Genomic DNA, 65,718 nt, shown 5'->3' on the forward strand with positions numbered 1-65,718 from the left:
CCAGTATAAAATATTGAATAGGTATTATTTAACTCTAGTAAAACTGCACATTTAAGGCTCCAGCTAAGAATAATTTATGTTGAAAGAGATATGCACTAAGAGAGTTTGGGTCAACATTTAGATCTCTTGATTCCATTATAATCTAAACTTTGTCTGCTGGAAATAGAACCGAATTATACCTCATGTGTTATTATCAATTGTCTTTCATAATGGCGATCACCAATATAGCTGCAGTTATTTTACACCGCTAGATAAACACAATGGCTCTACAAATCAAAGAGTGGATTACTCTAATGACAGACACTGCCTGAAATGAATTTACATTCACTAGGCTTATTATAACTGATGCATTATGTACACAACATTTTAATGTTTTAGTGAATACAGGTGGAGCTAATTGTAACTGCTTTGTATACTGTTGAGTAGTTTAATCTGTAACAATTAATCTTTTGTTGTACCTCAGAATTGTACTAAATACATTCCACCACTGTCTGGTAGCTATATTTCTTTGACAGTATTAATACGTGGCAATAAAGGTGACTTTGTCTTGGTTTTTCTATGGCTGTTATGTTTTTTTTTTCCCTGAAAGACAGTCATTTTGTGATCCTTACTCTTAAAATTTGAATTTCTGTTTAAAGTTGCAGGTTTTAGTTTGCTAAAAAATGTAACACAAATTGAGCTCTGAATACAGGCGTTCTGACCCTGAGCAACGCAACACCTCAGAGGCTTGAGTCTTCACTTTGAACCTGCGAACACTTCAGTCCTCATTGTCAACAGTCAGGTTAGCCTGTACTCCCACGTGTAGAAACATTAGTCACACGTCGTTAATTTTCCCTGTCCTCGTGACGGAATCAGGTCGTGTATAAAGGCATTTGAGCCAGACGAGCACGAGCCAGAGGAGCAACGCCAGCCGGTCCTAACAGAAAAAAAGAATAAAAAACATAAAAGAAGATGAGCCCAAATATCTCCGTTTGCTGTTTATCTCTGCTCTTAGTGCTTAATTTCGTTGGAGCTAAAGACGTTTCTGATCTACAGGTAAGTTTACCGGCACTTTTAATTGGTAAACATCAAATCTCAATTCACAACTGACTGACGTGACACTAAGATGAAAATGTCATATTTTAAAGGTATTAGTCTTCAATAATGAATAATGTGTTTTTCAGTGACTGTTTGCTAGAGGTGATACAACTATTTACATCCAGGTTATGTCGGCCTACCTGTGCAGTTGTGCCTACAGTTTCCTTTGTTAATGAGGAATGCGTTGGCCTGAGCTTAATTACTCTGATAATTTAATTTTTTCCCTCAGAGATTGAAGCAGCTTCTGGAAAAGGAGATTAATGTCGCGCCATACTACTCCTCGGAGGAGATGGAGGTGGAAATTAAAGATGGAAACACAGACAAGTCGGTGTTCGGAGCTTCCGAGGAACAGCCGTGGGACTCCTCCGACCCCAGCAACTCTGCGCTGGCGGCCAAACAAAGCGTCCTCGCGCTTCTCTTCAAAGACCTCGTGAGGACCTCCAAGCGCTCGTGGAACCGGTACAAGAAAGGCGGGCTGAGGAGCTGCTTTGGTGTCCGGTTAGATAGGATCGGTTCCTTCAGCGGGCTGGGATGCTGAATGTAAGGACTGGGGAGCTGGGTTGAAATATGATTTAAATTCCCTGTTTGTATTATTATTATTAAATTCTCAATGAAAAATCTGAGACAGAAAAACAGAAAATTGGAGTTATGCTAAAAAGAGTTTAACACATCGATGTTCACAGAGAAGCAGATGTGCTGTCAATTCAGTTTCAATCAAGGATTCACAGGTGTTTATGATATACGGGGAAAGCAATACAGCAGTGTTGAGAAATGGGTTATTTTCTGAGATTGAAAGAAATAAAATGCAAATAAAATATGATGCAGAATGTGAGTGACAAATGCATTCAAAACCTTTTAGGGACTTGATTAAGGCTTGCTTTCAGAGCAATTAATACATTATAATTACATTTAATATTTATTGATAATTAGTATCAGTATACACAAAGAACAAAACAGGGAAATTTTGTGTTTTATCCTCATCAATTTTTTGACACACATTGACATGCAAAACTTATAAGAAAATGATGCTATTGGGAGACAAAACTGTGCAAATGTATTTTTTATTTATGCAGAGAAAATGAAGTTAATTGCACCTGCTTCTGTTTCATAGTGATAACACATGTATAGGATATCACTGAGTGCTCTGCAGCAGCTGGAGGTTTAGTGGTTCATTGCTCAAGGGCACCTGGGCAGCAGCTGCAGTTATCATCGTTTTAGACATCAAAATGTAACAAAGTCCGTTTTAATCTGGTATATTAATTTGTTTTTGTTCTGTCAACAGGTGTGGATGACGCAGAGTTTTCCCATCTGCACATCAGTGTGACCATAAGCTCCTCTGACACTCAAAAAGCTTTGACTGACACTTTGATGGGCGATTATTTCAGTCTCTCCTGTCTATGGTTCTCATTCAGAACTGTGATTTCCTTGTTCATGTGTGAGCTGTTAATAAATGATTGTAAAAGTATTTATTATTTATTATTTTCTTGTTGAATAAAGAGGAGTTGCCTTGTAACAGATTGAATTGTAGTAAAATAATTATTTTGCTTATATCTTAGTCTGTGGTTAAATTCTTTTCTTTTTTCATAAATATTGATGGATAATTTAAAGCTGCTTACTAATTTTCACCTAGATGCAGATTGAATAAACCAATGTGTTAGATGGGGAATCATTTAATTCAGTTATTTTGTTATTATTTCATTTTTATACTATAGACAGAAGATCAATTTAAATGTCAATCTAAATAATGTTGAGAAGGACATCATGATTTGAAAATGAACAACTGCACCTTGTTGTTGGTAAGATTTTAATCACAAAAATTTCACATGATGTATCTATGAACGGTTACAGGATGTTTTTTGTTTTTGTTTGTTTCTTTGTTTGTTTTTACAAAAAATCGAGTAAGATGAGTGAAAACCTGCATATTCTTAGGTTAATGGCACATCATTAAAAATCACTCCCGAGTTACATTATATTATACAGTTATACTGAGGTTAGAAAAAGGCAGACACATCAGACATTCCTTTGATCATACATAAGAACATTAAAAAAATCCAAAAAAGGGACGTGAGAAATATTAGAAGGTACTTTTTAAAGTATCAAAAGGCAAATACATTCCTGCAACTAGTGTAATATCAAGAAATCCAATAAAACTGTATTGCAGAGAAATGGTATGTAAAGTACCTAGTTCAGACTGGACAGATCACCGACATAATATTGACACTAATATGTTTTTCACAGTATGAGAACATTCTGTATTCTGTGCAGCTGCATAAAACAGCCGCAGTAGAGCTTATTTTGAACGGTCGGAAAGTATATTTTTTTAGTAAGAAGATCACTCTTAATGCCGACGGTTTATTGGAAATCACAAATGATGTGTAATTGTTTCTCAGTGTTCATATCTTTGCTTGAGAAAAAAAACGTAACAACTTAATTCTTATCTTTTATTGGTGCAGTCGACGCAGTGTGGACAATCTACAGACACACAGGCTAATTGTTTGCAGTCATGAGACAGAGGATAATTGAAACAAAAAAAAAAAGAATCTGGAGCAATAAAGTGTTTCATTAGGTCAGTTGTAAAGTTTTGATCTGTCTGTTTTAAAGAAATGTCTTTGTAAGATATTAACTTTTCAGGTTAATATCTATTGTATCTTCTATTGTATCCTGTATGCTGTAGTATGCTGTGGATTGTATCCAAAAGTGCACAAGGAGCATTCTAAATTGACTATTGAAATTGGCAATGTTACATACAAAATCACTTGATGAGATCAGTAAGCAGTATCTTTGTTGACACTGTATGTATCAAAGGTTGTCTTTAGCCACACCCTGAATCCCACCCTGTTACAGTACATGTAACTTTAAAATCTTTTTCTGTATATTATGACCAAAATTGACTTAAGCAATACAACTGAAGACATTCTGCAGGCCTGCAAATGGCTGCATGGGCCAATTGAACTTTAAGACTTTTGTCTATAAATATACAGTATATACACTCAGTTACCACTTTATTAGGAACACCATACCTGCAATAAACCCTTCCTTACCAAGGTTACAATGTGCAGTTTTTGTTTTATAGAGGTGTTGATTCAAAACGACTTTGGAGGCAGTAGATTGTACTACTGTCAAATTGTACTGGGTTATACATTATACTGAGATGTGCCTTTAGACTATTGATATGAATAGGTGGATGGAAGATTAGAGACATCTGTCAGTATGAAAGATTACAGTTTGAGAGCACCACAAACTACAGCATCCAAAATAAACATAAAGTTGAATCAGCACCTTTAGAAAACAAAATGTAAGTTTAAATAATATATAGTACACAGTAATATACAGTAATTTAGTGCACACAAACCCAAGCCTAAACCAAGCATGTATTAGATTAGCAGACACACAGAGACATAGATCATAGTAAGAATCTGCCTGTTATAGGGTACAATCTTGGTGAAAAGTCATTAAAGTCCCCCTCCACTCAAAATTGTGTTTTGTTCTTGTTCCTACAGTTGGATGCTTGAGCTTTCACTGCAGAATAATGCATTCAATTCAATTCAATTCAATTTTATTTATATAGCACCAAAACACAACAAAAGGATGAGGATGAGGAGAGAGAAGCTCAGTGCAAAGTCCCCCAGCAGTCTAGGCCTACAGCAGCATAACCAAGGGCTTATCTAAGGCAAGCCTGGTCGGCCCTAACTATAAGCTTTATCAGAGAGGAAAGTTTTAAGCCTACTCTTAAATGTAGAGAGGGTGTCTGTCCCCCGGACTGAATCTGGAAGATGGTTTGACAGGAGAGGAGCCTGATAGCTGAAGGCCCTGCCTCCCATCCTACTTTTTGGGACTGTAGGAACCACAAGTAAGCCTGCATTCTGAGAGTGCAGTATTCTAGTGGGATAATACGGTACTATGAGCTCTTCAAGATATGATGGTGCCGGACCATTAAGGGCTTTGTAGGTGAGGAGAAGGATTTTAAATTCTATTCTGGATTTTACAGGAACCAATGCAGCAAAGCTGATATGGGAGAAAAACCTTTCTGGTTTTTGTCAGTACACATGCAGCAGTATTCTGGGCCAGCTAGAGAGTCTTTAGAGACTTGTTAGGGCAGCCTGATAATAAGGAATTACAATTATACAGCCTAGAAGTAACAAATTCGTGGACTATTTTTTCTGCATCTTTTTGAGAAAGTATGTAACTTCAGTTTTGTCTGAGTTTAGTAGCAGAAAATTGCAGGTCATCCAGGTCTCTATGAACTTGAACTGATTGGTTTCATCTGGCTACATTGGTAAATATAATTGGGTATCATCTACATAGCAATGAAAATTTATGAAGTGTTTCCAAATAATATTACCTAAAGGAAGCATATATAAGGTGAATAGTATTGGTCCAAGTACAGAACCTTATGGAACTCCGTGTCTAACTTTTGCCTTCATGGAGGATTCATCATTAATGTGTACAAACTGAAATTGATCTGATAAATAGGATTTAAACCAGCTTAATGCAGTCCCTTTAATGCCAATTAAATATTCCAGCCTCTGTAATAGGATGTGATGGTCAATTGTGTCAAATATGGCACTTAGATCTAACAAGACAAGTAGAGAGAGACGTCTTTTGTCCGATGCAGTTAGGAGATCATTTGTAACTTTCACCAGTGCTGTCTCTGTGCTATGATGTGCTCTAAATCCTGACTGAAAATCCTCAAATAAACTATTGTTATGTAGAAAGTCACATAACTGATTAGAGACTGCTTTCTAAAGGATCTTAGAGAGAAAGGGAAGATCAGATAAAGGTTGGCTAAAATGCCTGAATTAAGAGCAGGCTTCTTAATAAGAGGTTTAATTACAGCTACTTTAAAGGACTGTGGTACATAACCTGTTACCAAAGACAGATTGATCATATCTAGTAAAGAAGTGCTAACTAACTACTAAGTGCTAACCTCTTCCTTAAGCAGCCTAGTGGGGATGGGGTCTAAGAGACAGGTTGATGGTTTAGATGAACAAATCATTGAAGTTAGTCTAAATGGTCTAAATATATATCAAGTTTTACAGCTGTTTCTAAGGTTCCTGTGGTTGTGGATAAATCGGTACCTGTTGAGGGCAGGAGGTGATGAACTTTGTCTCTAATAGTTAGAATTTTATCATTAAAGAAGCTCATAAAGTCATTACTACTGAGAGCTATAGGAATACATGAATCAATAGAGCTATGACTCTTTGTCAGCCTGGCCAAAGTGCTGAAAAGGAACCTAGGGCTGTTTTTATTCTCTTTTATTAATGATGAGCAATAGGCGGCTCTTGCATAACAGAAGGTCTTACTATATGTTTTAGGACTATCTTGCCAGACTAAGCAAGATTTTTCTAATTTGGTGGAAAGCCAAATCTTTTCAAATTTTTGCAACGTTTGCTAAACACACACATTTATCTTCGTACCATCAGATGATTTTGCTTGTAGGCTTCTCTTTGTACAGATGAGGTGAATGGATGTTTGAATATGTTATGTAAATGTGTATCTATACGTCAAGTTCAAATCAAAGTAGCTTAACGTAAGTTAAAGAAAATTATTTATACCAATTTACAGAACCAAACGGTACAACAAACTAAGAAGCGTGCAGCTGAAAAACATCACAACTAGTTTGGAAGCCTGTCATGGTCCAATATTCAACTTACACAAGTGTGATAGTGAAACTTGAATCCTCCATTGCACATCAAGCGGAAAACCTCCAGGGCTGAAAAATGAAGCCAATGCAGAAGTGCCAAAAACTGCAGTTCCTCAAATGGTCATTTTAGTCTGGCTCCAAAAGCAAGTCAATCCCCATAGCCCCCATATTAAAATGCCCGACTTTACAGCAGAAATAAATATGTTTACAGCCTAGTACGGTTTTGGTCTCTATAGCTAATTTGCCCTCCCATGACAACTGTACAGGGGGTGAACTCACCCTTTTAGAATTTATTGAGCCATAAAGTTATGCATAATTAAGGACATGGCTGCTTTGAGTGACAGGTTACTAGCCGCTAGGTGGTTTGTTTCAGCAACCAGGCTTCATCCAGCCCACCTGAGCTCCACGTCTTTGCCCATTTTGGATTAGCCGGGAGTTAGGCAGAGTCAGGCACTGCCAAGATGGCGACAGCTGGAGCCGCCCGCTTTGAGCTTCAAAACCGCTCTTCATAAACCAGTGTGTGATATCACAGTGGCTACGTTCATATTTTTTTAGTCTATAGTGCACATACAGTGAGAATGGACTTTACAGTGAAGTAAGAGACATCTTGTGTCCAGCAGTTCAACTTCTAAAATGAAAAATATTTTATATTTGCATATTCATAGATTCTGGATTTTTATATAAGGGAGAAGGGGGAGACGTCATTTTAAAGATTTTAAGGTGGTAATTATACTTTTTTCTGGTGGAAAAACCATATCAGACACACATTATTGTTCCAAGCAGAGTTTTTTGCATATGTCTTAATACATGTCTGGAGGAGATCTTTAAGTTTCATTCTCAGGGGACCAACAATAAAGCAATATAAAACATCATGCAAATCTATCTTTGGAGCTCTCCCACTATAACTGCTAAAAACCAGTGCATTAGGACTAAGTACAACCCACTGTAAGGTTTTAAAAAACAATTTATAAGTGGGACAAACAGCAATATTCATGTAATACATTTGCTGTGACCACAGAGAGGTCAGTCAGTCATTCCTGAAAGTTAATAGGACAACATGTCTTGCTGAAAGACCCTTTACCAGAGTGGCAGTCTGAAACTGGTTCCTCCCGTTGAAGGCTATCCTACCACAATCACGTACACCCCTCAGTTTAGTAACACCATCACACTGTCTGTTAGTTTACTACTTCCCGTAGCTCAGTGACAACAATGTCCCGTGTTGAGGGGGGTGTGGAGTATGATTCTGAAACACAGTAGCATATGGAAGCGGCTATGTCATACGAATGCCCCATATCTGAGAGACAACACTTTAAAAGGAGCAGTTTCCAACAGCTCCTGTTATCAGAATCAGGTGTCAGGAATGCGACTCCAATTCCTGGCATACCTATGTGCATCAAGCTAAAGTATAAAAGACCAGAGGGTGCTGCTGTGGGCTCAGCATCCAAACAGCCACTGAGCAAAGAAGCTAAAAAGCATCCATCCATCTAATACAAACACCAGGAATTCACAGAGAAACATGCAACTGTCTTCCATTCCAGTCTGCGGCTTCCTCTTCATCTTAAACCTGCAATTATTCAGCACATACCCCATCAGCACCACCCTGACTGACACTGACATGGACATCTTAAAGGTAAGTCTCCAAATGAGTGATTCTGAAAGCTGGGATTTCGGAGCCCCATCATGGGTCCCAGTGGAGGCTTTAGGCAAGGTGCAGCAGCAAGACAGAATGTTTTTATTTACAGTATTGAAGTTGAATTTATCTGAGTAAGAGAATGTATTGTATGATGACGTCTATTGCCTTCATACATTTCATCAACCGCAACTTCCTGTATAGATCCCTAGGACTATATGTGATCAAATGGCTCTGTGATCTGAAATGTGGTTCTTGATGTAAAATCAGTGTTTCGAAAGATTAAGTATGAGCATAATGAATACCTAATGAACAATTAATGCTGCAACATTATAGTCAACAACATGACATTAAACTGAAAGACATTTTGCCTGATAATGTTTATCTGGGACTTATCCTGACAAAGAATGTTTCAAAAGCTCAATTATTTAAGATTACATTTGTAAGATTTAGTCCAACTTATTTTGTCTTATCTTGTCTATGTGGATGTTGCAGGTGCTCCTTCACATACTAGAGGAGTCTGTTTCAGAGCCGACTGAGGTGGACCAGAGAGTCTCTCCAGAGAGGGAAAGTCTTGACAGCTGGAACACAGAAGAGGCAGCAGATGGACAGCAGCACCAAAATGGATTGGACAAGGCTGCAATCAGGGAGTTTCTCTCAGCCAAGGACCTGAAGAGAGTCCACAACGACTCCTCTAGGAGATCCTCTGGCTGCTTCGGTCGACGGATGGACAGAATAGGCTCCATGAGCTCTCTGGGGTGCAACACTGTCGGCAAATACAGTAAGTTACTGTAACTTCACTGCAGTAATATACAGGATTACTGCAGCTCAAGGTTGAACTGATATAACCTTTGAATGTTAATGAGATACCTGAAAGTTATTATAATAGCCAATAAGGAAAAAGATTGAACTCAACTGCTAGTGTAGTGACACAAAAGAGGTTGGGAAACTACACCATCCACCATTTGTGCTTTTTCCCTTCATGCTGTCTTCATAATTTCTTCATTTCGATCATGTTGCATAGTCTACAATATGTATACCATGAATTTATATCATAAAACTAGCATGAGAAAACCTGAATAGTTTTAATGATATATTTGTTGTTCTCTTGTTCTCTTGCAGATCCAAAGTGAAGATGAAGTCTTACCATCTAAATTGTGGAACTGCAATGTCTTTACCAAAATCAATATTTTTATTCAAATGCTATTTATTTACTAATATTTATTGAATATTGTTTGTGGCTTACACGTATATTTATTTAAATGGATGCAACGCTGTTCTTTATGTGTCTTCAATGTTTTAATAAATGTTTACAACTGCAAATCATTGAACTGAGTGTACCCTCAGCATCACCATACGTGGCAAAATAGTTGGTAAACACATTTATTGTATGTATATGGATACAATAATGCAACATTAATGAATGTATCTCTACCAAACCAGTGTAATCAATGAAACAACAAATGACTACCACAAGTGTTGAAAAAGGGTGTCCCATGTTGGTATTGGTAGGAGTGCATTTGGTTATTGGTAGTAATTCATAATTATCATAGAAAATTATGAATTATGAGATCAAGGGATTATAATATTAATCAATAATTCGGGCACCAACTGTTAAAGAACCTCACAGGGGGGACACAACTGTCAGATCTGTGAGGAGCACAGTTGGTTATTAGCAATAATAAATAATTATCAGAGATAATTATTAATTATAGAAAAATATAGAATTATCAATATGAATTAATAATTATGGGGCACCACCCGGAAATTGACAGAGTTCTAAAAGAGTTCTAGAATATTAATATCTGAAGGATATCAGTATTCACAGGTGAACACAGAAGGTATGAATTTGAGCTCTGGCTCCCTCAATCAGCCATTTTTCACAATATATAAAACACAATAATGACAAAAGACATCTCTTTAAAGATATAACAGTGTTTATTAAACTTGGCAGAATCAACAAAGTTAAAAAATGCTCTGATCAATAAACAACTATTCTAAAATCTAGTTCTACCTAAGCAAACACATTAACAACAGCTATGTACAATGCAGGTGAAGACGTGTGTGTGCATGTGTATGTGCACGTGTGTGAGAAACAAGATGGCGATGTGATCTGATGTGATGACGTCGAGGGTTTAGACCATGGATGTATAAAGAAAACTAGATACAGCATCAGAGGCGGGGCCGCATTCATTCCTGTGAAAGTTGCTCAGTAGCGCATGAAGCCAAAAAAGTTTGACTTCCAGGTATAAAATTACCTGGATGTTCCGGGATAATTGGGCCCATAGAGCAAGCACACTGGTGACTTTCGCTGGCCAAGCCGGCTACTTCCGGTTTAGCCCTAACTTGAATGGGGATAAAACAATTCAATCTTTTACACTTTCAAAATGTGATCTGAACGGCTCGAATTCTGACAGTGAGACGAGTCATTTCGTGGGAGTTGTGATGCTCAAAAAAATGTATCCACTGATTTACGGACGTTTCTTTCACAATGTAAGTCTGGGGGAAAAAGTCTTTTGGGTCCAATAGCGTCACCTGATGTTGTAATTACATGGTTTGGCCACTATGTCAGATTGGTTTCACAGCCCGGCACAGTTCCTTGGGGCTTGGTTTAGACGTGGACATGACTATGGGAGGAAGCCACATCACACGAGAACCAAATGGCGGAAGAGACGGCGGTGTCTTGGTAAGACAATAGCAAGATGGCGCCGCCTGGTGGTCTTGCACTCACCCAATACCGTGTAAAACGCACGTCAGATGGCAGATAAGGACGGACAGGGTAGGTCTTTATCTGACATTATCTGACCGTCAGATGTGTAAGAAGATGTGTGTGAGTGTGTGTGTGTGTGGGTTAGTCACAAGAGTGGGAAGAAAGAGGAGGGAAGCGACCGTGAGGGGAAGAGAAGTGGTTCTTTTGTCCAACACGCGTAGGACGGCAGTCTGTACCGCACGTTGTCTGGTTTCTGATTGACAAAGCAACTTACTTTCTCTCTCACGGTGGCACAAACACAGCAGTAGTCCCGAGCGGGACAAACAGGAGACAGTCTAGCATGGTGAACACAACTAAACAGGCAGCAAACTTCAAACAAAGGGGCTCGGCAGTCCATCAATTCACACAACAAGAATGTCTCCGCCCAGACTTAAACCTCTTACTTGGTCGCTTCAGAAAGCGGACAGGGTGTGTGTTTGAGTCCGTCTTCGGGTCTGGATCTTCCTTCTGCAGGCAGTGAGAGCGCTGGTTGAAGCAGAGGTTCTCGGATCCGGTAATTGTGTTTGGTTGAACACGGGGCGAAGTCTCGTCTCGTCCTGTCCAGCGAGGGGAGTCTTCCAGTCGGTGAGGGAAAAGCACGTGCACGGGGTTACCTCCTTCAGTAAACTGGCTCACGGAGGCAGCGAAGCTTCCCCCAGCTCAGTCACAATGGAGTGCATGTTTTTCTGGGTGCCCTCAGTTTTTTAAGGGGCGGTGACGTCAGAACTGTGTCACCGGGACTGGAGTGTCTCTGCCAATGAGAGACTGTTTGTTGAGACTGTTTCCGGTTTAGCACCTAGGTGTGAACTGAACAGTGCATGTTAGAACAGTGCATGTCCAAAATGGACTCCCTTTGTCTCCTGGGCGCCATTTCTGGCTATCAGGCTTTGGAACTTGCATGCAGGCCTGCCTTTGTCTCATGGAGTATGAGGCCCAACACCCAGAAGGATCAATAATTGGTCCTCTGTCATTTACTCTATACATAAATAATATTACTTTCCAAGTGAACTCTGCAACACCCATTTTACGGAGATGATATTATCTTGTATGCCTTGGCTTTACTGCAAACAAGGTCTTCTCCAGGTTAAAGTCTGTTTATGATAACCTCCAGTCTAGAGCACTTTTACAGATTTAAAGCTTCATCTAAACTCCAAAGAGACAAATTAGTACATTTTACAAGAGCAGAAAGCTCTGATGTTCCCATTCATATCCTATCCATACATTCAAATGAAATATAATGGTTAAATAGCAGATTGTCCTACAAGGCTTAACTGCTCGCTCAAAAAACTAAAAATTCAAAGTTGATTTGATCGATTGGTTTATTGATTGATTGATGTGTAAAAAGGAAAATGAGTGGAGTTAACTTTATTGCCATCACATCAAAAGTAGGAACCTGGCTTGGTGAGCTCATAGTGCAATAAGACAAAATTCACCACTACACTACACAACATATTAACTAAACCAATTTATAAATAAATATATTAAAATACATAAAATACCATAAATAAATACAAAGAATCTAAGATGTTCCCTAAAGTGCCAGTTTTACTGTTGAAGAGTGGAATAGCCTCAGAGCAAGTCTTTGTCCTGAATGCCTGATATTTGAAATTAAGTTGTTAGTATCTCCTCTCAGAAAGTATGAATCATCCCCAACAACAATATAAAAAAACAATATTCATAAAGCTGAACTTTTTAAATGGGAATGACAGATGTAGGAAGTAGCCAGTAATTTTAGATGCAGTCTTAACTATTTTCTCTAATGCATTTGTTTCAGCAATAGTCAAGAAATAGGTTACCAAATCAAACTTACCAAACTAAAATTAGCACACTTTCGGCAACTGATCTGTGAAACTGTGAAAAACTGAACCATAGTTTCCCTGGAAACTCCTCATTTGAATTTCCTAAAAAGTGTCATCTCTGATGAGCCAACATTAAGATTTTGTAAACATTTAAGGTTCACAGTGAGATTATAGTGCTAAGAAATTTAAACTGTGCCACATTCTCAAGTGGTTTTCTGGCAATTTCAAGAGCTAATTATCCACCTTCCCCTCTTCCAAAGTCTACAATCATCTTAAATTTTACAATATTAAAATGAGATTATTTCAACTGCACCAGCTCATACAGTAAGATCAAACAACTCCCTCCTATATGCTAATTTTGCCTGTTCATGTCACTATCTCAACCATCATAGGCAAAATTGACTATTTTAACTGAATCATCAAAGGTAGCACTTTGTATACAGGGAATAAAGCAGTGGAAACGTGTAGCAATTGCCCAGGGAGACCCAATGTTAATTGTAATTGGGTTGGGCTAATACTGAGAGATATAGGAATTGTCTGACAATGTCTGATTCTGTTCATAAAATATATTGAATAAGATATATTTCATACTGTGCTTATTGCTGCTTTTTCAAATAACTGTGCATACAGTCACCAAGCACTTTATTAGGAATACCTGTGCAATCTAATGCAATCCAATACAATAGCTCTGCTATAAATTCTAGTGTTTAATAGTTTAATATTTGTTTATTATTAATGTTTAATATTTTGTCCACCTCATTAATATACATGAGGGTGGCTTTATAATGAACACACTTTCTATTATAATGCTATCCAGTACATCACCACCCCCAGTACTCCATAATAAACATTAAGTAGAATTATCACCTTTCTGACAATGTCAACAAAAACTGAAAATGTATAAGTTTCATAAAAGTAGAATTCATGGCAGAACTGTTGTATTGGATTGCATTAGATTGTACAGGTGTTCTTAATAAAGTCTGTGGTGAGTGGATATATCAGTGATCAAGACAAAGTTCAGTTTCATCACCTATCATAATGACCACAGTCTATTATGAAAGCACTACATGTCTTTGTTTCCTTCTCTTATTTTGGAGGGAATGCCTCCATTCATCCGTGGAGCAGCAGAGCCTAGTTTTAACCTACTATGGTATTTATCAGGCTCAAGAGTGTAGACAGTGTTGAGTATTTGCATGGGGAATGCTGCATTCCTGTCAATATACACCACGACTGAGCTCAGAGGTCCGAGATGGCTCCTGAGGTCATGCCACCATTGGCTGGTAAGTGTGATGATACACAGACACATATACTGTACAAACACACACAGACACAGACACACACACAGACACACACACACACATCACCCACCACCAAGCACCACTTAAAAGTACATCTGACCAGCTGCCTTATCATGCAGAGGTGTCAGAATGTACTTGAGGCGATCTACAAAATGATGAGCCACTGACACTGACTGTCTGCTACATGGTAAGTGTGTGTATGTGCGTGTGTGTATTGTGTTTTAGCACGTATATAAAAGCTTGCAGTGCTGGCTATAGTATCACTAGCAGCAGCAGAAGGATAACATGAGGACTGCGGTCCTATGGGTCCTGCTGGCCCTGCTGTGTCAGCACGCACTGGTTAACAGCCATGTACTGGGAAGGCCCTCCTCTACCAGTGACCTGGCCCAGCTGAAGGTAAGAGACCATCTCACCCCTCTAGTCATCACACCTGTTTGTCTTAAGACTGCTCTGAGGAAGGGCAGGTTTATTGAGAATTAAAGATAGGGAGTAAGATAACAATTTAGTGTATTCCAATGTCAAAGATGAGTGGGGCTGTTGTGTTCATCCACATCTGTGTCTGTAACTTATGAATTCCTCATTTTAGCATCTGGATAGACATGGGGTAGGGTACTGTCACCTTGATGCGTCGTCTTATGCTAAACTGGGCTGGTCATGGAATTGACTTTACCTGCATTCACCCATTCTTTCGGCCTCTTGGGGGCAGCGCAACAAGCTGTAAAAACAGCAATGAAATCACTGTGAAGTTGATATGGGCAACATGTTAGCAAACAGTTAATTATTTAAGCATCCAGCAGGCACAGAGCCACATTATTATTTATTTGAAGTTGTGTTTCTGGCAATGTGATGAATGTTAGTCCAACATTCACTCTATTTGTGCTTAATTGTCATTGTCCTTTTTAGCTCTAGTTTGGTCACCAGCTCCTGAGAAAAATGTTTGTCTCTTTAGCTGCTAAATGCTCCATTATGTCCACCATTTAGTCTCTAACTGTGTCTGTCTGTTTGGTGCTGAGATGGGAAGTGTACACTGGGTTTATCAGAGCTTTTTCACTTAAATCAGAAGTTTGCTGTTTTAAGAGTTCTCTTTCCACCCCAGTATAATAGTGGTGAATGTATTTTTATTTGTTTTGCACAGAGCAGTTAAAATTACATTTTTAAAAATCTTTCCGGAAACAATCCTGGTTACTTTGGAAAAATTCACAGAACACACTGTTAACAGGTTTCTTTAGAAACACTTTCTACCAAAGTAAGAGTCCCTATGAAAACTTTTGACAATGAGGTTTCACTGGTGTTATTTAATCAACATCAAAATTATGTCAAAAATGTTATGTGCTTAACTGTGATTGTCCACAAAGTTCAAATATGTTGCTAGATAATGAATGTCTGCTTTAGAGAGGCAGTTAAATCTTGTTTGCAGTGTAACTGTGGGGAGAAAAAGGCTGTGCTCATATACTGTTCTCTAAGTGGATCGCCCACAACCTCCCTTGGCACAACAGTATTTTCATAGCAGTTTCTTCTGCTCCAGTGTTTGGGAGAAGCTAGGCTAAACATTTCCAGCTCCAGATGTTTTAATTAAATGCACAGGGATTAAACTGATATTTATTTTCTAACCCTAACCCTTGGAGCAATATTTCACAAAATTACTTTAATGAAGGAATGTTATTCGTTAAGCATTGGTGGAAATGGTGGAGGTATTGGTAGGTGTATTTTGGTTTCCTGTCTTAATGCTGAGCTAAACCATGTCCTGATTCCAGCTTTGTAGTTTTACAGACATCTCACTCTAAAAAAGAAAACAAATAAGCATGTTTCCACAAGTGTTGAACTATTCCTTTACCACTGAGTCAGTGGTAATAATTAACACCATACACTCACCTGTGCATGTATAGTACTTTCATAATAGACTGTGGTCATTATGATAGGTGATGAAACTGCTGTTCGTATTGGTCACTGATATATCCACTCACCATGGACTTTATTAAGAACACCTGTACAATCTAATGCAATCCAATACAACAGCTCTGCTATAAATTCTACATTGACGAAGCTTATACATTTTCAGTTTTTTTTATTGTCAGAAAGGTGATAGTTCTATTTTATGTTTATTACTGAGGTCGTAGTGGGTGGTGGTGGTGTACTAGGGTGCCTTATATTGAATGATGTTCCTAATATTTTGTCCACTGCATTAACTTACATGAGGGGGGCAAAATATAAGGAACACTTTTCAATATAATGCACTCCAGTACATCACCACCACCCACTACGACCTCAAAAAAAAACATCAAGTAGAATTATCACTGTTCTGCCCCAGGCTTTTGAGTTCTTTTAGCAGTGTTTTAGTACCTCCTAGTGGTGGGTTTGTTTGAACAGGAAGTAACCTGTCTGTACAAGAAATAGTTTTCATGTGATCTGAAAGCAGCCTTTTCTTCTCAAGCAGATTGAGGAGCAGACATGTATCTCATCTGCTGCCATCCCTTTGTTTAAGCTTGTGAAAGTATCATTTGTAAGTTTCTGTGTTATGTAATCTCAAATACTAATCGCATTTGGTGATATTTTGTGAACTTTGTAAGATTATTCTGTAATTGCTGAGAGTTAACGTGTTTGCCTGTTGTAGAGCTGATATAAGCTAAAATAGAATGTAGGCTGTTGTGCGAACTACATTGTATGTCAAGTGCGAGTGCATTATTATAATTTATTAAACATTCATATCAGAAATTCATACATTTTGGTTTAGTTAAAATTAATGTAGTATGCAGCAGTAAGCCATAGCTACCTTGTGTCACCAGCTCCAACAGTATTGAATCGTTTTGTATTTCGTTGTGTTTTCTACAGTTTCACTCTTGATTCATGAATGCATCTACAACGGCATCTTATTAAAGACAAAACTAAGATGATCCCTGACTCTCATGCATTTATTGGACGGAGTTTGGCTTGCTGTTAAATTGTGTTGCCACATAATGAGAACAGTACAATCACCTTTCTGATAATGTCAACAAAGACTGAAAATGTATAAGCTTCGTAAATCTAATGAAGTGGCCGGTGAGTGTATATATACACAATATCATCATTTTGTGCAATGTGACAGCAAAAATGTTATAACCACTTGAGGCATTAGAGTGTCTTGGCTACCTCTAGTTACAGACTGACTAGGGAGCTTATGTTTTCCAATCAGCATGTGTTTCCTTAAAACATGTTGGCAGAATGTAACTTCTTTGGGTCATGACTGTAAGGAAAGTATCATTTATTTGAAACCCATCTTCACCTCTCCACACTAGTCTTTACTGGAGCGCATTGAGGAGACTGTGGCTGAAGCAGCCCAGGAGGAGGCCTCTGAAGCTGACTACACAGGAACAAACCAAGAACCTGAGCGTGGCCAGACCAGCCGAGGATGGAGCCTGGACCAGGAGTTGGACCAAGAACCTTTGATATCAGACAGATCTCAACCACCCGCTGAGGGCCAGAGCAGGGCCGCGAGTCAGAGGAGCCGCCTGCAGGACTTGCTGCTGACCGCCAGGAAACGGGCCTCTGGCTGCTTTGGAGCCAGGATGGATCGAATAGGAAATGCCAGCGGTCTGGGATGCAACAATGGAAGAGGTAAGAATGGCAGAAAGAAATAAGATGAAGTTTGGATGAAGGATGCTAAAGCATGAGGGTAAAGAAACAAGAGTTAGAGTTTACAGCCATGCTAGCAGCTCTGAGCAGCTCTGGCTGTATTTACCCAAGTGGGAAAAAAACTATACTTCTGTATATTTCCTAAAAGTACATTTAGTATAACCTCAGTATACATTTTAAATATTTAAAATTACTACTTACAGTCATATTAAATTTAAACCACTCAAGTTATACTTAATATACTGAAAGCTGCCTTAGTCTTAAAAGTCTTAAAACAACAGTTAGGTGCCAAAATGAACACTGAAATAGTTTTTTCTTGCTGTAATAAGTCCTCCTGTTCATACTGACCATTAGAAGATCCCTTCATAATGTACTTACAATGTAACTAATGGGAATCAAAATCCACAGTCCTCCCTCTCCTTCTATAAGCTTCAGATAAACTTTTAAATGCATTTTGCACAAAAGACTGTGTGGACACACTGTAGATTTTGGCCCCTTACATTGAAAGCACATTTGAAGGGAATCTTTTAATAGCCAGTATGAACTGAAGGAATGATTGCAGCGTGGAAAACCTGTCAGTGTTCATATGGACTCCTTCTGAAAAATTATGAATCTGTCCTTTAATGCTTAAATACACTAAATGTATGTTTTCCTTGTATTTTTGGGTACTGTTGCCTTCCAAAGTAGTACATTAATATTAAAATATACTTAAAGCATCAGACGTACTGTTGAACTTATAATATATTGCCAATATACTGACACTGAACTTATAGAATTTTACCAATATATTCTGAAGTCAAAAAAATACTTGGAACATACCATTTTTAATATTTCATACATAAATATAAAATACTTCATTTATGGAAATGAGGAAAAAAGTATATTACTGTATATTTTCTGAAAGCATTTTAAGCGCACTTATTATAATTATATTAGTATTATAAGTGCACTATATGTTTATATTGAAATCACTCGATACTTGTAGTGAGTGTATTAAAAGTTGTACTTTGGATAAACTCAAATATATTGCAATTGTATTTGGCAGATATTGCTAGGTACTTTAGACTACAAAAATATCACACTAACCTATAAATATACTTACAGTATTAGAAGTATAATTGTTGTGCATAATAAAAATGCACTAATACCTTACTTGTAATGTATTCTCAACATAATGCAAACTAAAACTGAAATAGGCATATACTATATGAATATGCTTAAATACTGACATTAGCATTAAGTGCAAAGCACCACTGTGCCCAATAGTAATGCATGTTACTGTGTGAGTGACCATAGAGAAAGCTGTTTTTAAAGGATGGGTTCACAATTTTTCAAGTTGTCAAGTCAAGTCAAGCTGTTTTAAGACACACTTGAAAAACTGTGAATCTATCTTTAAAGTCTCTCTGTGTTCAGCTCTCAGTACTTTTGCAGCTTCTAACTGAATCTCTGTGGTTTGAAGTTTAGTTTCTATGCTGCGTTCTTGTTTGTACTTTTTAGATAGCTGCCTTATTTTACTGTTTCTTGATCACTTTCAGCCATATTGGATATGGATGTATAATAGTGGTGCTATTCTTCAACAATAACAGTCCCACACAACACGTTAATTATAAATAGTGCAGGGAGCAATAGTATAAGCAGAAACAGCCACAGTGAGATGTTAGATGAAGAGCTGCAGACAAGAGTTTTTCTGCAAACAGCACACTTCCAACATGTCATCAAGGTACAATACTTCTTTTAGCATGCCATGCTTTGATATGGAAAAACACTCACACCCTGCCAATGCGGCTTGACTGCTCGGTGCTCAGTGTGACTGCCCCACCACAATGAAAAAACCTTATATGTAAAACCTCACAGAGTAGCAAACATGGCTCTTAGTGTTGAAAGATCCAGTATTGATAAGAATAACAAAACCAGTGGTATCTTGTTTGTATTGTCTGAGATCTCTCTAACTGTGGGCTATGATGAACACTGCAGCCTCTTAAGGCTGTTAACATGAAATACATATGAATAAATACATTTCAGTGATGCTACATGACCATTTATTCACAACAAATCTTATTCTGTTGTTGTGTTTGTGTCATTTTTCCGTCAGGTTAGGCTGATAGTTTCCTGGGACAGATGTTGGATTATTGTTTTATTATCTCCAACTGAAGACACAACCAAAGACATCGGATATGTATGATTTTGCATTACTGACAGTTCAGCTGTGTGTATCTCTTGTATGTATTTCTGTTTGAAGTGACAAATGGGCTGTTTGTCCATTCCATTAACACCACAAAGGAGATGAATTAAATACATAACTGCATGTGGATTGCTACCAAAATCAAATAAAAATCTCTTTTTTCATATGAAGAATTCAGTAAGTTTTTTTCAGTCCTGGATCATAAGGTTACAGTACATGCTCACTGTTGTTGAAAAATGAAAACTGCTAATTATCTCTCCCCACCAACAGTCTTAAACCACTGCATGAAAAAATCAGTGTCATAATAAATATTAATAATCTCAGTTGGTTTGTGTTGGGTCACTTCTGCTTTTATCATTGTTGTACCCTTTTAATCATCTACTTATCATCACATGTATTGGTATACTGGGATTGGGATCACATGTACTGTACATCTCCTGCTGTCTGTTTTGAAGGGCTTGAAAAGCAAACCATTATACAATCTGTTCCATCTGATGTAATCTGAGAGTGTCACCCTCAAAAGAATAAACAAATTGTGTGCTGGTAGATGAGATCCCCAAGAGAAAAAGTAAAAATTAAAACAAAGTACAAAAGTAAAAGGCAAAAGTAAATTGGAAAAAATCAAAAGAAAACTGCAGAAAATTAAACTTGGATGCAAGTTGCCAACATTTTTTACTGTTTGTTCATTTTTCAAAATGATGTAAATATGTTTTAAATGCCTCTCATACAACGCATGCTGGAATAGACTCCTCACCTGACCAGGATAACTGTGTCTAGATGGATGGATATAAACCTATGTCACCCATTGCTTTCGACTTGCTGTCAAATAAAAATAGACTGCTGGGAGAGAGGTGATTCATGCAGGAAACATGGCTGTGACTCACCCATTAACTACTGTTGTCTGAATGCATTTGACAGCCAACAAGATGGAGACGTCACAGTGGGTTATTACAAAGTAACTGTCACACTGCTCTGTCCAGTTAGATTATGTAGATTATGGAGTTAGTTATGGAGTTATCAATTAAACTCTTGTAATACACCAATGAAGCATTTTAACAGCAGCCAGCTGCTGAGGTAGACCATCCTAAACTGACCTGAGTCCATTGTTCACGCCAAGTTTTATTATCTTGGGAGACTGGCAGGACAGAACAGTGTTGAAGGGAGCTGCTGAGATGTCGGTCTTAACAGTCTGATCCTTGTGATAAGGACAAGTGAAGGTTTTCTTTCCACTGTGCACCAGACTGACCGCATTACTAACTGAGCTATGTTCCCAGGCCAGACTTAATGTGGAAAACTCTGAACAGGGCTTTAGAGAAAGGCTTGCATCTATCGAAGTAGATGTCCCTGCATGAACATGCATCTATTCATTTGTAACTATGAAACTGTCATGTGCAAGTTGTCACTTTAGAATGAGTGTGAACCAAAAAGATTGGTGGAACTGATGCTGAGCCCAGGATAGATGGAAAATCATTTTAAAAAGTACTGTACATAATAAGATTAAAGATCTGCTAGCAGCTGCAATCTTACAATGCACCCTAGAATGCAACAGTCAGTGGTGGAAAGTAAGTAAGTACATTTACTCATGAACTGTACTTAAGGACAATATTGAGGTACTTGTACTTTGAGTATTTCCATTTGATGCTACTTTATACTTCCACTCCACTACATTTCAGAAGGCAATATTGTACTTTCTACTCCACTGCATTTATTTGACAGCTTTAGTTACTAAGATTTGACACAATGGATAATATAACAAGCTTTTAAAATACAACACATTGTTAAAGATGAAACCAGTGGTTTCCAACCTTTTTACTGTTGACCTCTTACAAAAAGCAGTGTGTAGTCGGGCTCACATTTCAGATGTCTACAAGTTGCTAACAGCTCCACCAAATAGTGATTCGTCCCTGTAAACTTCATATCAACAAATGATCAGATGATCCAATATTTCACCGAAGATTAGAGAAAAAGCCAAAAAACTGAAAACAGATTTGTGTATCAGAACTTTGTTTTTTCTTCTTTCGTCTCCCATTAATCAATTCACAACCCCTCAGATTTATCTGGTGACCCTTTGGAGGGGCCTGAGCCCTAGGTTGGGAACGACTGGACTAAAGTAGCTAACTGTATATAAAGTACTTGAAACTAGTTTAACCTCAAGCAGCCACAACAGTAACATGCTGCTCTAACACTGATGCTTCAGTGTTAATAATCTAATGATGTCATATATAATAATATATCAGTCAGAGGGACCAAACCACTACTTTTACTGCAATACTTTAACTACATTTATGCTAATACTTATGTGCTTTTACTTGAGTGAGATCTTTCATACAGGACTATTACTTGTAATTAAGTATTTGCAACACAAGGCAATATAAAAAGACATTTAAATTTAAAAAAAAACAAAAAAGCTAAAATAGAATCAGACAATAGGAGAATAAAATAGGAGAATAAAAGTTACAGTGCAGAATAAGATATTAACCCTCAAAATTGGTTTAATAAAAGGCAGTGGCAAACAGAAAAGTCTTCAGCTGTGATTAAAAAAACAGCAAAACTGCAGTTTTCTGGGAGTTTGTTCCAGATATGTGGAGCATAAAAATTGAACGCTGCTTCTCCACGTTTAGTTTTGACTCTGGGGACAGGTTGCAGACCTGAGAGGTCTGGATGGTTCATAACATAGAAGCAGATCAGAAATGTATTTTGGCCCTAAACCATTCAGTGCTTTATAAACCAACAGTAGTATTTTAAAGTCAATTCTTTGACAGACAGGAAGTCAGTGTAAAGATCTGAGAACTGGAGTTATATGATCCACTTTTTTGGTCTCAGTGAGGACTCGAGCAGCAGCGTCTGAATCAGCTGCAGCTGTCTGATCAATTTCTTAGGGAGCCCTGTAAAGACGCTGTTACAGTAGTCAAGTCTACTGAAGATAAATGCATGCAGTTTTTCCAAATCCTGCTGAGATATAAGTCATTTAATTCTTGATATATTCTTCAGGTGATAGTAGGTTGACTTTGTAATTTTCTTAATGTGGCTGTTGGGTCTGAGTCCATGACTACACCATGATTTCTGGCTTGGGTTGTGATTTTTAACATTATTGATTGAAGCTGGGTGCTGTCTTTTAATTGTTCTCCCTTAGCTCCAAAGACAATTACTTCAGTTTTATCTTTGTTTAAATGAAGAAAATTCTGGTGCATCCAATCGTTGATTTGTTCAATGCACTTAATCAGTGCTTGTATTGGACCATTGTCCCCTGGTAATATGGTTATGTAAATTTGTGTGTCGTCTGAATAATTATGGTCACATATTTTGTTGTTTTCCATAATCTGAGCCAGCGGAGGCATGTAGATGTTGAACAGGAGAGGCCCCAGAATGGAGCCTTGGGGAACTAATTTTTGTCCACTCAGATGTTTAATTATCTATAGACACATAGTAGTCCCTGTCCTTTAAGTAGCATTCAAACCAGTTTAGTACTGTGCCAGAAAGTCCCACGCAGTTTTTCAGTCTGTCTAGTAGGGATGCAACGGATCACAAAACTCATGGCTCAGGTCATATCAAAAAAAAAAAAAAAAGAGAGACAAATAAAACTTTGCTTTCCATTTATTCTGTAAAATACTTTAAGTAATGAAAAACAACATTCAATGTCATGTCCAATGTTGAAATAAAATCTAAAATTTATAAAATATTCAATACTCAATTGTTAAATTTAAGTACAATATGAGACATGATACCTTCTTCCTTTAAACACAGTATGAATGAAACAATAGTCTGTGTCCACATCATCAGAACTTGATGATAACTTACAAACAAGAACACATGTCTTGTTCTGCAGCTTAGCTTGTTGAACAAGCCACCAAACAAACATTCACCAGGGAAAAGTGCACCGCTAATGTCAGTTAGCAGCTAGATGGCTAATTAGCTGCTGAGCTGCAGCACATTAAACAGCATGAAAACATACCTGCAGGTTTAGTCATTGCTCTTCAAAATCCCTTAGCGACATGCTGTCTGTCCATGACTTGTACTTACAACAATTTGTTTACTTTGTCTCCAATGAGACATTAAATTTTGCAGTTAATCCACAGTTCACATGTGTGCTGAACCGTGGGGGCAAACCATATGGATCACGGATCAACTATGTTCCGTTACACCACTACTCTCTAGTAATATGTTATGGTTGACTGTTTCAAATGCAGCACTGAGATCCAGTAATACTAAGACTGAAATTCTGTGTTTAAGTGGATGTTACTGAAGACCTTAACAAGAGCAGTGTGGTCGGAAACCCGACTGGAAGACATCAAAACAGTTGTTTAGTGCCAAACAGCTTTTAAATCATTTTACTTAAGAACAGGAGGGCCTATAACTGTTCATTAGTGAAATGTTTAGACTGTTCTTTTTTAGGAGTGGCTTGATGACGGCAGTTTTCAAGGCCTGTGGAAAGACACCTGAGAGAAGAGACGTGTTGACAATTTATAGAAGATCTGAGGCCATGCAATTTGAAACAATTTTTTAAAAGCCTGTAGGCATAATATCAAGGCAGCAGCAGGAGAATTTAAGATGTTGTATAATGTCCTCCAGGTTTTTATGGTTGAATGGATAAAATTGTGTCATACTACTTGAACTGATTTAAAGTGGACACAGGGACACAAACACATACCCTGTACCAGATATGGAGGCAATTACTGCTTGTCTAATTATCTGAATATTTTCTGTGAAGGAGGCAAATTCATTGCAAGCTCTGGTGGACAGAGGTTCAGGGGCTACTGACACAGGAGGGTTTGTTAGCCTGTTGACAGTATCAAACAAGGCACATGCATTATTGTTTTTGGGCGATGATGTCAGAGAAGAAGGACCACCTCGCATTTCTCAGTTCCAAATTAAAAATGCAAGGTATCTCTTTATAGACGTCATAATGAACCTGGAGATTTATTTTACACCACCTGCATTCATCCTTTCAACACTCTCTTTTTTAGCACAAAAAGGAAATTCTGTGCTCGAGTATAGTCTCACAGATGTCTTAAAAAGGATGCAGACTATTTGTATGATTGACAAAACAGAAGGACCTTTATTTGAACAATAATAAAGGCACAAGACAGAGGTCTCTCTGCTTTTTTGTTCAATGGCTGCAGCTTTGTTGCCTTGTGCCAGTTTTCTACCTTTGTAGAAACTACAAATTATTAAACAAGCACATGGTGCTGTTCAAACCTCCACCCATGACATAAGAAACAAGCATGTCAAACAAAGTATTTGGCAAACAGTCCCTCAGGTCTGGCTTCACAGTAGGACATGTACTACCTATTGTTTCTCTTAATCTCATATTCTGAATGACACCTGTTATGCCATATGTAGTATTAGAATAGATAAAAATTATGATTTTAAAATAACAAGTGAGCAATGCCAAGACTATAAACAATGATATTGTCCAGGAGGGCCCTGGTCCATTTAGAAATGCAATCGCATGACAACCTTTCACAGCACAAGCAGCAAATCATAAAAATAAAATTGTATAAAAAATAATCTCTTAAATAATAAACATAAAGCAGAGACAAGATACAATAAGGAATGTTTGATGTTCATATATGTTCCATCAAGGTTGCTCATAATTTATCACTCTGACATACAGTGGACTTTATATCGATCAATAAAAGTACAATTCCACTTCCTTTTACTTCCCTTTGCTCAGAGTCACATTTTGATTCCCTTTAAGGAATGAAAATAAAATGATGTACTTGTACAATGGACCAGAAATGTACTATTTTGCTGAAAAATGAATAGCAGAGCACTAACATGAACTATTTTAGACACTGATTTTACTGAAACTAGATTTTTGCTGTTTGCCTTCAAAATGCCTTCAAAATTCTTATTTAATAACAAAACCTGGGTCAACATCACCCAAGACTTGTCATTCATGAAGGCCCCTTAGCCCTGACAAATTCTAACACTGAACTGACTGAACGACAGTGAAAACATTACTACATGTCATGAGTGCAAAACAATGCTGATGTATTTACAGACTGCTGAAGTGGTTTGAAAAGTTACTATATGTCCAACTTGGAATGAACTGACATGTTCACTAAGCAAACTCCTCTAAGATCTACTGAGGTGTATTTTATTAGCAGGCGGAAGGGATGCCGACCTGTTTTTAGTGCATATATTCTAGTTACAAATAAAGTCAATTAAAATAATCAGAAAATGATCAAAAATAAAAGTGCTACAGTGACAACAATAATAAAGCATAATCAAAAGGTTAAAAGATTTTGTCATGAAGGTAGTAAGGAAACCTTTACAAGTGATATTTCACTTTGGTAGCTTTTTGTACCCCAGGATCTACACTAAGTCTAACCCTGCAATCAAACTGTGAGCAACACTACCAACAAGTCATTGAAGCTGTAACTATTTCACAAAAATTGAACAGCTATTGCAGTGTAGTGTATAGAGAATTATGTTGTTTTTTCTGTAAGTTGCCATTTTGTAGCTATTTTCATGATTGTAGCTAGGTAGCTAGCTATGTAGGACAATTACTTCTCCATTTTGAATACTGCCTACATAACTCTGATTGGTCAATTGTGTGTGGCAGCAATAATCTTTGAGCACAGCACCTGACCTATTTGAATCACTGAACAAAGTCTGCTTGAAAGTGTGTTTTAAAATGTTCACTGACACTCATAGTGTCCAACCACAGTCTTTGATCTTACTTCAGTGAAACATCATCTATTAGTCAATTCTGAAACTGTGCTACTTGCAAAAACAGGCTGATGCCAAACTCGTCTACATAGACACAACAGACTCATCGTGACAGAGGAGACTTTTTTGACAAATATTTCTTAACTTTTCTAGATATTTCAGTGTCAGAACTTTTTGAATGTTTTCTAAAGGACTAGACATATCTGCTTAGGCTCAGTGCTATAAAATCATTGAACTTTCTTTAGTCAGAACTGAGCAAACCATCTACCATGTTGCTCACAGTCTGACTGCCCTTAAAGTGTTCATGAATTATCCGATATGGATCTATTAGGGAATTTAGAAAAAACTTTTTGTGATTTTCTGTATACAGACCACCCTGATAAAGTCAGTTTAGATCCTTTTAACACATCTATGTGTCCACAGTCCAGACAACCATCACAGCCAGTGGATCATCAGAGGCTGAAAATTCCTCAACACTGAAATGTAACACTCCAGTGAAATACAACAGAGATTTCACTTACTGGAGAACTGTGTTGCCTACTGTACCACAGAGAAAGTATGGTTGTGCATATCTTGTATTGTTTGGGAATGCCTATTTGCTATTAGGAATGGACAGAGGAAAAGGCTCAGGACCAGGCGGAACAGAATTCAGGTTTGAAGGACGGCAGGACATCGGGTCAAATAGTGATGTAGTGCTGTCGCAGTTTGGCCACAAGGAACTCTTGGGTTAAATTATGTCTTGTGATTATTCCAACAATCTGCAAGTAATGAACAAGAGTTTGGTCAGACACAACAGAAGCCACTGCACACTAGACTGAAACATAATAATAAAGTTCTTAATTTGTGTTTTCCCTGGTTTGTCATGGTTATAAAAATACTGAATTAACTAGGTATCAGCCTCTAATTTCTAATTTCTCTAATTTCCCCATACTGGAAAAACCTGTAGGAAGCCAAACCTTGATCATTTTGGGATAGAATTACTCTAATTCAGATGACTACTTACTTCTCCAACAGCGTTGACCACCGGTAGGTGTCGCAGGCCCATGGTCCTGAAGAGGTTAAACACCTGGGAGATGCGGGTGTTAGGTGACACCGTGTAAGGACAAGGGTTCATGTAGGGAGTGACATCCTGGAAACAGCGGGAACATCAGATTTTTTGTCAAATCAAGAACATTTTTGAATTTAAAGTTGATATTCCTATTCTACTTTGTACAGTAATGCTATAAGTGTATGACTGAATGGGTTGTACCACTATCATACGGGGGTTCAGCAAGGCAAGGTCCAAGTCATGGATGTCAGGGTAACGTGGGTAATCTTCAGTCATCTCTGCATAGGACAATCTGGGCTGAGTGGCACTCTGTGATGCAAGGCATGAGGAGACATTCAGTTAAATGTACCTAAACAGTTACAGTACATAAGATCTCTGCACGTATGTGTGTGGTGGGGTGTGGTGGTGGGGTGTGGTGTTGGGGGGACTGACCGATTGGTTCTCAGCATAGCAGACTCCTCTGATGAGCAGGTTGACCAGCTGAGAGCGCAGGATGAGGCCATGGAAGGTGAGTGGTCTGAAGCGTTCCTCCATGGTCCACTCCTCACTGGGAGACTGATCTGGGTACAGGTTGGGGTAGGGAGCATGCCTGCACATGACAGCCATAACAAATATAAATAACATAAATAAATGAATAACAACAGACAGCAATTTATGAGGAGCACCATCACATTAAACGAGGATGATGTGGTATCTGCCAACTGTTAGAATGCATTGAGAACAGCACCCAAGGTCATTTCATTGGACTAAGAAGCATTTACTTGTTGAATTTTGGTTACTTGTTCAGGTGAAATCAATGCATCTCTCTCTCCCCTCTGCAACCCAGCTCAGCTGGAGTATAGCAGTTAGCTTGCCAGTGATTGTAAATTGCCTACTAGCCCTGTGAGTAGCCACTATGTCACCAACCCTCTAGCGCTGCCTGTTTCACAAGGATGAACTTCACTATGTCCCTTCCTGACTAGGTCAGTAAAATGCGAAAAGTCACTATTAATGTTAGTGTGACCCCATTACAGCAGTCAGCAGTAAACCCAACACCTGTCTAGGTGTTTAATATGTATACTTTGTTGATTCATGACTGAAAGTTATTTATCTGATCTTGTACATTACTTTGTTTCCATGTGAATTCTGGTGTACCTGTGTGTCTGTCCTACCTCCTCTCTAACATCTGCTGCAGCAGGTCTTCTCCCTCCTCAGCAGGCTCCACAACAGCGCTATGTTCATCGCAAACATTCCTCAGCTCACTGGATGGGTATGATTTCATGGATTGGCAGCGCCTTCGTTGCTCCCCGGCACGGGACACAACGCTGGATTTCTAAATGTCACAGTGCAGGGTATAAAAGCACAGAGCACAACCATGAACCAGACCACTGACATAATCAAGAAAATCTCATTAACATCAGCATATCAATTCATTTTTATATACAATTTTTTTACTACTTAACACATTTGTTTTTATACTTCTGCACTTCGAAGGTGCGTGTGTGTGTGGTGTGTGAGTGCATTTGATACAAAAATCAGTATGAATAACTTTTGAAAATGAGTAATTTCATTGTGTGACTTCAATACATAATAATAATAATAATAATAATAATAATATCATACAGTGTACTTTCAGGAAATTCATTTGATAAATGTTTTATAGATAAACTACCAGACAGGAATATCTATTTCTGTCTCATCCAGTGGATTAAGTACCTAACAAATCAAAGTATTTTAATAACACTGATTCAAGCATCCTGTAAATCCAATATTGCTATAAAATAGTTCTGCTCATTGACTTGCAATATTGTCCACGATAACCTGATGCAACCAGAGATATTAAATCTGTTTAAACTCTGTATTTCTCTGTCATTTTTTTACTGTCTACAAATTCCATGAAAACACCAAAACCAGCGATGTGTCTGTCTCTCAATACTTTCTGACTTCTCTACTCTGTCTGTGGCTCTTATCTCTGAGCTCACTGGTTCCTATTGAAGATGTAAATCTCATAAATATATACTTTCATTTGAAGCTTGTAAGTGTAGTATTTAGCACATTATTCAAATATGAAGAAATACTGCATTTTTTGAGGACTATCTTCATTGGCGGATTAATCCACATTTAATAGTGGCATTTAATCCCCAAATAGTGACCTGTGTGAGTTACAAGTTACATGAGGCAGGTTATTCTCTCTATGGAAGAAAGAGCTAATTAAAGCTGCAGGCCCTCGCGCCTCCGTGCACGTCAGGCTGCGGTGCAATCGAAGGGCTTCTGTCACGGGCATGTAGATGTCTTCAGACCCGGGCTGTTTTCGGACAGTACTAGAAGGAGATAAACATCACTTCCTTTGTCCACTATTTTGCCTGCTGCTGGGGCTGCTTCACTGAAATTTCGTAGGGGCAGTTTGCATCACTGATGGAATACTGTCATGTAGACGTGTTCAGGCCGGGACTCTTATCAAACATGTAAAGTTTGGTGAAGACTGGAGCATTTACAATAAAGTTATAGCAACTTCCTCTGTCATGGCGAAACATCAAATCTCAACAGTGTGAGGATGAGAATTTTCTGCAGGGTGAGACATGTCTGTCTTGCTCACACCTGTGTCATCAGAATTATGTGAGTTTTGGGATCATTCACTGGAATTTCAATTAGTAAATTGAGAACTCTTGATGAGTTTGTGTATAAAACATTAATTTCCTAATTTTCATCAAGTTTATTTTTAGAAAAGTAAAGACTTTTAACCCACATGACCTGGTGAAAGTTTGATTGAAATGTGTACTGTCAGGTGTGTAGAGACAATAAGTAACTGCAGCTGGACACAGAAAAATACTCATATATTTGAATGGAGAGTGTGAGCGAACCACTAGGTGCCTGGGCCCTAATAAAGGAAAAAAGTGCAGTACAGAGCTACAAATTTTAGTTTTGATTTTACTTTTCTACAGCACTTTATCACTAAACTGTCACCCTCACTCCATTTTTTCCCTTCCCCTCATAGGTCATCCCCACTACTGAATTATACATATAAGACCTATAATTATTGTAAAATAAATGATAATAACACCAAACTTCATACAACGTTGGTATATAATGTACTGTATGTATATAGACCTTTCTGCTGTATCCTATAAAAATGAGCTCCATTCAACCCCCACACCCATCTCCCCCCTCCTATTCTCTCTCTCTCTCTCTCCTTCTCAGTTGGAGAACAGAATTTCAGAGTACTCTTCTTGTGAAATCTCCTCATAAATCCCATGACTTTGGCCAAATCTTACATTAAAAATCATATTTTGTGGTAGGAAATTTTGTGGCGAATCCATTGATACAGGTTTGAAAGTGGTCAGACTTATAGTTTAGACATCAGAAGCCTCTGTTTGACACAAAGTCCATGCCTCCCCCATTGTTTTACATTGTAAGGGGTACATTTGATGTGATGTGGCACTGCAACTTTCAGGGCTTATAAAATCCAAACCGTTCGAGTTATTACAAAGTTTTTAACAACTTTTTTTCAGCACAGTGTCATGAGTCATGTATTAAAGTTTGAAGCCGATACCATTAACGCCCTCAGAGGAGATAGCGTTTGTTCGGGGGCCCAGGCCCTAATTCCTTGAATTACAATAGTGACATAGGTGGTGCTCTCAAGCACATTTTGTCACTTTGGGGGTTAATTTTTACTTTTTCTCAAATTTTTCACCAGACCTGATGTGCGTGCCAAATTTGGTGAGTTTTGGAGCATGTTTAGGGGGTCAAATTTAGATGTGAATTCCCATAATAATAAACAAACAAACAAACAAACAAACACATGAAAAACAATAGGGTCCTCTGCCTTTTGGGCTCGGTCCCTAACAATAGGGTCCTCGCCCTTGGGCTCAGGCCCTAATTAAAGCTGCAAGCAGCGATGAACGGGCCCTCGCACCTCCACGCACGGCGAGCTGTGGCACAGTGGAAGGGCTTCTGTCACGGGCATGAGTTTTAAAGTCTTTTCTTGCTCCTCCTGTGATTTTATAATGAGGGTGTATTGTGGAATGTTTCACAGCACTGAGGGAGTCACATGACCAGGAGCAGTTGGAGAGGAGAATTTTAGAGTACCCTTCTTGTGAAATCTATTCATAAATCCCATGACTTTGGCCAAATTTTACTTTAAAAATCAGACTTATAGTTTGAGTTAAATCAGACTTAGGTTATTACAAAGTTTTTACCAACTTTTTTTCAGCATGGTGTCATAAGTCATCTATTTAAGTTTGAAGCCAATACCATTAGCGCCCTTGGAGGAGATAGCGTTCGTTTGTGGGCCAAAATTGGGGCAAAGTCTTCTTTTGAAAGGCTACTTGCAGACTTCTTGTTGGATTTAGGTCAGGGGTGTCATTGTATGATTTGTAGGTCTGGATGAGACAAATAATTCAGTTTTGGTTTGATCTCTCTACAACATTCCTACGGGCTGTGGCGGCTATTTTAGTTACATAGGTAGCGCCAGAGAGCACATTTTGGCACTTTGGGTGTCAATTTTTACATTTTATCAAATTTTTCACCAGTCCTGATGTGCGTGCCAAATTTGGTGAGTTTTTGAGCATGTTTCGGGGGTCAAAGTTAGGGTTGAAGTGGCGTAATAATAAAGAAAGAAAGAAAGAAAGAATCACATGAAATACAGGCCCTCGCACGCTTTCGCACGTCGGAGCGTGACGCAGTCGAAGGGCCTTTATTGCAGGCATGCAGATGTGTTCAGGACCGGGCCCTTATCTAACATTGCACATAGGAGTTAAATATCATTTCCTGTGTCCCCTATGTGGTGATAGAGATCACCCATTACATCATGTTGCTGTATATCAACTGTAGACCACACCTTGAAATTTCATGTGAATCAGATGATGTTTGTCATATTGGGCTGACTTCCTCTTGCCATTAGGTGGCAATAATAATTCTTCCTTTGGATACAAGAGGGCTTCACGCTGGTCAGCGCTCGGGCCCTAAATAAACCTGGGGTTTCATACTTGGCCCACCACTGCTGACATTTCACACAAACCTCTACCTCCATCTACTGTTTACACCGCTAAATACACCCATACATATAAATCGTGAATGTTGTGCTGGGAACAGTAAAACTATATAATTTTACAGGAAAAGGAAAGAGTAAAGAGAAAGACATGGAGAAAATATTTGGAATGAAACTGATTTAAATAAAATGTGGCGATAGCCAGAAGATAAGCAGGCATCATTTTTGTCTTCATGCTTTAGCAGTACAGTATACATTGTTGTCATTACGGAAACATCATTAGAGAGATGTTTGAAATCCATAAGGTCAGTCCTGTGTGATGAAACATCCTTGGGTGGGACACTGAGCCCCTCCTCGCTCTCCCTCTGGATATGACACTCAGCTTAAACAGCTAAAAATGTTAAATGGCACAGGACATACCTTGAAGAGGATGTTGTTGCTGACCAGGATGTTGCCCTTCATGAAGTCCCGTTCATTCTGTCGGTTTTCAGTGACCACAGGGAAGGCGTGGTACACAGTGGTACGCAGAATGCTGACTAGAGACTGGACTCGGGTATGAGGGTACACATAAGTCAAGTTGGGCTCCATGATATCGCTGGCAGTCAGCCTTGGAAGGATGAGGGAAAAGATACACACATATAACATGAACACACATAAGAATTATCTTTATAGGGGAAATTTTTGGACTGAAGTTGTTGATAGCTGGTATCTAATGTCAAAGTAAGAGAAGTATCATAACTCCATGAGTAAAAGAAAAACTCAGCACTTGCACTTTTGGTAATTTTACCTGGCGCTCTTGGATATGGAACATGATCAGAAAGAATACATTATGATCAATTTTACGTGGGCTTGTTAGAGGCTGTGGCCATGATATTTGCTCCATGTCACACAGGCTCCACCCTCTACTGAACTCTATGGGTAATACTCTCCTCCAATCACATGCACACAATTGCTCACTGAAATTTGCATGTATGTAGCCAGCCAATCAGGACGCGCCTACCAATTCCGTGTGTCTCACATAGTATATAAGGCAGTGCCTCACTGCCAATCTCATCCTTCTCACTTCAGCAACGGCAAAATCAGCTCACTGATAAGAGTTGCCGCTCCAAGATCATTCCTGCCCGTCATGCCACGGTCTCATCGCCACCAGCATGCAAAGAGCGGCATGATGCAGCCACTGCCTTGTGTGCACTGCCATGCATTCTCTCCAAGACAACGCTGGCAACAGTGGGACCATTTTTGGCTGCGGGATGTCTCACTATGCTGCAACGAGAGCGAACCGGAACTTGAGATTAATCTCCGCAACCAAGATGAGTTCACCGCTTCATCCAGCCCTCCACCACTGGACGCCTCGACTGAGATTCTCTAAGCAGCTTCTCTGATGGACGATGATGACAACCTCTTGTCTGTCTCTGCAACTCCCCTGACCTTTGGAAATCCGCTGCCCACTTCAGTTCACCACGATTTCCATGGCAGCGGAGCATGTTGGGCACACCATTGGTCAGATTAATAACTTGGTTCTGGGCGTTGCTACTGCCACAGGGCGAGTGATGTCACTTGCCGCAGCACATGTGGGCAAGTGACATTACATGACCTGGTCAAAGTTTGATTGAAATGTGTACTGTCAGGTGTGTAGAGACAATAAGTAACTGCAGCTGGACACAGAAAAATACTCATATATTTGAATGGAGAGTGTGAGAGAACCCACATCTTTTTGAACATTTACTGCTTCCACATAGTTTTAGATACAGACACAGTCACAAGACTTTGACCTACAAATCTCGAATTTACATGTTTTTTTCTATCTTTTACTGTTTTTGAGATATTAGAGTGTGAGTTTTAAAGTCTTTTGTTGCTCCTCCTGTGATTTGATAATGAGTGTGTATTGCGTTATGTGTCACAGCACTAAGGGAGTGACATGAGCAGTTGGAGAGCAGGATTTCAGAGTACTCTGCTTGTGAAATATCTTCATAAATCCCATGACTTTGGCCAAATCTTACATTAAAAATCATATTTTAGTAGGAAATTTTGTCTCAAATCCATTGATACAGCTTTGAAAGTGGTCAGACTTACAGTTTAGACGTCAGAAGAATGCCTCCCCATTGGTTTACATTGTAAGGTGCAATGTGGCACAGCAACTTTCAGGGCTTATAAAATCTAAACCGTTTGAGTTACTACAAAGTTTTTAACAACTTTTGTTCAGCACAGTGTCATAAGTAATGTATTAAAGTTTGAAGCCGATACCATTAACGCCCTCAGAGGAGATAGTGTTTGTTCGGGGTCCAAAATTGGGGAAAAGTCATACTTTCATGTGTGTATTGCGGACTTCCTGTTGGATTAAGATCAGGGGTGTCAGCGAATGATTTGTAGGTCTTGATGACACGAATGATTGAGTTTTGGTTCAATCTCTCTACAACATTCCTACGGGCTGTGGCGGCCATATTCGTTACATAGGTGGTGCTCTCGAGCACATTTTGCAAGAAAGAAAGAAAGAAAGAAAGAACGAAAGAAAGAAAGAAAGAAACAGAACAGATACAAGAGGGTCTTCACCCCTTTGGGGCTCAGGCCCTAAGTACAAGAGGGCCTTCGCCCTTAGGCCTCGGGCCCTAAAAATCCCTCAGCACCTCAGGAAAAAATCACTTTGCAGGCACAGATCAGCACTTTGCCCCATGTGCCTGCACAAAAACACAGCACCAAGTCTTGTACTTTGTTAAATAAGTTGCACAAATCTTACTTATCCATCTCAAGCTCTGTCTCCCACTCCAGCAGTGGCACTCCTCTCAGCTGGATGTGGATGTCATAGATGCCCTTGTTGAAGAAATCTCCGGTCCACTTTGCAACCTGATCATCAACACAAAAGCATTTACGAGATAAACCCAACAAAACTGTAGGATACACAATACTCGTGTCAACACATCTATACTGTACATTTCTCAGGACAGATGTAAGACAAACACAAAATAATTTCATGTAGGGGGTTGGAATCATATTAATTAAAATATTAGCACAGTGGTTAATAATAAAAAATTATGAAATTTATAACATGACAGTGTACCATTAGAGTGATCATAATAGGGAGTCCATATGTGATTTCATTTGTGGATTCAATGAGGATGACAGTCAGACTGATGGTCATCCTGACCACGCCTCCAAGGAATGCAGCAGCTCCAATGAGAGCATAGGTTCCAGAGTAGATGTCCATTCCCAGTTTCCTAATAGAGAACAGACACACAGTAAGAAGCAGTATCACTCCAGTCAATGATGAGTGACTGTGTAATGAGAAAGCAAGATGTGAGAAGCAGCAGTGGAGGAAAAGGACAGAGATAGCGGAAGCAGGGCGGAACAGCTAGCTGAGCTCTGTCCAAAGTGAAAAAACCCAAATTTTTCCTCACACACTGTGGATTTTCAACAACTGTTACAACAACTGTAAGACCTAAGAATGTCCCTTGTGTTTTTACTACAGCTAGACTAACTGAGACAATTTAATGCAACGTATGTGTGAAATATTTACAAAAATACATTTTTACCAACCTAAAAAGTTAAATTCAGTGACATTCACTCACTTCCTTGGCTATTTTGTGAGAAAATGTGCTACACAGAATATAATTCTGAATCACTTTGATGTTTGTGATGTTTCATAGCTCCACAACTAATTCTTGGTCATCAGAACATTACAAGAATATTGTATTTACACTTTAAGGATGTTGGCAACCAAACGTCCAAAAGCTGCCCCACAGAGCAGTGAAGGGACGAAGAGGCCACTGGGTACTGACACCCCATACGTCCAGCAGGCCAACAGGAAGTACAGCAAGAAGAACACTGACAGAGTCACAGGACTGAAGGTACCTGAGGAAGGACAGGAGGCAAGAATTTATTATGACCAGTCAGTCAATAATATATACCACCTGAATCTGAGCAAATAACCACACACATACAGAAAACCTAATAAAAGGTGTGGCCACTAGTAGGTATCAAATAGGTTAGCCACTTTTAGCGATGAGGTAAAATACTGTATTCAAGTTTGTGACACAAAATGGCGAGTCCTGCTTAGTTGTACTGATTTCTAATGTCATCTATTATTTTGTCATCCTTTTGCTCTTTTAGGGGTTTCTTTCATTTTTTTCCCCATTAAAGGGTGTTTTTCTAAAGAGTTTTTCCTTATTCGAATAGAGGGTTTAAGAATATAGGATGTTGTATTGCTGTACAGACTGTAAAGCCCCTTGAGGCAAATTTGTGAATTGTGATATTGGGCTATACAAATAAAACTGGAGTTGCCTTGACTAATAGGGTTGCCCCTTACTCAACATGATGCTTAACAGGTAACTAATGTAACAAGGGGGCAACAGCAGCAAAATAGAAAGGGTTTTGCTGATCTCGATTGTGTTTGTTGGAGCATCAGTTTGGCAAAGTGTATGCGGCTGACCAGTTCACTGTAAAAAACTGATCAAATACCCTCAGTTACCTCACTGACCAAAACAAACAAACCCATAGAGACTATAACTTAACATTTCCTTCTACTACTTCAGAGTCCTAAACAAAGTGTTTACTACGAAGCAGTTTCAGATGTTGAGTTTTGGTTAATAGCACACTAATGTCAACATATTCTATTTTTTCCTTCTGTTAAAGAAAAAGATGTCAGTGGCCTGTACAGTCAAGACAGTTTACTGATAGTTAACCCTGTTGGAAAAATAAAAACTACATAGATTAAAATTACAATACATCTTGAGGTGTCAAGGAAAGGAAATCCAAGGGGGAATTTCAAGATATTTCAATTACAAGATTTATTTAAGATGAACTAAAAGCTGTTGTGAATGTCTGCATGCTCCCATCTCACCATCCTGGTGGAAGAGCTGGTGGATGGCGGCCTCCTGTGGGTTGAAGAACAGTGTGGCCATATCATTGTAGGTCTTGTTGGTGCAGAAGTACTGGCGGATGGTCGAGTTGATGTCCTCGCTGCCGGACAGCTGAAAACAAAACACACAACAACGACTTAATGTGTCTGTTACGTTTCTCAGTCATACAGGTCATGGTTATCCAAGGAGGGTTGAATCAAGGGCAACTGGACTTGGTTGTAGATACTTGAAGATGTTTCGCCTCTCATCTAAGGGGCTTCTTCAGTTCCAACTGAGTGGCAGGGAGTCCCAGGCATTTAACCTCTATGGGGTCGTTACCGAGGTCACTGATACGCCATGGTTCTTTAGTGCTCCTTGCTGTTGTAACAACAGTCATTAGAGTCCTTGGAGTAACCTGAGGCCAAGTGTAAACGGCAGTCATTGGAGTTGTCACATGAGGCCAAATGTGAATGGTTGTTAAGTCTCCTGAGAAGGGATGAATGGTTGTAGGTGGGGGATAAATGGTGTGGTAGACTTCCTCCTCTGTTGAGGGAAGATTTCTCTTCTTTGATGTAGATAGCCCCCTTCACTCCTCTTTCAAACCATCTGTCCTCTCTATCCAAAACACATGTTGTTGTCCTTGAAAGAGTGTCCTTTATCTTTCAGGTGTACGTAAACTGCAGAGTTTTGACCTGCAAAGTTGGTGTTGAGCCATGCATTTACTTAATGGTTGTTTAGTTTCCCCGTTATACAAGTCTGTGCATTCCTCACGGCATTGGACTGCATGCACTTGATTTTCTTGTGTTTGGATGTGCAGTCTTTCAGGTGGACCAGTTTCTGACTTTGTGGGTTTGAAAAACACAGGGATGCAGTGTTTGTTGAAAAGCTTCCTGAGTTTTTCCAGATACTCCAGACAAGTATGGAATGATGATTTTGCGTTTATTCTTCTTTTCTTCACCACCCGCAGTGTTGATGTTCCTCCTGGATCTTGTGGCTGTTTTCACAAAGGTCCAGTTAGGATATCTACATGCTTAAAGTGCATCCTTCAGGTGTTTGTGCGCCTTCTCTTGGGCCTGGGCACTTGTTGGTACAATATTAGCTCATTGGTGCAGAGTTCTTATAACTCCTAGCTTATGCTCCAGTGGGTGGTGAGAGTCAAAGAGTAAGTATCGGTCTGTGTGTGTGGGTTTCCTGTATACTCCAATGTGGAGGCTCCTGTCCTCTTCAACGTGTATGGTACAGTCCAAAAAAGCCAAGCTGTTGTTCTTGACGTCCTCTCGTGTGAACTTGATGTTACTGTCTGAGATATACGTGATGATATTGTTCATGATTGATGGTTTGTATCCCCAAACCTGGCTTTTCAGAGTTAGCAGTCCCTTGCCAATCCTGTCCTGATGTCTGCTTACTCCAGGAGGGTTTTGATCTACCTTAACTGTAGATATGGCTTTTGCTTGGGGTTTGGTCAGGGTGGCTGACTGGTTTTCACAACTAATTTATAGCTGTGTTTGAAATGGAGAGAGAGTCCTTGGTTTGATGTGTGTGTGGGGGGTTTGGTATCTTGTGGAAGCCTCCACTTTTTAAGATAAACAGTGTTCTGCTGAGGAATATCCTACATAACTGATTCCATTGCTGCAATGAGGTCAACTACTGGTAAATGCTGTGGTGTGATGTGATGTGATGCAAAGTTTAATCCTTTGGACATCTTGCTCTGACTGGGCAAGTTCAGTGTCTGACAGGTTCTTCACCCATCTGTTCTACGTTTCATCCAGTGTGGTATTATCTTTCTTTTGCCTCCAGGTAAGTTCTGATTTAATAAAAGATGATTAAAAACATAATGAATGTAGGGAGTGTGGAGAAATGACTGTGCACTGTGTCCTGACTTTTAAGTCAGCCTTGGTTTTTCAAAATTCAAATACTGATTGTAGTTGATCACGTAGAAAGGGACTTGTAGAACCTGTGCTCAGTACTGTAACATTGGAGGAAAGAGATGATACTTACTGTGTTGTTATGGGTTGTAGGGGAGGACAGGTCACGACATTCACCCAGTAACATGGAAGCCACAAATATCACCACTGTTGTCACCATGACAACCAGCAGACTCTCTAAAACCCTGGAAAAGGCAGAGATCAGATCAACTACTGTAATTACATGTGTGAAAAAAAAAATTAGAGACACATTTCTAAGTATTTGAGAGTTGTAGATGAAGCTGGACTGTGCCCTGTGTGTACATGTGATAAAGAAATCACCTAATAAACTTGGCTTTGGGGTGGATGTGTCTCATGCGATACTTGGCCAGGTTCTTGTTCATGCAGTTGAAGAGTGCCCCCAGTAGTCCACCCACCATCCCCATCAGGACAAAGAAGGCCAGGTCCACTGCAGTCCACAGGTGGCAATTCTTGTCTCCATCTAGACACTAATAAATAAGACAATGATGATACTCAATTGAAACTCAATTCAATTCCATTCAATTCAATTCAAGTTATCAGGATCATCTACACAGTATTAATACTGCTTTCTAGAGATTCCTTGGTAACCTGCACATATCGAAAACAAAGATGCAGCTCTGTTGATCACTTGTAAGAGTAAGGAGAAGGGTCTTGTATGTGATGTGAGTGCTGAGGATTTTCCTGTTTACAAACACTTTGCTCCTCCACTGTAGTGAAGGAGACCTATGTCATATATATTGTTGAATTGTGTACTTACATTATCCCAAATGTTTCCAACAATTTTCAAACCCAGAGAAATTTTAGTAAAGGTAACGGTCCATTTTATTTGGTCGCCTGTCAATGGCGTCATACTCCTCTACCAAAGAGTATACGTGCACAAGATGCATGCGTCGGCGTTGTGTTTGTCCACTTCAATTGCATCTACCAAAGAGTATACACCTACAACATAATACATCAGCGTTGTGGCTGTTTGCCACTATGACGTCTACCAAAGAGTATACACATACAAGATAATATGTCGGCATTGTGGTTGTTCAAAAGAAACTGTTATAAATTGACTTTTATTCAGTTTTAAGCCAAGTTTTACGATAAACTTTTTAAATCTTGGTCGTTTTTAACTATATATTTTAACCAGATAAAGGATTTTAGTCATCAGACTTCTGGATCTTAAGTTATCAGAGAAACAAGGTGTGTAAACATTAGCAGCAACTCAGCTAGCAGCCCCTCCCGTAAGTCCGGTGCTCGCCAAACATCGTCAGAGAAACACTGATTTTTTATGTGAAATAGCTTTATTGAGTATTTTTATGGTTTTAATCCCCATGTACATTTGTTTTTGGAGAGGGGGAGACCTCTGTGGATAATTCGGCTCCCGGTGGAAACCTGCTTAACGTCTGGATCTTAAGTTATCAGAGAAACAAGCTGAGCAAACATTAGCAGCAGCTCGGCTAGCAGCCACTACCGGACGTCCTGTGCCTGCTGAACAGTGTCAGAGAAACATTGATTTTTAATGTGAAACTGCTTTATTCAGGGTTTTCTCTGTTTTAGAAACCGGGTCCATTTGTTTTGGAGAGGAGGAGACCTCTGGGGATAATTCAGCTCCCGGTAAAAACATCCTGAACGATGAACACTGGAGTAATCCTAACTCGAGGAAGCTAGTTGTTAATAATGAACACAACAACTCCCATGATCCCACACTACTTCACACCGTCATCACACTCCGTCTTTTGTTATTGTTTTGATTGAGAGACCCCTAGTGGCTGAAATTACATATTGTGTGTGCAGAAAGTAATAACTAAGTGCATTTACTCAAGTACTGTTCTTAAGAACAATTTTGAGGTACTTGTACATTACCTGAGTATGTCCATATTCTGCAACTTTATACTTCCAGTCCACTACATTTCAGAGGGAAATATTGTACTCCACTACATTTATTTTTAGTTACTAGATTTTTTTCAGATGAAGATTTGACACAATGGATAATATAACAAGTTTTAAAATATAACACATTGTTAAAGATGAAACCAGTGGTTTCCAACCTTTTTGGCTTTTGACATCTTGCAGAAAGCAGTGTGTAGTTGGGGTCACATTTCACATGTCTATGAGTTGTTAACAGCTCAACCTCTAAACTTCTCATATGGTTTAATTTAGATAAATGTTCAAATGATCCAATATTTCACCAAAAATCAAAGATTTGAGAAAAAGTCCAAAAACTGAAAACTGATTTGTGCATCAGAACTATGTGTTTTTCTTCTTTCCTCCCATTAATCATCTCACGACCCCTAAGATTTATCTGGTGACCCTTTGGAGGGGCCTGACCCCTAGGTTGGGAAGCACTTGACTAACTGTATATAAAGTACTTCAAATTAGTTCCACCTCCAGCAGCTACAACAGTAACATGTTGCTTACAAACTGATGCTTCACTATTAATAATCTAATGATGTCATATATAATAATATATCAGTCAGAGGGACCAAACCACTACTTTTACTGCAATACTATAACTACATCAAGCTGATAATACTTATGCACTTTAAAAGGATCTGAGTACTTCTTACACTACTGGTGGTGGAAAGTCACTACTGTATGTGCAGAACAGCCATGGCCCAAGTAGACTTCACTCCTACTGCACACCATAACTGCATGGGGAAAGGCTGGATAGATATCTAATATCTTCTTCACTTTGCATTTTCTTGAAACCACTTTGATTGTCAGCAAAGATATAAGTCTTGTCGAGGTAGTCAAAAACTTGCTTATGAGACCGTTTTTTCCAAAACTTGATATCACTGTACAGACATGTTTATGAAGCTAGTGATGGCCTTTTATTTTTCAAAGGTTGGAATTTTTTAGAATTTTTTTACATCATTATGGTTGGCATTAGGGCTGAACCTAACAATTATTTTCATTATGGTTAATGGTTTTGTCCATAAAATGTCAGAGAAAAAAAAAAATGCCCATCATGATGAAAAAGTTATTCAAAAGTGGTGTTTTGTTAAACCAAAAGTCCAACCCCATAAATATTCAGTTGGAATGTTTACTGGAAAAATGAATAAAATAGTTACCAATAATTTTCTGACAATCAACTAATCAATGAATTGAGTAATAGTTTCAGCTCTACTTAGTACGACTTACTTTTAAGAACCTTTAAGAACATGTGTCTACAAAATACACTCACAAACTCTTCATTCAGCCAGTGATAGAGCTTTTACCTTGAACTCTCCAAAGTTGAGCAGACCCGGCAGCTGAAAAGACCCCCACTTGTTGAAGTTTATCCCCGAACGGAAAAAGTTTAGGGTGAAAGTGGCTGACATGGAACAGAAGAGCTGAAACAGAGGATAAAGTACGGTTCAAAATCCTTAAATCAACTGCTGTATTTGTCATCTCACAGTCTTTGATGTCATATAGTCTACCACAAGGCTCAATTCATAAAACTTAAGTTGTCTCTGCATATAGTACTTATTTAGTGACAGTACTTCATGATGCTGGCATTTCTGACTTCCTCAACTCTGACACAATCAATTACATTTCTCCACTGTGTGCATAACCTGGGCCACTATGCAACACCTACAAAAAACACAAGACCTATGTGGGTATTGGCAAGACATACCACTTTCCAAGTCAGGGCCTGATTCCAGAAAGAGGAGCCCTCCTCCAGGCTGAAGAGGGTGCCACCTATGGGAGCACCAAAGGCAGCAGCTACTCCAGCAGCAGTACCCGCTGACACAAAGTCTCGCTTGTCCCTTGAGAGCAGTAAAGACAGCACAATGAGCTATACTAATGACAATATTTGCAATCTGTATTTTGTAACAGTGTACAGTGTTGTGTTAATGAGAGCGTGTACCACAACCATACCTGTCGCTGCGGAAGTAGGGAAAATCAAATTTGATCCTCTTAAAAGTGATGCTCTGAAACTGATAGAGGGAGAGACTATCTGATCAGCACACTTCAGCCATAATAAGAGTCAAATGCATCAGTGGCTGAACCATTTAACAGTCATTAGTTAATTAAATTCTGTCAAGTCAAATCGTATTAAGTCAAGTAAGGCTGAGTAAAGTTAAGTCGAGTCACATTTTTTTTCAATGAAATGAAACAACTCACTGATATAAGCCATTCCTTGACAATGTCATCTGAAGAAGAATACAATTTTTCAAGTCTGTCTTAAAACAACAATGAACATGAAATAGGTTTTTTTTTTTTTCCATAATCAATCCTCCCGTTCATACTGGCTATTACAAGATCCCTTCAAAATCCACAGTCCTCCTCCTGTGCAAAAATGTATTTAAAAGTTTATCTGAAACCAATATGAGGCCATCCAAATGAGTCAAATCAAGTGGATATCTTTCAACGTCACAGTCTTTTTAGTGCCAAAGTCCCTCTTTTTGTTACTATACTTCCACCGCAGGCCAACAGGGAAACACTGTCCGAGGAAACACAAAGAGGGAATTTGATGCTAAAAAGACTGTAAATGTGACAGATATCCACTTGTTATGACTAACGCAGACTGCTGAAGCCTCATATAAGCTTCAGATAAACTTTTAAATCCATTTTCAAAAGTAATTTTTAAATGACTGTGCGAACACACTGGATTTTGGCCCCCATCACTTACATTGAAAAGGTACTTGAAGAGGATCTTTTAATTGACCTGACTGTTGTTTTAAGACACTTTAAAAATTCTGAACCTATCCTTTAAAGGCAAAATTGTTGATACCTAAATACCACACTAAAATAGCCTCCTACTGGCTAGACAACACTGCGTCCCTGATCTCTCTCAAAAAAGTCAGTGTATTTTGTGTGTCTTTATAGTCTTGCCTCAGTAAATTGGAATAAGGAATAAGGGCACACGGTTTCTTACGGTCTCTCCTTAAAGGCATTCAATTTTACACATGGACAGTGTGAAGTGTGTGAAAAATAAATGGTAAATGGACTGCATATATATAGCGCCTTCCAACCACTCAAAGCACTTTACACTACATGTCAACATTCACCCATTCACACACACATTCATGCACAGATGGCAGAGGCTGCCATCAGGCAGGTGCGAACCTGCTCATCAGGACATTCACACACACACTCACACACTGATGGCACAGCCTTTGGGAGCAATTGGGGGTTCAGTATTTTGCCCAAGGACACTTCGACAATCTTCCGATAAGTGGACTACCCGCTCTATCTTCTGAGTCACAGCCGCCCCAAAAATAAAACAAGACAGCTTGAGAAGTTAAAATCCTGACTTAGTTAGGGTTAGGGTAAACGCTACCTTGCTTTCACACCTCACACCTGTCAAATTGATGGGTAAAGTGGGCATAATCGTCAGATTAGAGAAATTGTCGGCCACAGCCCCTCACAGTGCCAACATGTTAAAGGTGTTTTGTGTTTTGTGTGTTCTGTAACTGGGTATAATGCAGCTGTCTTTGCAAGTTCTCACATGGAAATGAGATATGGATTTTAGTGTGGTTGAATTAAGGTTATTATCAGATACATAAACCCTAAAATCGGAGTCTTTTTAGACATACATACTATACTGCTACTATATCAGCAGTGCATTCAGTTATTCTACTTTCCTGTCACTGATTATTACCTGAGGAAGGCCAGCTCCCACAATGGCTCCACTGTGTATCATCGGACCTTCTTTCCCCACAAACAGACCTGAGTGAACATACACACACACACACACACACACACACACTGAGTCAGAGCTAATCTCCACCCACCTGCTCAGCACTGATCCTGACTCTTCACAAGTACAGGATATAAATGAAAGCTCTGTTTGATAAGTCACAGTCACATCTTTTTTTTTTTTCATTTTCAACCCTATATCCTGATGAATAACACTTTGTTCTTACATTTGCTGAAACTGACAGCTGACATGATGACCTGTTAATAAGCAGCTATGGTTCAGTCAGTGGCAGTGATACAAGGTTACATAATTTGTAACTAAATAGGTGTTAATTGTGTGTTGTTGGTCTTGCCATCAGCTCTTCGAAATGTCAGAATGTATAAATACAATTATCTCTGATCAGTCTTAGGGCTGCAACTAACAATTAATGATCAGTTATCCATTAATCTGATTATTATTTTCTAAATTACTCATTGCTCTAAAAAACATCAGACAACTGTGAGAAGTGCCCATCTCTTTTTCCTAAGCTCAAGGTGACATAACCAAATTGTTACTAGTTCTGTCTGACTAACAGTCCAAAACCAAAGGATATTCAATATAACTTACTGTAATAAAAGGAAAAGCAACTAATTCCCCAATTTGAGAGACTGGAACCATAAAATGTTAGGCATTTTTTGCTTAATAAAGGACTTAAATAATGGATTAGATTGCATAAGATTATATCAATATACTACTTACTTATACTTTCTAATGGAGCATTTTTTCCGCTTTGTACTGTGATCCGGAGCACATTCAATTTGAAATAAACTAATGGATACTATATTAAAGCGCCAAGCCTCAGCTTTAATTTGATTAGGTTTACATCAATATAATCATGGTATCATGGTCAGTGAAAACTCAAGATTTTGATAGCTTTTAATTGCAAACTTCTTGAGATGACACCTTCCAATGTTAAAACAAAAGTTAAAACAAAATGGCTGACATCCTGCTGGACTTCAGGTATGGCTCCAAGAGGCTTTTGTGCATCTAGATATGATAGGTGTGCCTACCAAATTTCGCTCATCTATGACAAATTTAAATGTGGCGGCACTGACTTTTAAATTTTCTAGGGGTGCCCTCGAGTCATTTTGCCACATCCAAGTCCAAGATCCATATCAGACCTTTAAATACCCCCACGTACACCAAGTTTTGTGAGTTTTTAAGCATCCTACTCCCTAAAAAAACAGTTTCCTGTTTCATGGCAAATAATGTGTCGCCATGGAAACAGCTTTTACTGAAAACTCAAAAGCTTCACTATTTAGGATCATCAACATCTTACAACTTAGCTGACCAAATTTTTGTTGAATCTGGTTAACCTGCTAGGAGTAGTTAATAAAAGTATGGGGCATATAACTTCCTGTTGTCAGTAAGTGGCACTACTACTATGATTCAATAAGGGACTGTACATGTCTTCAGACCGGGACTCTTATCAAACATTTGAAATTTGGGAAAGATCTGACAATGTGGAGTCAAGTTACAACAGTTTGTTTTGCAATGGCGACACATCGAAATTCACTGCGCCACAAAAGCAATGGCATTCGATGAAAACACAGAACCTTCATGGTTCAATGTCATGTCATCAAGGGCATTCAGCAAAAACTCAAGATTTTGATAACTTTTAATCACAAAAGTGTTTAGATGACACGGACCAAATTTGATGTTGGTTGGGTTAAAGCTCTAGGAGGAGTTCATTAAAATACAACATCTGGAAATGGCAAAAACTGCACAATTTCACAGTAAATTAAAAATGGCCGACTTCCTGTTGGACTTAGGGTATGGTTACAAGAGGCTTTTTTGTGCATCTGGACATGATACATGAGCATACCAAATTACGTTCATCTACATCAAATTTAAGGGTAGGTTCTTTTCATTTGAAATTTTGTAGGCAGCACCCCTGAGCTTTTTGCCACGACCGTGTCCCAGACATATGACATTTGTCACCATTTCTGATGCATGTGCAAAGTTTCGTAAGTTTTCAAGCACATTTAGGACCTCAAAAATGTGTTTCTTTTGGAGGAAGAAGAATTCCTTTAAGTACAATAGTATAATTCTTTCAAATACAATAGGGCCTTTGCACCATTCAGCACTTGGGCCCTAATAATACTTCCTTCAGTTCCAAGACAGCCTTCGCACCATTTGGTGCTCGGGCCCTAATAATTCCTTCACTAACAGGATAATAATACATTTTATTTATAGAGCACTTTTCAGGGCAATCAAAAAGACACTTTAAATAAGTTAGAAGGATCATAAAAAACAACACACTAAAAGAACAAGGTAACACACAACATTAATCAATTAAAAGTAGTTCTGAAAAGGTGTGTTTTGATTAGTTTTTTGAACATAGACAGGTCAGTGCAGTTTTGGATGTGTTTCGAGAGAGCTCCAGAGGGAGGGGCAGCTATAGAGAAGGCTCTGTCACCCCAGGTCAGGTATAGAAAGAACTGTGTGGGGGATACAGCCCTTTTAAAACATTATGCCCTAAGTTTAGGGGTTCAACAGAGCCTGAAGAACACGTGCAAGTGTCCAAATACTTATTATCTGGACTGTAAATACTTGTCCTGTGTTTTCTGTCTCTGCCACATTTAGTGTGATTATGGGTAAAAAAAAAAAAGTCAGCTGTCAGCTACTTCAATACAAAAACACTTTTAGTGTACACATATGTCATACTTTACCTCCAGCTACACTAAACAGAACGCCAGCAGCCTTGCAGAGGAAAGTTCGCAGTCGGACGACTCTAGGAACCTTCACTCCATTCAAGTAACTTTTGATTTCTGGAATCCCCGAACCTGCAGCTACTGGCTGGATACATAAAACATGACATATTACCATCATCTCACGATTCTACAGATGAGTGTATTTTCTAGTATCACAACCACAGTTTAGTGGAATTAAATGTGAAATAATGTATCACAATCTATTAATAACAGGTAAAAGTGGGGTCAGAAACATCAAGGCTTCATAGTAACCCTGTAAAGGACCAAAGTGCATAGTAATGACACTGCTTATCACCTCAGCCAGTCTGAGATGTTTTATACCAAAGGATACTAAAGACTCAAGAAACACAAAAGATCTTATGTTGCTGAGTGCAAATTCAAGGAAACAATGTGTTTCACAGTTTTCTATGTGGAGATGATTTCTAACCAGTGGACACATCTCACACTAGAATTTAGGGTCTCACAAGCCGTGTTTCCATTAACCTATTTTTGTGCGCATTTTGAAGTATCGCATTAAAAAAGCAAACCAAAATTCGAAAAAAACTTCCTCAATTTTGCAAAAAAGTTTTTATGCTCGCTTAAGGTGGATTTTGGAAATGTCGAAAAAGAGTTTATGCGTAAAATGGGTAATGGAAACGCATTTGTCGAATAAATAATGACGTAGCGAACATTTAAATCACATGACTGATCAGCTGTTTCTGCTCTTGGCGTCTTCAGGCCTCTCCAGATAGCATGAAGCATGGCCAATACTAGCTGACATGAAAGATCAATGACAACTTGCCCAATTGAAACAAATTCCTTAAGACCTCTTTCCATTTTTCTCTCATCAAGGCAGTATAGCTATTTGTTTTGTTTCTGGTTGGCAACTTCTGCTTCTTCTACTCTGTTTACTGTTTACTTATTATTTAAGCCTACACTACCATCTACTGATCAAAGTATGTGTTGCATAGCCTAGTTTATTCACTTCAAACCAGTTGATGGAAACGCACGTAATCCGTATTTTCCTTTTTTGCGATATTTCAAAAGTTCGCTTAGAATTATCTTTCATATCTAATGGAAACACGGCTACTTAATGGGGTGAAACATGTTTTTCTAAATAAACTTTTTTTAAAGGGAACACTAAAGTGACAAAAAGTTAGACATACTGCATCTTACATTGGAATTGGAAAAACATATCTGAGCAGTCTTACCTCAATGAGGACGAGCACACTGGCGATGAACACAAAGGTCATATTGAATGCCAGGAGCTCCAGCAGAGACAGAGGGAGACAGCCTTTGTCACTGCACTTCTCTACAGCTTCAGACATTTAAGCTAAGGTAGAAAAACTTTATTTTCTATTATTATTATTAAAGTCTTTATTTTATGGCTCAGTAATCTGCTAATAATTTCCTACTAAGTGTGCTAATAGAACTACGCAATTTAATACTAATTGTAGGAAAACAGAGGTAGTGTTCAATGGGTCCATTTCCAATTCATTCATTCCAGAAGGGCTGCAACAAATGATTATTTTCATTATCGATTAATCTGCTGATTATCCTCTCAACCAATCAATTTATCATTTGATCAAAGTGCATAGTTCTCTCCAGGAAGCCTCCTTAGCCAATTATAAAGAAATTACAGACCTGTACAATGACATGTGCAGGTCTGTACAGTGCACATGCAGACACTTAATATTCTAATAAAATGCAACCTGTGATTTTCCACAAAACTACAGAAAACAAGTTAAGATGTAAACATGTCTTACCGACATAGAACTAAAACAAAGTCACTGTGAAGAATAAACACCATCTGTGATTTCAAGAAAAGTTGAAATACTTTTGTAATGTTATGAGAATCAAGTCCTACTGGTTAATTACAACTTTATTCTCATAACATTGCAACTTTTAGTTTCAGGTTTACTGACTCTAACATATTATAAAGTACAACATATCAGACTTGGTCAGGGATAGGATGATAAGGTCCTGGATTTATTTCTATTATCGTCCCTGATGTTTTTCAAATCTCACTGACTCTGATGCTTAGTCATCAACAGCTCATGACAGGCTGTATTTTGAGTTTCTGTGATCATTAAGCTCCTGGAGATCACTGATGTGTAAGTGAAATGAGCTGTATCACATTCAGAAGTTTGCAGAAGTGTGTTAAAGGATACAATCACCAACCAAAGTAAACTTGAGTTTGGTGAAGAGGCGTACAAAGAAGTCCACAAACAGGCCCACCTGAAAGAGTAAAGAAGGTAACATTCTCTGTTCATCTGCAGCATATTGGAAACTAGCAAAGAAAACCAAATATCTCAAATGCACGTACCAAACCGACTGTGACTCCAATTACGAACACCATCATCCACCGTACTGCTTCATACTTCTTGGCTTTCTATTGGATGGCAAGAAATGTTTATAAAAGCTGTTGATATTTAAAAATCCAAAATCAAATCAAATCAAACCAAGGACTTTTCATGAAAGAGAATTAGGATCATGGGGGGAAAAAAAATCAGACTTTTTTTTAAATTATCATTTTATTCTCAGAATTCAGTCCTGAAAATTGTTGTTTTTTTTTAATATGACCCTAATCCTCTTCCATAGCTCTCAACATTAAATAGCAACAGATACAAATATCCCAATCTTAAGCTGTTGTCTATATGATATTTGGTTGTACAGTCCCTAATCATAGCACATTCAATTTCTGTACATTTTTGGTAAACAAATTATTTAATATTTCTGAAACCATACTTCAGTAAGCATCCTACCTGAATAGTTTTCACCATACTCTCTCTCTCTCTCTCTCCCTATATATATATATATATATATATATATATATATATATATATGTTTGTATAGCATATTAACATTATTGAACAGTGTATACTTTGCAAATATTTTTTAGTTATTCTATTTAGTTATTTATTTATTTGTATTTGAGTTACTCTAAACATCACATTTCAAGAGCAAAATAGCAAAAATCATGCAATCATCTGCACAAACATCATTCTACGATACAGTTATGTAAATTCAAAATAAAAAGGTCTAGCAATAAGGTAGAAAAAATAGTGGGGATTGAATTCCATAGTCTAGGACCTTGGTAAGACATTCGACAGTGGGAGTTTGTTTTCTGTTCCTGGTTTAGTTGTTGTGAATGGGGTGAGGAAAAAATGATCAAATATAGAATGATGCCAGCATCATCCTTTAACACTGACTTAATGTTTATTTAACTAAAAAGAACCAGTGTTAATATTTAGGGGTGAGGTTGCAGCTTGCAACCATATGAATACACCTCCTCTCACACTCCCCTTCCAAGCATGTAGGAGAACCTATGGTGGACGCTCCCAATATAGATATAAAGGGCTCACTCTAAGGTAATGAAAACACAATGATTCTTATTTTATTGGGATTATACACTATTTAAATACATACTTATGAGTATGATATTCCATTTCTGCCAAGTCTGTTCTGCTGGATGCCACTAAATTCTACACACTGCACCTTCAAGTTATTTAGACATATGAATTAGCAGTCAGATCATTTGGGTTTCTGTGAGAATTAAAGATGCTTGTTTTCACAAAATATAATAAACTAGTTTACAAACATTAGACAGATCACATATGTAAACTGAGAACAACAAGGGCCTTAAAATTGACCCTTGTGGAACGCCAAATTTGATGTTGAAAGAAGCTGAGTTAAGTCTTTAGTAGGTGAAATTTTTTTGAGAAAAAACAAAAATAGTTTAAACTTGTCTTACCTTGTGGTCCATCCCCTCCAGAACCTCCACATAGGGCTCGCTGATACAGCGGTCATAATCAAGGCTCTGTTAAAGGCAAAATAAAGGCAGTGTAACTATTACTTTTACAAATTTGAATGATTCTTCTGTATCGCAAGGCCACCTTGAACCAACACGGTGTTATAAGGGACTGTTGGGCCAAGCACCCCCCTCTAGTGTTGTGTGTAAATGGTACATTCCATCAGACAATAGCGTTTGTAGTGGTATGTTCTGGTTTCCCCAATGCAATACAGTTTCGCAGTATATGTACACCTACTGTCATCTCATGTGTATTTATTTACACCAACATGGTGTCAGAAGAAACTGGACCCGAATATAAATGCGTGCGTGCTTCACTGTGGCAGGAGTTACATCGCCAGCGAGGACATAAAAGCAGTTACAATAGGAAAGAAAATACCACGCTACCAACAAGCTAACTAGACTCAAACCAGTAGCACCATCATGGCGTCAAGCATCTCACCACCTGAGGAGATGAAGATGACCAGCGACCTCTCAAGTTACTGGGATAATTTTAGAGCAGAGTTTGAAGACTATTCACTGGCAACGGGACTAAATGACAAATCAGCTGAGGTGCAGGCTGCAACCCTGCGGAAAGTGATGGGCAGTGAATGTTGCCACATATACAAGCATAACTTGGACATTACAGCAGAGCAGGGGAAGGATACAGAAGCGATACTCAATGCATTGGAGAGACATTTTAAGCCAGCGAGGGATGTTATATTCGAGCGACATGTTTTTGGCAACTGCAAGCAAGATGAAGGTGAGCCTTTTGATGCATTTGTAACTAACCGTTAGCTGACAGGCTAACAGAGCGTTAGCCACCGCATGACCTCAGTGAACCACCACCACCTAGCCTCCCAGCTAACCTTAGCCTCGGCTCTCCATGTGGATCCAACCGGAGCACCGAGCACCGGTTTGTTATTCAGGTTAAAGTGGGAAGAAGCAGCTGGTCTGACGGGCAGCTGAGTGAAGTGGAGCCTGCGGAGGAAACCACCAAGACCGTCGGGGTGACACAGTCCATCGAGGGAAGCACAGTCAGGCGGCGGAGGGGAAGGCAACATTTCGGCCTCTCATAATCGGCAGAATTCATTGATGCCAATATTTCATTGTAGAGCTTTTATCGTCCAATACCGATGACGTGCCGATAATATCGTGCATCCCTACCTGAGACCAGCAGAGAAGGAGACTCTAAGACACCACCCTGAGCAACACAGCAGGCTGCACAGTAGTCCAGCCCAAACCATTATGGACAAGGATAAGGACGTTGACACTTGGGACAGAGACACAAGCAGCCAAGAACTCAGGCCAGTCAGGCAGACTGACCTGCACCAGCCCATAGGCAGCTCACCACTCACAGCGCACTACAGGACAACTAGTGGCAGGCTGGTGAAAGTGCCAAACAGACTGGATCTATAGAAAGAACTTTATTACTGGGTAATAGGGCTTTGCAATGTACCTGTTACTGGTTTATTACAAAAAAAAAAGTTACACATATATACTGCAATACAGTTTCGCAGTATATATACACAATGGATGTATAAAGAGAACTGGATACAGAGTTGGAGGCGAGGCCCCATTCATTCCTATGAAAGTTGCTCAGTGGCGCATGAAGCAAAAAAAAAAAAAGATCAACTTCCCCCGGAATGAAAGTACCTGGATCTTCCGCATTGTGCGGCCCATAGAGCATGCGCACTAGTGACTTTCGCTGGCCGAGTCGGCTACTTCTGGTTTAGCCCTCCGGCTAACTTGAATGGGGATAAAACAATTCAATCATGCGGCTCTTCGAGGCTTTTGAAATGTGATCAGACCGCACGGATTTAATTCTGATAGTGAGACAAGTCATTTCGTGGGGGTTGTGACACTTATCGAAATTTATCCGCTGATTTACAGACGTCTCTTTCACAATGTAAGTCTATGGGGAAAAGTCTTTTTGGGCCAGTGTGCATCACGTGACGTTGTAATTATACGGTTTGGCCGCTATGTCAAATTGGCTTCAAAGCCTGGCGCTCTTCCTGTATCCAGTTCTCTTTATACATCCATATACACCTACTACCGTCTCATGTGTGTTTATTTACACAAACACACGGCTGGAAATCTCTGTCTAAGGGTTTCTCACAAGTCTCTTACCTCATAGTCCTTCCTGGGTAGAATCTCATCTTCTTCGTCTCGGATTTCCCCAAGGATTGTCTACGAAAAAAAGACGAATCAAATCCAATTTTATTTGTCCAGCCTAGTATCACAAATCAAAAATTTGCCTCAGAGGGCTTTACAGTCTGTACAGCAATACAACATCCTCTGTCCTTAGATCCTCAATTCGAATAACTCCGTCATCTGATATCACCTAGTAAATTTGGCATATTGATGATCCACCAAGCAACACTTTCATTAAGCAAAACCTAAACTAATTTGGATGTTTGAGGATAGTTGGTCTAACAGGACAATCAAATACTATAAATTGCTAATCTGCGTGTAACATGCACGCCGGATTTAACACTAACATTTAACACCGTAAAACGTTTAATTGAGGTTACAGTAAGCAAGCAGTTTCATTGAAAAGAGAAGAAGCCATAATTTACAATATTTGTAAACGGAGTTTGGTCCATGGACTTTCTCTACATAAGCGTCAGGGGGAAACAGCAAGCAATATCCCCATGTGATGCACTTACATTGTAAAGAGAGATACTCTCTGTTTTGGCCTAGTTATTGCTTATATATTGTGAATTAATTTAAGATAATCGTGGCCTGTTTGCAAAAGCTGCAATACAAGAACAGCGGGGTGGAGCAAGCAGTCCAGATCAGAGCACCAAAGAGAGCTCATGACAAACTCTGAGGAAAAAAAATCTAATCTTGAAATAACCAAGAGATTCCCACTTTGCCAAATTACTATACCCTCTCATACCAGTTCTTCTGGTGTCCGTGTCTCTCCGTCTCTGCAGCAACATTGGCAACAAAAACAGTCTCCACAACACGCCATCTTCGTTGTTGTGTCATGCTGCGTTCAAGGCATATGGTAAAAAAAAAAACGTTAATAGTTGACGGGCGACTTTGAGAAGTTGTGTTCAAAGTGCCCGGCAAACACATACAGTGGGTACTACACCTGACTTAATGCTTTACAGCGAATGAATAATCCTAACAGGTGTTGTGTCCTAAAATTGGATTTCAAAAGTTATGCTCACGACATTGTCACCATGACAGAAAAGTTTACATATTTCCAATGACACGAGAACACAGCTGAGCAGCTCCCTTCATGTGACGCCAAAGGCGGAAAATTACTCAACACTGTCAGAGTTGCGCGTTATTTGCACACAAATGTTAAACCATCTTAAACTCCTTGCTGTGAATGAAAACACACAGTTTACGGTCGAATAGTCTTTGTTTGCTTAGGAAGGTTCCTAACTAAGTGAAATGACCCGGAAGTATCTAAGTGGCAGCCATGATTAGAGCTGGTCGGGTTCATAGGGTGCATCCCAAGGGTACATCTCAAGTCTCTTCATTTATGTCTCCTCGCTCCTCGCCTGAACCGGAAGTTGTTCCTGATGCGCCATTTTGACAGGCGTCCCAAGTCTTTTATTCTGCCCCGAGGAGCGAGGAGCGAGGATGGATCTCTGAGGAGCGAGGAGCGAGGAAACACGAGAGCAGCCTTCACGGAAGTCTTTTACCGGCCGACACGCCCCCTTATTGGATATCAGTTATTGATTGGACGCTGCAGCTGATCAGACTGATCTGCAGTTTCATACCGAAGTGGAGACAGATTACAGATTAAATTTAAGTGTATCATTCCCAAATTTTATGTTTTATTTGTTTTTTGATTCATCATATAATTAAAAATCTGTTAATTGTGAGCTGTCAGCCGGCTTTAACAGCTGTAGAAACTTCTGATGGAATTTGTGTCTGCACACGTGCACTGTGATAATACTGATAAAGGTGCACTTTTTTTCACTGCAGCAGCTGTTTCCTCTCTGCAGCCTGTTACATGTTTAACAAACACCCAAATAAAAAAAAACATGAATAAAAACCTGCATTCTGTATTTATACTGTGTGAACCATTTCTACTCGCGGAATGCGTTTATACTAGTTATTGATTATTTGCATCTGTAGTCTATTTTTTGATATTCTGATTGTGAATTCATTCTTTAATAACCCAGAATATGACCATAGTGTCTTTTGAACACTGGAAAATATGTATTTGGCTAAATGTTTCTGGGAAAATGGACATTATCTAACTCATATCGAACCCGACACTCAGGAATTTTCAGCCTGACGTGACTGACTAGAAATGACGATAAATGACGTAAAATATAAATGTGTTTAACTGTTATTATGGATAAAATTAAAGTCAGGAAGAGTCTGTCTGTCAGCAAGAAACAGTCTAATGGAGGAAATAACATCATGAAAAGAAAACTCTTAATAAATTCTAATAAATGAACAAAGTTGTTTATGTTTCTGGTAACACTTTATAATACAGCCCGCATTTTACGGTGTAACTTCCCATCACTTACCATGTAATTTCCCGGAATTTACGGTGTAACTTCCTCGTATGAATCCGTATATATAAAATACTTTCCGGCTCTTGCTGGTACTTAAATGTAGGTACAGTGGAAGAAAACAAAACAACGAGAAACAATGGAGTAACAATTGGGGTTTTAAAGTGTAACTTCCCAACATTTACCATGTAACTTCCTCGTATGAATCAGTACGTTATGTGTACATGTGTACTAAAATCAAATGTTTTTGATCATGGCAGTTATGACAATCATTTTTTTATGCATGTGTGTTTGACAGGCAAGCTTCACCCACACTCAAGAGATTTATTATGCTTATGTCTTCTACTTCATTGCATGAATTTGAGTAGAACAAGTCGAGAAATGGGTTTATACTTTTGAAAATTAGCTCGTAGCAGCCATGTTGGTCCAGCACTGCAGCAGCTCATAACAGGCAAATTTACCTCTCTCCAGTGCACAGCTATGGAAGGCTTGTATTGTCAGTCCTTACCCACTTTAGTGGGAGGAGTTCATCATTTCTTTGCAGTCTTTTTTATTTTGTTCTTCAGCTCAGGGCAGGAATCCACAAATCCTTTAAACTGCAATGCAAAATCTTTTAGGGTTGTCCCTTCAGTGCAGGTGGACACACCAAAGTTTTGTGCCCAGGTCCAGTGGTTCAGCTAGGAAGGCATGGTTTGGAGAAACCTCCTCCTCTTCTTTCATCGGTGCCTTGGAGGAAGAGCTGTGCCAGATGTCCTGGTGATCCACTGTGGAGGAAATGACCTTGGGAACATCAAGAGCATCAAGCTCGTTGCAGGGATCAAACAGGACCTGCAAGATCTCCACTGACAATTCCCTCAGATGAAAATCATCTTCTCTGCCATCACTCAGTGGTGCCGGTCGAGGTCTGCCCAGCCTAAGAAGATAGACAAAGCCCTGCGCTTTATTTACAGTGTGATGGCTACCTTTGTTTTGTCTGTAGGTAAAAGCATTCTACATCATCCTCAGATAAAGCATCAAGGTCCTGGCCATTTTTTGCATGATAGAGTTCATTTCACCACTCAGGGAAATAATATATTTAACAAATATTGCCCAGTGTCTGAGAGACCAAATCCAGTAAGGTGATGCTGGATTTGGATTTCCCACTAATGTTTTGGCAGCAAAAAAGAGGCCAGGATTTTTTATTTTGTGATGTTTGATGTGCACTTTCTTTTAAATTTTTTTTTGTGAACTGAAAAAGCAACTTACTTTTCACTTGCGGTGGCAAGAATAATACAAACAGTCTAGTGCGGTGAACACAACTAAACAGGCAACAACTTAAAAGATACTCCTCAGAGTATAGCAGCAAACGGGACCTGGCGGTGAGTTGAAAACACACAACAGTACAAGCACTAAGCTTATAAACACACAAATCTAATATTATCTCTGCCCAGACAACCTCTTACTTGTGTCGCTCTCCAAAGCAAACCGGTGTGTATGTGTGTGAGAGAGTCTGTCAGTGGGATCCAGCAGCAAGTCCTCCAATGCGTGGTACTGGTGGTGCCATCCTTGTTCCTCGAGGCTGATGGCGCTGGTTTCTCGGCGGAGCAGCGAAGAAACGCAGGATGGTTGACTCAGTCAATAGACAGCGGGGCGTAGAAGTTATCCGTTTCTCCGTGAAGAAACTCTTTTCCTCCTTCTGAAGGTAACAGTCTCTCGCGGATCCGGTAAAAGTGTTCAGACGAACACAGGTCGAAGTCTCGTCTCGTCCAGCGAGGGGGAAAAGCTCCAAAGAAAAACGGGAATGAGCACACGTGTACAGTTCCTCTTCAACGGTAATCTGGCATGGACCCTATTGTTTTTTGTGTCTTGTTATACAATACAATAGGGCCCACAGGGCTCAGGCCCTATAGTATTTTGTGTGTTCGTTTCTTTATTACTATGCCACTTAAACCCTAAATTTGACCCCCTAAACATGCTCAAAAACTCACCAAATTCGGCATGCACATATGATCTGGTAAAAAATTTGTTAAAATGTAAAAATTAACCCCCAAAGTGCCAAAATGTGATCTCTAATGCCACCTATGTAACTAAAATGGCCGCCACGGCCCGTAGGAATGTCATAGAGAGATCAAACCAAAACTCAATTATTCGTCTCATCAAGACCTACAAATTATATGCTGACACCCCTGACCTAAATCCAACAGGAAGCCTGCAATTAGCCTTTCTAAATAAGACTTTTCCGAACAAACACTATCACCTCTGAGGGTGCTAATGGTATCGGCTTCATACTTGAATACATGACTTATGACACTGTGCTGAACAAAAGTTGTTAAAAACTTTGTAATGACTCGAACAGTTTAGATATTGTAGGCCCTGAAAGTTGTAGTGCCACATCACACCTTACAATGTAAACCAACAGGAAGGCAATCTCTAGGCATGGACTTTGTGTCAAACAAATGGTTCTGATGTCTAAACTATAAGTCTGACCACTTTGGAACCTGTATCAATGGATTCACAACAAAATTTCCTACAAAAAAATGTAATTTTGAATGTAGGATTTGGCCAAAGTCATGGGATTTATGAGGATGTTTCTCAAGAAGAGTGACATTCTCCTCTCCAACTGAGAGGGAGAGAGAGAGAATAGGAGGGGGAGGATGGGTGTGGTGGTTGAATGGAGCTCATTGAATGAGAGTGACAGTTTAGTGATAAAGTGCTGCAGAAAAATAAAATCAAAACAAAAATTTGTAGCTCTGTACTGCACTTTTTCCTTTATTAGGGCCCAAGGACCTAGCGGTTGTCTCACACTCTCCATTCAAATATATGAGTATTTTTCTGTGTCCAGCTGCAGTTACTTATTGTCTCTACACACCTGACAGTACACATGTCAATCAAACTGTCACCAGGTCATGTGGGTTAAAAGTCTTTACTTTTCTAAAAATAAACTTGATGAAAATTAGGAAATTAATTTGTTTTACACACAAACTCATCAAGAGTTTTGTTTACTAATTGAAATTCAAGTGAATGGGCCCAAAACTCACATAATTTTGATGACACAGGTGTGAGCAAGACAGACATGTCTCACCCTGCAGAAAATTCTCATCCTCACACTATTGAGATTTGATGCTTCACCATGACAGAGGAAGTTGCTATAACTTTATTGTAAATGCTCCAGTCTGCACCAAACTTTACATGTTTGATAAGAGTCCCGGCCTGAACACGTCTACATGACAATATTCCATCAGTGATGCAAACTGGCTGAATAGTACCCCCCACGAAATTTCAGTGAAGCAGCCCCAGCAGCAGGCAAAACAGTGGACAAAGGAAGTGATGTTTATCTCCTTCTTGCATTGTCTGAAAACAGCCCGGGTCTGAAGACATCTAAATGCTCATGACAGAAGACCTTCGATTGCGTCGTGGCCCAACATGCATGGAGGCGCGAGGGCCCGTTCATTGCTGCTTGCAGCTTTAATTTTGAAATGTTTTCTCCTTGTGTTTTGTTACTCTTACTTCCTGTGTTTTCTCGCCTTTGTTGATTGCCTCATATGTTTCACATGTGTCTTGTTTCACTCACCTGTGTTGAGTTTGTAATACATATATATATATATATATATATATATATATATATATATATATATATATATATATATATATGTGTGTGTGTGTGTGTGTGTGTGTATATGTATATATATGTATATACATACATACATACATACATATATATGTATATATATGTGTATATATATATATATATATATATATATATATATATATATATATAGTAATAAATTATAAGGTTAGTTGTTGATCCTGAGGATTAACAAAGCAAACTAGAAGAAGACTGACTTCCTGGTGTTATGGCTTTGATTACTTCTCACACCACTACTGCAGTGCAAAACACCAAAAGGTCGACTGATTCCTCCCACACAAAGCTCAACAAACTCTCTCTCCAAATTGGGCATAAATAAAATGCAGCAAAGATTTGGTGTACTGTGCATTCAAACAAAAAAATCCTTTTTCTTCTGTAAAACAGGAAATATGGCATATATATGACAGTCTTTATGGGTAATCAACTGATCCTGTAAATGATGCAGTTAATGTAGTTTACAAGTGAGAATTATGTCAGTTGCATTTGATATTATCCAGAGTTAGTCTAATTAGTTTGTAGGGCTTAAAGTTTGAATCATCCATTTCAAATGCAACATATTGCTATTGTCATGAAAATTTCAATTTTGACAATTTTCATATTTTCAACCAGTCTTAAGGATAAGACAGTTTTGTTTCAGGTAACAAAACATTCTTCTCACTGGACAATGGATCAGTTTCAACTTAATCTAACATTTCTGAAGCATATGCTTTTCACACAACACCAAACTGTATGAAGACAGAAAGTTCAACAACATTTTTCTTGAGCAGTATAGTTTCATAATGCAGCAGATATTCATTTACAGCAATACAGAGGCAGTTTATATTATCTTTAGTCAATCACTAAAGAAATTACAGAGCCCCCGAAGTCCTAAAAGATAGTATTCTTATCTTGTGCAAACAAGATACAGCTGTGGATTTTGTCCTCTGTTACTTACATTGATAGAGCATGAGGAAGGAATCACAGCATGAAAAATTTGTTTTAATGTTCATTTGGGCACCTGACTATCGTTTTTTTGATAAACCTCAATATTTTCACAATGTTTGTTTCATAATTTGTACATAGAAATGGCAAATTGGATTCATATCACATAAAAGAGATTTTATCTGCTACAAAGACTGACTTCATTACTTTAAGTTCTCAGATACGATGACGTCACTTTTAGGGCTGACATTTACCTGGGTGGAGGCTTTGTGAGGAAATGAAAGTGCTACAATAGAACTGAGATGTTGGACTGAGAAAGAAAGGCTTTAGAAGAGTTTACATCTCTCTCCAGTTTCCTCTCATACGTTTGACAATCTGTTCACAATGCAGCTTTATGGAGCTCTGATCCTGTTTCTGACTCTGTCTACAGGTAAGAAAAGCTTATGATTCACATGCTCTGGCTGGATGTTGTCACACAAAGAAATGACATGTATTAATGTTAAAAGGTTGTTGTTGAATCTGAAAAATGAAGTGGTGTCTGTAACTTAGAAAAGAGTGAGAGGGATTATTATTTTTGTTTTTTATTATATAAATGAATGAGATAAAAGATGTTTATTTGATTAACACAAATTGATGGAAATATTTTTAACAGTGATCGGATTTTAAAATGACCATTTGGCAACGCAAATTCCTTTCCCTGTATTTAAGAGGAACAACAGTGCAGGAACTTAATAAGGACTCATATTAAGCGAGTTCCTCATCCCATTGTCTAACTGGAAACATTTCTGAGTGATTGAGGACATGATGCACTAAACTGTGGTGTTTTTATTATATGAATGAAGGAGTTTAAAGATGTTTATTTGATTAACACAAAGGGATGGAAATTTCTTTTTCAGTTTTTTAAGAGGAGCTACAGTGTAGGAACTGGAAACATTTCTGAACTGTGGTGATGAGCGTCTGCTTCCAGTAGGAAAAGCCAGTTTTTGAGCAGTGGGAACTTAAAATGGTTAAAACAAAAAAATGTTTTATGATTTTTTTCCTCTTTTTTGTGGAAATGTGTGTGACAGTATTTGTATTTCTGTACAGCATATGGATTAAGATGCTACACATGTGTAACCACCGACCCTAAATCCTGCACACAAATTACAATTTGTCCTGTCATTTCAAACCGTTGTTCCTCCATGGATTTGAATGGTAAGTTGTTCTTACAAAGTATTACTAAATATAGCTAATATTGAGCATTTCAAAGAGATAATCGAGTCTGAGCTGATATATTTCTGTACTAAATGCCTGGAAGCTGTTGTTGAAATTGAGGTTTTTCCATCATGTCTTGCAGGTTTAATCACCAAGAGCTGCCTTCACAGTGTTGTATGTATAAGCTCCATGACTTGCTGTGAAGGGGACTTGTGTAACAGTGCCATACCTGCTGGTCCCAGTGTCATCCTCCTGCTGGTATCCTCAGCCATCATCACTCTCTTTCTTTGAGGTGCTTCAACAGCTGCAGCTTAGGCTAATTTTTTATCATCAAATTTGTGCAACTTAGGAAGAATAAACGATAAAACCAGTAAATGACATTGACTTGACGACAATTCAATATTTTTTCAATAAAACCACAATATGATTGACCATTAAATTGTTTTATTCCTTATGAGCTACATTTCACATCACTATATACAGAAAATAATAGCATGCATGATAAAACAGGACATGAAGTATGAACAATCATGAGAAAATGTATAAATAATGTGGTTAGTTGTTGATCCTGTTGTTTAACAAAGCACACCAGTAGACATAAAAATTTCAGGCTTCCTGTTAAGCCCATGTAGTTTCTTCTTATGCCAAGTACTGCAGTACAATGCATCATCACTTCCAACACTTTATACACTTCAAACAGCAAACATCATTCTTTGATCTTGTGTATAACACAGTATTAAGCTACACTTCCCTTTAAGAGAGAAATCAGGAAATACAGCACTAACACATCCATGTTTGTTCAATAAAAAATACCTACAACTGACCATTAAATTGTTTTATTTCTTATATGCTCTGAGTTACATCAAATAACAACCTTATTATGAGATCCTAATTAGAAAAAAAGTGATAAAACAGGATGTAAAATATGAACAATCATGAGCATATTAATAAATTATACAATTAGTTGTTGATTCTGAGAATTAACACAGCAGAATATAGATTTCTCACTTCCTGATTTTATGCTTTTTAAAAAATTTTTCACACCACCACCACCGCACTGAATGCAGAATTGAAACCTGCACACACATAAGTCAACAAACTCTCTCTCCATTTTAGACATAAATGAAATGCAGTAAAGATTTGGTGTGTTCCGCATTCAAATGAAAAATATTCCTTTGACTTCTGTAAAACAGGAAATATGGCATGTATATGATGGTTTTTATAGGTAAATCAAATAAAAATGATAATAACAGAAAATGTCCGGCAGTTAGTCTACTTAGTTTGTGGGGCTGAAAGTTTGAATCATCCATATCAAATGCAGCATATCGCTGCTGTCATGTTTGGTTGTTGATCCTGAGGATTAACAAAGCAAACCAGTAGACATAAAAGATTTCAGGCTTCCTGTAAAGCACACGTGGGTTCTTGTCACACAAAGTATTGCAGCACAATGCATCACCACTTCCACTTTACCACTCCTATTTCTTTTTAAACCTCAAACTTGCAAACTTTTGCTGCAGTGCCATTGAGAGCATACTGACATGCTGCATGACAGTGTGGTTTACCATCAGGCCAACAGAAAACTTCTCCAGTGGATAGTGAACACAGCACAGGATATCACTTGGAAGCAATCTACACCTCATATTCAACCTCTTGCCATCTGGAAGGAGATATAGAAACATTGCAGCTTGGACTTCCAGAAAGAAAAACGGTTTCTTTCCCAGGGCTGTGGCACTACAAAACAATGCTGCTTCTACCCCTATCCCCTCACCTCCCAGTGTGCAATAACTGGAGCTTAAGGCCAGTACTTAAATATACTTTGCACTTTATGTATTTTATGTAACAGTAAAACATGAACAATCATGAGCAAATTGATAAATTATACAGTTAATTGTTGATCCCGAGGATTAACAAAGCAGACTGAGTGCTGATCGGATTTTAAAATTACCATTTGGCAACGCAAATTTCTTTTTCTGTTTTTTAAGAGGAGCTACAATGTAGGAAATTACAGGACACAGAAATATCTTTTTAGGGTCTTTATTCGGAACAGCAAAATTTTGTGTTCAGTTGGGATAAAATAATAGTAAAAGCTTCAGAACAAAACATGTACAATGTTTTCTGCTATATATGCAGTTCTTGTAAATAAACAAAATCAGTACTAGCTGAAGACTCTCCTCTATATGCTGTAACACTTAGACGTCCGCTTAAGGTTTAACACATAAGCTTCTCACTGTATTCTGTATAGTAGTAGTATCAATTACCATAAACTACTGGTACTAAAACACCCACAACAAAAGACTGCAGAAATAAGTAGGCTAGTACAAAAAGTGCAAAAATAACTATAATGGCTTATTCCTATAACAGAAAAAACCTACAAATTCACAATTGACAATCTTCACAGGTCTTGTAATGTTACAATGAATGTGTAGAATTTGAATACATACAAACTAGTGCATCTGTCCCGGACCACAAACAGAGTGGTGGTTGATGTTGAAGAAGTTCAGTTCAGCAGAATGTGGTCTGTAGAGTGTGAGTTTCATGAAGCGTGCTGACATACTGGTGAACTTGCAAACACAGAGCTGATCTGAGCTGGTGAGCTGGGCCCGAGCAATGACAGGGAAGCACTTTTATACAGTAAAATGCATTTAGACCTTACGATGTGACTGAAGCTTCATATTAGCTGCAGATAAACCTTTAATACAATTTTACACAGAAGGACTGTGGATTTTGTGACCCCTCACTTACATTGTAAGTGCATTATGAAGGGATCTTCTAATGACCAGTATGAACAGGAGGAATGATCATGGCAAGAAAAACCTATTTCAATGTCCATTTGGGCATTTAACACAGACTTGAAATTTTGTAAACCCACCCTTTAAGGGGCTATGTAATAAACACTACCAAATAACAGCCTTGTTATGAGACCATAACTAGAGAGAAAAGTGATAAAACAGGACATAAAATATGAACAATCGTGTAAATTAATAAATTATATGGTTAGTTGTTGATCCTGAGGATTAACAAAGCAGACTAGAAGACAGATTTCTGACTTCCTGGTTTGATGCCTTTAATTACTTTTCACACCACTACTGACTTAAATAAAAATAAAATATTTGGTGTGCCCTACATTCAAACAAAAAATATTAATTTTTCTTCTGTAAAACAGAAGGTAGGCCTATATGACAGTCTTAAATAAAAAATGGTAATGGCGGAAATTTTCCAGCAACTGATACAGTTAATGTAGCTTACAAGTGAGAATTATGTCAGTTGCATTTGACATTATCCAAAGTTTTGTCCCATTCACTTTCATTAAAAAAACATAAGGAACGGATTTTCTTATGGCCAGTGTGAACAGGATGAATGATTACAGCATGAAAAACTTGTTTAATGTTCATTTGGGCACCTGACTGTTAAAACACTTGAAACACTTGAAATTTTGTGAATCTATCCTTTAGGGGACCACGTAATGAACACTTCCACTTTAACATTTCTAACTCACTACCACCAGAAAGTCACAAGATGGTGCCAAAGTAATGAATTTTCAAAACCTACATATCATGGCATTGACAAATAAATAAATAAATTTAAAAAATGATAATGATAATAAATGTATAGTTTGGACTAAAATGTGTTTCTTGCAGACTTGTAGAGAAACTAGATGAACTATAGTTAGAAAATTAGTTTAATGCTAAAACCGCAATATTTTCATATTTGTACATAGAAATGGCAAATTGGCTTTATAGCATACAAAAGAGATTTTATCTGCTACTAAAGATGACTTTGTCACTTTCAGTTCTTGTCTTTGTTTACACAAGAGTACATGTTAGATGGCTGTCACAGATGAGATGATGTCACTTTTAGGGCTGACTTTCACTTGGGTGGGGACTTTGTGAGGAAATGAAA

General features: G+C 38.6%; 4 protein-coding genes across 9 annotated transcripts; 3 read left to right on the forward strand and 1 right to left on the reverse strand.

Moving 5' to 3' along the window:
- Positions 1 to 907: 907 nt before the first annotated feature.
- nppal (natriuretic peptide A-like) lies at positions 908 to 2,594 on the forward strand. The gene is made up of 3 exons (XM_042409795.1): positions 908 to 1,035; positions 1,307 to 1,617; positions 2,360 to 2,594. Exons 1-2 carry the CDS (start codon positions 952 to 954, stop codon positions 1,613 to 1,615), a joined length of 393 nt encoding a protein of 130 aa, XP_042265729.1. The 5' UTR covers positions 908 to 951; the 3' UTR covers positions 1,616 to 1,617; positions 2,360 to 2,594.
- A 5,494-nt stretch (positions 2,595 to 8,088) lies between these two features.
- Positions 8,089 to 9,582, forward strand: nppb (natriuretic peptide B). Its single transcript, XM_042409920.1, has 3 exons — positions 8,089 to 8,351; positions 8,847 to 9,132; positions 9,474 to 9,582. The coding sequence occupies exons 1-3, from the start codon at positions 8,238 to 8,240 to the stop codon at positions 9,482 to 9,484; spliced, it is 411 nt and encodes a 136-aa protein (XP_042265854.1). The 5' UTR covers positions 8,089 to 8,237; the 3' UTR covers positions 9,485 to 9,582.
- Positions 9,583 to 14,482: 4,900 nt separating this feature from the next.
- On the forward strand, positions 14,483 to 20,158 carry nppa (natriuretic peptide A). 3 transcript variants are annotated; one of them, XM_042409793.1, is made up of 3 exons: positions 14,483 to 14,593; positions 17,470 to 17,788; positions 19,899 to 20,158. In XM_042409793.1, the coding sequence occupies exons 1-3, from the start codon at positions 14,483 to 14,485 to the stop codon at positions 19,901 to 19,903; spliced, it is 435 nt and encodes a 144-aa protein (XP_042265727.1). In that variant the 3' UTR covers positions 19,904 to 20,158. The 3 variants fall into 3 exon arrangements, with proteins under 3 accessions (XP_042265727.1, XP_042265726.1, XP_042265728.1); XM_042409792.1 differs by lacking the exon at positions 19,899 to 20,158 and having other exon boundaries at positions 17,470 to 17,811; XM_042409794.1 differs by lacking the exons at positions 14,483 to 14,593; positions 19,899 to 20,158 and adding an exon at positions 17,039 to 17,233 and having other exon boundaries at positions 17,470 to 17,811.
- Positions 20,159 to 24,492: 4,334 nt separating this feature from the next.
- Positions 24,493 to 57,603, reverse strand: clcn6 (chloride channel 6). 4 transcript variants are annotated; one of them, XM_042408890.1, is made up of 25 exons: positions 57,521 to 57,603; positions 56,540 to 56,991; positions 54,494 to 54,586; positions 53,722 to 53,781; positions 51,556 to 51,621; positions 50,128 to 50,193; positions 49,973 to 50,039; positions 49,013 to 49,119; positions 47,781 to 47,907; positions 45,031 to 45,098; positions 43,305 to 43,363; positions 43,060 to 43,192; positions 42,662 to 42,775; positions 39,756 to 39,922; positions 39,508 to 39,619; positions 37,512 to 37,641; positions 36,370 to 36,523; positions 35,733 to 35,889; positions 35,412 to 35,518; positions 33,098 to 33,284; positions 28,863 to 29,023; positions 28,144 to 28,300; positions 27,913 to 28,020; positions 27,667 to 27,792; positions 24,493 to 27,421 (listed from the first exon to the last, which is right to left on the reverse strand). In XM_042408890.1, exons 3-25 carry the CDS (start codon positions 54,566 to 54,568, stop codon positions 27,341 to 27,343), a joined length of 2,589 nt encoding a protein of 862 aa, XP_042264824.1. In that variant the 5' UTR covers positions 54,569 to 54,586; positions 56,540 to 56,991; positions 57,521 to 57,603; the 3' UTR covers positions 24,493 to 27,340. The 4 variants fall into 4 exon arrangements, 3 of the variants coding, with proteins under 3 accessions (XP_042264824.1, XP_042264823.1, XP_042264825.1); XM_042408889.1 differs by lacking the exons at positions 56,540 to 56,991; positions 57,521 to 57,603 and adding an exon at positions 54,692 to 55,214; XR_006095810.1 differs by lacking the exons at positions 56,540 to 56,991; positions 57,521 to 57,603 and having other exon boundaries at positions 27,924 to 28,020.
- Between the last annotated feature and the right edge of the window lie 8,115 nt (positions 57,604 to 65,718).

The sequence above is a fragment of the Thunnus maccoyii genome, chromosome 4, assembly GCF_910596095.1.
Source record: "Thunnus maccoyii chromosome 4, fThuMac1.1, whole genome shotgun sequence".
Lineage (NCBI taxonomy): Eukaryota > Metazoa > Chordata > Actinopteri > Scombriformes > Scombridae > Thunnus > Thunnus maccoyii.

Bases quoted from the DNA above. Each gene is read 5' to 3' on its own strand.
- clcn6 (XM_042408890.1), bottom strand. From the start codon at position 54,568: ATGGCGTGTTGTGGAGACTGTTTTTGTTGCCAATGTTGCTGCAGAGAC. The intron at 45,099-47,780 runs GTAAAGTATGAC...ATGTTCACTCAG, and splicing joins TCTGTTTAGTGTAGCTGGAG to GTCTGTTTGTGGGGAAAGAA. The intron at 43,364-45,030 runs GTAATAATCAGT...TCCCTCTATCAG, and splicing joins TGGGAGCTGGCCTTCCTCAG to TTTCAGAGCATCACTTTTAA.
- nppb (XM_042409920.1), top strand. From the start codon at position 8,238: ATGCAACTGTCTTCCATTCCAGTCTGCGGCTTCCTCTTCATCTTAAAC. The intron at 8,352-8,846 runs GTAAGTCTCCAA...TGGATGTTGCAG, and splicing joins CTGACATGGACATCTTAAAG to GTGCTCCTTCACATACTAGA.
- nppa (XM_042409792.1), top strand. From the start codon at position 14,483: ATGAGGACTGCGGTCCTATGGGTCCTGCTGGCCCTGCTGTGTCAGCAC. The intron at 14,594-17,469 runs GTAAGAGACCAT...TCTCCACACTAG, and splicing joins GTGACCTGGCCCAGCTGAAG to TCTTTACTGGAGCGCATTGA.
- nppal (XM_042409795.1), top strand. From the start codon at position 952: ATGAGCCCAAATATCTCCGTTTGCTGTTTATCTCTGCTCTTAGTGCTT. The intron at 1,036-1,306 runs GTAAGTTTACCG...TTTTTCCCTCAG, and splicing joins AAGACGTTTCTGATCTACAG to AGATTGAAGCAGCTTCTGGA.